This window comes from Ambystoma mexicanum, chromosome 13 (assembly GCF_040938575.1).
Source record: "Ambystoma mexicanum isolate Mex_15411 chromosome 13, UKY_AmexF1_1, whole genome shotgun sequence".
NCBI lineage: Eukaryota > Metazoa > Chordata > Amphibia > Caudata > Ambystomatidae > Ambystoma > Ambystoma mexicanum.
The window spans coordinates 627,413,525-627,485,613 of record NC_090938.1 but is presented as its reverse complement, the minus strand read 5'-3'; the positions used below and the strand labels follow the sequence as shown (position 1 = coordinate 627,485,613).

The 72,089-nt window shown below is 43.6% G+C and overlaps 1 protein-coding gene across 1 annotated transcript; it reads right to left on the bottom strand.

Annotated features, from left to right (window-relative positions):
* Window positions 1-14,974: 14,974 nt before the first annotated feature.
* Window positions 14,975-49,973, bottom strand: LOC138520648 (keratin, type I cytoskeletal 47 kDa-like). Its single transcript, XM_069632943.1, has 6 exons — window positions 49,377-49,973; window positions 39,199-39,281; window positions 21,352-21,508; window positions 18,126-18,287; window positions 16,492-16,617; window positions 14,975-15,196 (listed from the first exon to the last, which is right to left on the bottom strand). Exons 1-6 carry the CDS (start codon window positions 49,947-49,949, stop codon window positions 14,975-14,977), a joined length of 1,323 nt encoding a protein of 440 aa, XP_069489044.1. The 5' UTR covers window positions 49,950-49,973.
* Window positions 49,974-72,089: the final 22,116 nt, after the last annotated feature.

Sequence of the window (72,089 nt, the reverse complement as noted above, 5' to 3'; positions counted from 1 at the left end):
GACCCTTTGGCTGATGGTTCACCATATTTGGGCTCTGCGCTGGCCACTTGTTTTGCGCTGCTGCAGCTCCTTGGGGTGTATCTCAGCCTCCTCGACCAGTACTGCTAGCTCCTGGTCACTGAATTTGGCCTTTCTCACCCTGTCCAGGGCGGACTTGCCCCTAGTGCGCTCCTGAGACATGTTTTGGGCTTGGATCGCGTGGATGGCTTCCAGCGGCTGAGATATCCGACGGATTGCGGATTATGATTTCCAATATGACTGCCGCTTTATTTCCCATTCCTGCGGGGACCCCTTTCCCGCGTGCTCATAGCGCGCGCTCATATAGTGCACTCATAGCGCGAGCTATGAGCGCGACATGGCGGTAGGGCACGGTGCGCCGGATTTAACGGTTTGCGCTATTCGCGCTAACGCCATGGACTGGGGCGCGTGCACGATAACTCGTGATCTGACGGATTATCCACCGGGGGCCTTGGCATTAGCGCTAATTACGTCCGGAGGATAATCCGCTGCATTACCGCCGAAGTCGTGATGAGGCCCATTGTGCTGCCTAAACTCATCAAAATGATCGAATGGATGCAGTGTTCTTCCTTCTAACAGGCCACGCCCTGCAATACATTTCTTTGCGAAAATGACATGGTTAGAGTGGAGCTGATGTATCAAGAGAAGGAACCCGCCCCGGTCTGTCAGAGCAAGCAGAGGGTCCCTTCCTGATTTTGAGAACTATTCTTTTCCGCAACACTAGTCTAGTTGAACCTGTTAGAGCTGACCATTTCGTGCTTTATCTAATCCACGATCTGATTCAGCCAAGAAAAGCCAATGTTTCTTTGGTAAGACTTCACCATCTTACAATTTTAAATTACATTCAAGTTGATTAGGTACCTATGTTGAATTTGGCAGAAGATTAGACACCCTGCGCGGACCAGTTTACTGCTTAGAGCCCGAATCCTAGCCAAGAAACATAGCAGGCAGTGAAGACAGCAACTGTCAGCTGCACCAGGCGTAACACACATCGATCTTTCAACTGTAACATCTTATTAATAAAAGCATTTTAGCTTTTTTGTTTTATCATAGTACATTTGACTCTGTCGTCCTCTGTACGCATCTGTTTGCCGCCCTGAGTCTCTGTGACAAGCTCTTTGTTCCTGTCTTTCTGTCACTTCATGCCTGTATATTTCTCTCTCTCTCTCTCTCCCTCTACATCTCTGTGTCTCTGTGCCTGTCTATTTCTCCCTGTCTCCCTGTCTCTCCATGCCTGTATCTTTCCCTCTCTACTTCTTTCTGCATATCTCCCTCTGATTCTCTGCCTCTGTCTGTCTCTCTCTGTAACTGTCCTTTAGACTCTCTTTCTCTCTCTGTTTCTATGTCTCTTTTTACTTCTTTCTGTCTTTCTGTGTATTGCTGTCCATTCATTATGTCACTCTCCCTCTTTCTTTCTCGCTTTCTCTCGCTCTCTGTCTCACTATCTCTTTTCCTCTATTTCTGTCATCCAGTCTCTCATTCCCACTTGCTCCACTCCTCTCTCACCTGCTCTTTCTTTCTTCCTGTCTCTCTCAATTCCCCCTTTCGTCCCTCGCCCTGTGGAGCAATGCAGTCAGTAGTGTGCAAGGTGTTCCCTTTCCCGCCCCCACCTCTCTCGTCTTCTCTCTCCCTCTCTCTCCCTCTGATGATTAATGCATTGAGTAGGGTAACTCGATCTCTCTGTTTCTCACTCTCACTCCCTGACTCCCCCTCTCCTCTTGCCTTTGGAAAAGGTGTATTGAGGATCGTATCAAACGCTCTAGCGTTCTCTCTGCCACCACTCTCCCTTTGTTCATCTCAATCCCCACCCCACCCTTATCTTCCTTTCTCTTTACCACTCTCGTCCACTCCCTCTGGTGCTGTACTGTCAGCTCCCTCTCTCTCTCTCAGCTATGCACTGCTGTGGGATCACAGAGTTGAGGATGGAGCTGGAGAGCCTAAGGATGTCCCTGCTGGTGCTGATGCAAGTCTGCTCATGCACAGTGCTGTAGGAAAAATATAGGCTCCACATTTCATCATTAACATTTTAACTACAGTTTGTATTTTAACTAGGGCCAAGGGTGTGAGACTCATATAAGGGATTCAAGGGTATGAGTTTCAGGCTGAATCTAAATAGATGCCACTGCACAGTAAACATGCTAGAAAATGATCACTTTGCTGGATGATGCTATTTGAATGGGCCGAGTTGCACTGAAAAATAATACTAACATGAAACAAATACACTAATTTACCCATACCCATTTAATATATAAGTCCTATAATAATGTATAGTGCAAATCAATCAATTATATAAACTGGATGCAGATTGACAGATAATGCACGATGGTCTGGAAAGAAAAATAAACTTTACACATACAGTCTGAATCTGCGCTGTGTTGTAAGATGAGGAATGTGAAGATCTGTTCTTCTAAAGAAATCACATTGTTCTGGGGCAGGAAGCGCCTAAGAAATGTACCAAATTCTATTGAGCAATGCGGCTGAAGGCACAGACGAATTCATATGTTGTTTTAGTGGGATGATATTGTCAAAGGGCGGTGCTTTTCAGTGACAGTGTGTTTTGTGAAAAAGGTTTGAAGAGAGAGAGCTGGGCATTCATTCTTCCACTCACTGATGAAGGAAGCAGGAGAGCTGGTTCCTGGGCAGACTGAGTCTCCAGTGCTTGCAAGCTGACTGTCTGGTGGGATGTGTCTGCCTCTGTCCTGGGTTGCAAAAAACAAGGGGAGACTGGGAGTCCCTCTGCCAGACATTAGTCCCAGTTATGAAAGACTTACCCAGAGTCTTTAGCTCACTATTTTTCACAGAGGAGAAATAGCCAAAACGTATCAGTCTTAGTCCTGCCCTAGGGCAGTTCAGCACTGAAATCCTAGGCAATTCTCCTCTGAAGAAGAGTACCAACAGCAACCCCAGACATGTGTTTCGTCCAGCCCTAAGGCAGTTCAGCACTGAAATCCTAGGCAATTCTCCTCCGAAGAAGAGTACCAACAGCAACCCCAGACACGTGTTACGGTCTGGTTGAACTTCACCAGTAGGGTGGAGCTGTGCCTCTCTTAGAATAGTGTGCAAGCGGTCCACGTCTGGGTTCCACTAGTAACTTAGGGTGAGACACAAAGTTACTTCAATGTGGAAAAAACAAAGGGGGTCCTGGGAGTCCCTCTGCAGGACATTAGTCCCGGTTATGAGAGACTTACCCAGAGTCATTAGCTCACTATCTTTCACAGAGGAGAAATATCCAAAAGATATCAGTCTTTGTCCTGCCCCGGGGCAGTCCAGCACCAAAATGCTAGGCAATTCTCCTCTGAACAAGAATACCAACAGCAACCCCGACACATTTTTCGGTCTGGTTGGACCTCATCAGTAGGGTGGAGCTGTGCCTCTCAAAGATAGTGAGCAAGGGGTCCACATCTGGATTCCCCTAGTAACGTATGGGTGGGACCCAAAGTTACTTAAGTATGTCTGGGTTGGCAATCCTTAGAAAAGCTGTGGTCTCGAGCGACCTTATCTGTGAATGACCCTGGGTCACTGCGAAGGTGAGTCAGGGAATATCGGCAGCGTAACCTGATTTGGTGCGTTGGCCGGGAAGCTTTAAAATAATTACTGGGCATGGCCTTGCATCCTAAAGCATAACCATATTGTGCACCCATTAATTGAATCAGTGCTGTGATGTAGTGCAGTACTGTGTGCTCACTTGACTCTTGTTTTAGTGTCATTGACAATAGTGCTACCATGTCCAGATTCAGGCTGAGTTTTCTGAATTGTCAGATTAGCTTGAGGCAAAGCTTTATGCCCATGCAGTTTGGTCCTCAGAACATGCCACAATATGGAAAAACAGGATTGGCACAGAGGTAGAAAAGGAGGTATTTGAAAATATTTTTGATGAAGGAAGCATTCTGCAGGTGTGTCTCCTTAGGTTGTTCCGAGCGACAGAACTCACAGAGGAGAAAAACTGCATCATCAGACTGTGCGCAAAACTTTGGTTTTTGCTACACCGATCCATAAAGATGCAGGGGAAAGACAGTGAAGTCATAAGCAAGTTACAATGCAGTTTGGTCAATAAATGTGATCAGGTGCAGTAATTAAAAGCGGAATAAAAAGAGAGGAAGCTAGACACGGAACTACAAGCCAAATGCAGCGATCTTGCTATTCAATTGTCTCAGAGAGAGAGAAACACCTTAATGAGAGTGAGCAAGAATTAACTCATTTAAAAGCAATATTGGATGATATGAGACAAGATAAAGATGTTGCAGTATCCGAAATGCAAGCTCATAGAGAAGATGGCAGGGACAAAGATAAAGAACGTCATGCTATGGAACAGGAGATATTTAAATTACTGGAAGAAAATGACAAAAAGGCCAACGCGCCTAATCATTCTCAGACAAAATTCAATGCATTGCAAGCAATAAGATCAGGGGTCAGAATTCTGATCTCTGCCATGAGGCAGAACAGCTTCATAGACAGTGCAAGAACCTGGAACAGCAAATGTTTAATCTCAAATATCAGGAAACACGATAGGGTACTACAATCACTGGAACTGAACTCCATCACAGCTCTGGCTAAGCAAACAATGTACCAACAGCTGTCCCTATGGCCAGACCTGGTTGCAACCCAATGGTAGGGTCTGAATCACCTGGAAACATTCACACACAGTCTTGCCCACAAGCGAACAGGAAGGGGCATCAAAATGACACATATCAGAATGCACCATGTAGTCCTATAAAAAATATGAAATTCATCAATACTTTAATTAGACCATTTAAAAACCGAGGCAATTGTTGCATGGATGACCATTTAGAGACCGTTCATGATATCTTCAAAGCCCTCCAGATTCCTAGGGAACAATATAGACAGTACTTTCACCGAACTCTAGATGCAGCGTCTGCTCGTATCATTTGTGGTCTCAGTGGACAGGAAATATCATGGGCGGACTTGGAGAAGGAGGTTAGACATCAATTCTCACCTTACCAGTCTTTGCAGGATGCCAAAAAAGCAGCTTATACTATGACAGCAAAGCAAGATATTTCACCTCGCCAGTTTTTTCAAAACATAAAAAGAGCATTTTCACGCTTTGATGTGACCTTTACCCTAATTCTGTAGAAGTTAAAACTGTATACTTTTATGGGCTCCAAAAATAAATTGTCTCCCTGTTAATTTGTGAATTTGACAGGGAAAAAACACTAAAATGGATAATAGAACAGGGGACCAAACTGTATGAAGTGATATTTAGTCAGAGAGAGGAGGGGCCTAAGAATAAAGAGACAAAACCAAAGTCTAAGGACACCAGTGATTTTGGAGGGAAAATCTGTAAATATGCTGCTAGAATTATCTCAAACTCAGGCAAAAATGACATGACACTTAATCAAAGGGGCGTGCCTCCACAGAAGACATTGCCCCAAACTCCTATGTACCAAACCATTGATCCCAGTGATAGAAGTTCTTACATTAGTCATAGATATTTTGTTATTTGTCCCAGAGTGGTATTTCACCATGATATGCCAGGTCTAAATCACAATCAAAATCAAATGTACAATGGCCCATGCCAGACACCAGGGGCCCAGCGTAGATTTGATCCAAATACAATGGTATATGGCCACCAAGAAAGACCAAGATATTTGGATAGATACATTAAAAATGGAAACCAGCATAGGGAACAATTCCCACCAAAAGAAAGACAAAATGTGAATTATGTCCCTCGCCAATATAATCAATCACCACCACTAGTCGACCATGGTCAAAGGATGCTCATTCCGCGTTCTCGACCTCCCATGTCACATGAATTCAGAGGTAACACAAATAGAAATCAATCTCCTGAGAGATATCAGAACAGGTCCAATCAGGGTGAGCTTAATCATTAACAGCCCAGGCCACAGAGAGAGGAATTCAGAGACATGGGCAGGTTTCAATGCTTAGAGGCCCAAGTCAAAATGTTGTCTGAACAGATAGGAAAATGATGTGCAGTACAAAAACAACAACAAGTCAGGAAGCAGAAGGCCATAGGAGTGATCTTGCGCATAGTGACAACAAGTGACTAGCTAATGACCACTACACTGGTGGTCAAATTAAGTCCTGTCACCCGAAACATGAAGTGAAACGACTAGAACGAATTGAGGCTAGCAGGGAGTGAAAAAGTAAAACACTTACCTATTAAATAGAATCACCATAGCAGGGGAATAGATGTAAATCGTATGAAGATATGAAAAAGAGATTTGAAAAGATAAAAAGGAGAACATATGTCAAATTAAGGAAAACACAAATGTAAATAAGTAACTAAGAGAAAGGAGTGTTGTGTTTGAGACTGTTAGCTGAAAAATACCAGGTGATACTAGTGTGTTTAATTGATATTATTTTCAGATGGTTCTAAAAGGATGCTGTGGATGTATGATATGTTATTTGGTAATTTGCATTTGTGTGCATAACTGAATTTGATTTCATATATCCAGTTAAAAAGGGAAAAAGTAAAGGGATTGAAGTACTTGATTCTTAAATTGTCTTTTCTTTTTACTCTAGAAAAATAATTGTTTTCCCCGTCAGTGTGCTTGGAGTACCGGATCGCTGGAGGATGCCACTGGAATGGAGTCCCCTGGACCAAAGAAGGGGTTAGGATGATGACCCGAAAGAAATCCCATCTGCAGAGAATGGAGGTTAATTTCACCAAGAACATTTCCTGAACGATTTCTGATTTAACTTTTAAAGACTATTTTTTACAAACTGATTTTTACTGATTCTTACATCAGACTGAGGGCAATGGCACCGTTTTATGGATTTATGTTTTCGGAAAGTGACAATGTTTTTCTTTAATATTTTATGAAGAAAAAGACTAAAAAAATGTAAATAAAAGATCACCATTTAAAAGAAGATAAGAGATAAAGGTAATCAAGAGATACGATTACAAAATTAAAAAAAATAATCAAAAAAGATGTGTTCTTTCTTTTGCTCAAGACTAGAGATATATACATAACATTTGTCGTGTATGAATATTAACATCTGCATGTTATTAAATTGGTTGACCATTACTGGAATTACTGGAATTATTGAATGTTTGTTTTTTCCTACAGTGATTTCAGTGGTGTCCCAGCAGGAAAATAAAGGAGGGGAGTAGGAAGAATGTAGGGTGTGCATTTCATCATTCACATTTTAACTAAGGTTTCAATTTTAACTAGGGCTAAGGGTGTGAGACTCATAGATGGGAATCAAGGGTATGAGTTTCAGGCTGAATCTAAATAGATGCCACTGCACAGTACACATGCTAGAAAATGATCACTTTGCTCCATGATGCTATTTTAATGGGCTGAGTTGCACTGAAAAAATAATACTGACATGGAACTAATACACTTATTTGCCCCTAACCATTTAACATATAATTCTCAAATAATCTGTAGTACAAATGAATCCCTTGTATAAACTGGAAACAGATTGACAGATAATACATGATGGTCTGGAAAGAAAACTAAACTTTAAACGTGCAGACTGAATCTGCGCTGTTTTGTAAAATGAGGAATGTGAGAATCTGTTGTTCTAAAGACATTGCATTTGTCCGGGGCAGGAAGTGCAGGAGAAATTTAGCAAATTATATTGAGCAATGTGGCTAAAGGCACAGAGGAAATCACGTGCTGTTTTAGTGGGGTAATCTTGACAAGGGAGGTGCTTTTGAGCGAAGGAATTTTGTGAAAAAGGTTTGAAGAGAGTTGCTGGGCATTCATTCTTCCACTCACTGACGAAGGAGGCAGGAGGAGTGCTGGCTCCTGGGCAGACTGAGTCTCCAGTGCTTGCAAGTTGACTGTCTGATGGGCTGTGGCTGTCTCTTTCCTGGGTTGGCAATCCTCAGAAAAGCTGGGTCACTACCAAGCTGAGTCGGGGAATATCGTCAGCTTAATCTAGATAATTATGCTGTTAAGTGAGGGGCGTGTGAAGTGAATGTTGTTACTATTTATCATAGATTCAATAGTTCAGTTCATTTTAAGGCTCTGCATTAGCAATAAGAAGTTAAACGTCCATCTAAAACTGTGTTTGTATTTCTCTACATGTTGCTGCTAGTCAAAGAGTATTTATTATGCCAACTTCTATTGCAAAGTAAAGGCTGATAATAGGCAGGGCTCTGCACATTATCGCAGACAGAGCGTTGATATCCATCAAAAGGAAAAACCTTGCTTACGTTGTGAATTACAACATGGGCACGTGTCACTGTGTAACTTGCACATTTCTAGTTTATGATAAAAATATTAATTCGAAAAGGTAATTTTGTCCCACTGTATTTTTCGGTATTCAGTCTCATTGGTTTGGTGCGCATAGGGAGATGGAACGTGTGGCAAGAAATCTCAGAGCAAAGTTATTTTAAATTGGATTGGCTGAATTAATTTTTTGTGTATTTCATCTGCATGCGATATGTGTATTTCATAACACAGCCAAAACAGCATAAACGTTATGTTGTCGATAAAATATCACAGGAGAGCATGAGCCATTTATTCAGAGTCTAAGTTCAGTATTTGTTTACTGTTAGTGATCCTGGGGAAATCATTATTAGGCAGTATTCTGAAATTAGTCTCACCCATTTAAAAACACACCATAGCAAAATGCCACAAAATACAACTAAATACTAGATATAACCCCAACAAATCTCTAACAGTGACCACTGCACATTCTTAGTCCTTTATACATGTATACATGCAGAATGGGGCATTTAATGTGTGGATCCAATGCTGAACCATCGGCTGAAATCCTATTGAGAGTGAATCCATGAATGTGTTTTTAGATACCTTCACCTCCGCACCATCAGTACAGGGTATGTGACCACTTATGGGTCTTGTCCAGCCAATTCTAAAATCATAACACCTGGTGTGACAAAGAAGTCATCACACAGGCTTGCCATGTAACAATCCACGCTGATAACGTGGACATGACAATATTGTGAAAACGTGACTTGCAAAAAATCAGTCTTCTGTCTGGCATGCAGAGCTGCGGTGGTGCTTCTGTGTTCCACTCATCCGAAGATGGATACAATGCAGATGGGTGTATTAGTTATACTGCAGCCACTCAAAACCAAGCCCGGGCTCCTGACAGTGGTCCTTACTGTTGGCAATATCCTTGAAGTATACATTTCTAACATGACCAAATAAATAGGACCTTCAGGTAGAAGTTGTGCCCCTGATAGTGGCCCTTACGGTTGGCAATATCCTTGAAGTATGTGTTTCTAACATGACCAAAGAAATAAGACCTTCTGGTAGAAGATGTGCATATACGGCTCACAATTCACATTCTCCCCTAGCCATTGGCTAGTGAAAGGTTGTGCTGTGTGTATGTGGGCAATTGTGGTGGTGAGTGACTTTTTATGGCTGACTGTACCTCTTCTAGGATAAATATTTCTAACAACCCCCAATGCTATGATATTCTGCTGGAATAAGGTTATTCAATATTACAATGTGCTGGACAGGGATATTAACCTGGTGAGGGATGCTTATACATGGGAAATGTATTATATAAGAAAGAAAGGGGGTCTTTTGAGCCAACATTGAGAGATGTCTGCCAAACACAGAACGTCTGAAACTGTGACTAGTGCCAGGGAATGGATAAAGATGATGTAATTTTTTAAGGACTATGGTGAACATGTTTTTTTTCCTAATCAACTGGGTAAAGTGTTTGAAAATATTAGAGGCAAATATTGATTACTAATTGAAGACGTTGCTGGATGATTGATGTATTGGTGAGAGTGGTCCTATGAAGTGATCTTCTTTATTTATAATGTATGAGGGTTTTTGGGATAACTGAAGGTATATTCTGAATTATTTTAAGCAAATCACTGTATTAAATTGGTAATATGGATACCGTAAGGAATAACTATGCAGTTTGCTGTACTGTCCTTTCGAACTTCATGTCCTAGATCCTCATGCGATCTCCATTCCTGTACTCTATGCTGCAATCCTTAATGTTCTCTGCTGAACCGTTTATGCTAGAGAGACTCCAGATATAGTACAATGTCTCAGTAAAGCATTCTAGTGCTTCTTGGTTCTAGCAACACACTATACCCCTCAAATAAAATGAGAGCCAGGAGACATAATTCCTTCCAAGACACAAGTAGGTCAACTTTATTGACACAAAGTTTCAACCTTTCAGCCTGGTGGTCAATAAATATGGGCTATCATTTTGTCTTAGAATAATTTGTGTGTCCACTGTATTGTGTTGTATTGTATAATTCATTTGTATAGTGTCTTTTCCCATGTGTTTGCCCTCAATGCGCTTTGTGGTAGGAACGTCCTTGGGGACTAAAGTCGAGACATGGGAAAGTTTTAAGAGGAGGGTTAAGATGCATGTGTGCATTTTGCCAGAATTAGGACATAGGAAGACTGGCTATGCTTCGGTAAGCTACCAAAAAGATCAGGCATGTGGACGGGTGCTGAGGGAGGTCACAACGGAACGCTAGTGCAGGAAACTCGATATGTACCCAGCTATACCCAAATGTGTCCAAGGTTGTTGCTGTATTCTAATGGCAGAGGTGTTCAGGCAAGTCTGGTGTTTCAGTGGGAAACGGTTATGTGACCAGCTAGACTGAATTTGACATAGTAGTAGCTGCATTATAAAGTGCGTGTATGGTTAGCCGTGCCTGCGGCAGATGTCCACCGAAGTGGCACGTTTATGCATACCTTAAGCTCAGGTGGAGCTTATCTTTGATGTCGCTTTGTCGTCCGGTCTTCCTCAGACCTTTTTTGATTAACAATACGGGCAGAGAAGGAAAGACTGAGACATATTTATGCCCTTGATTTATAAAAGACGTCTAAACGACTCAATTCATACCTATTTTACAGGAGGTACACTACACATAGGAGAAGTTAAATACCAAGTCGCCAACGTTATAATGCCTATTCTACATAGACAACGTCTGGAGCCTTAACCACTCTAAGATCCCAATCGCATAGAAATACAGAGGTAGGTGCTTTAAAAAACAGTCATAGACCCGCTAGACCTATTGTCCATTTCAAGTTACTTCTGAATAGAGGACACTACGGGTTCGATGTGACTTGATTTTTTTCTGGCATCGAGGCCATTTTTTATTATAGGATAAATCCCCTGTATAAAGTGGAGTAGAACAAACACACTGGTTGACTGAAGATACCAGGACCAGATTTACCACAAGAACTCAAGGTACTAGTAACACCTGAGGTACAATTTTAATTTAATTTTACTTTAAATATAGATTTCTAAGTAACAAAATGCAATTCAAGAATGAAAACTCCAGGAAGGGAACAACAGGTGATTTACAATTTATGTAAATTCTGTTTGAATCAGATCAGATCAGATCAGATCAGATCAGATCAGGATCCTACTATCTTTTCTACCCCCTCCACAGAATATACCAGGTAATTAATCTTCCTGGTATAGCCTGAGATCTCTGAGATTTAATTTAGCACTATTAGCTTACTCTCTCTCTTTTTCTCTCCTTTTCTATCAACAGACACAATTCATAAAGAAAGACAATGTAGTACTGTTAATCAATATGGGAATCATACTCATGTGAAGAAAAGTTGTTATATGTGATGTTTTTTTTCATGGTAACAATTGAAAAGTGGCACATACTCCTGAAGAAAGTTCCAAAATTATTTGATGGGAACTGAAACATGTCGAGTTCAATTATCTGGTGAAGTGACTAAACCGATAAAAGAATCAATCCCAATTAAGAGGATAAATACAGTTACATCAAAGGCAGCTAATAATCTCTAAGTGATTGTGGAAGAACCGAAAGAATTTATAGGAAGACCTATTCAAAGAGGTCCTTTTCTTATCTTGTCACCGTTGATATATGTGCTTTAGATAAATACATTGTATTTTATACAGTGGTTTTAACAATGAGGATTATTAGATATTTATGTTATTTTTTGTATTTTGAATCCATTTAATAAAATTGAAATATGCACACTGAGAAACAGCACTAGGATAATGTCTGTGACTGTTGATAGGAGCTACCTACCTCCTGTTTAATTAACTCCAGTTGTCAGCCATTGTGATGAACACAACCGGCCATGGTGCAGGGATGCCATTTAGGGGTTGCCAGCGGTTGCACTTGTGATCCCTGAGGTCTCCCTTGCTACCCCTGTGGTCTCCCTAGCTATGCCTAAAAAAACGTTTTATTAGTTTTTTTTTTACTAATTGAAATGCCATGTGGCTATTTGAGCAGTGATCCTAAATAAGAAAGAATAGGGAAAACAAACAATTTGTTGTTCTGGAATTCTATACAATAATTGCTAGACTCTTTAAAAGTTTATTTCAGGCACACTTCAGTGGGTGAGTCACTGATTTAGTCTGTTCTTAGACACCTCAAATTCACAATGCAGACACAATCCTCCAAAAAGCATTTAGAGTAGAATAAGCACCAATTTCGGACTATGTATTTTGTCTTTTGGCAAGTTGCATTTATAGCATTTTTTTTCTGCCGATACATATGGCAATCCATTCTTATATGAAAAGTATATCACGTTACAGTTCATTGTAACCATATTTTTCATGGTGTACTTAGAAACAATGATATGTGATGCCACTTCCTTCTTTTGTCAAGAGGTAAATGGACATGTTCCTTTGCTTCCTGTGATGTCACTTCGGGGTGGGGTCAAAATACGTCACTTCATGTGTTGTCATGAGAGGTCAAGGGGCTTGTGATGTCACTTCCACTACCACTGTCTGTGAAATGACATCGCTGCCATGGCGATGTGAGTTTGCTCTTTTATCCAAGAAGTAGCTTAATGGCCAGCTTTTATACCTTTTTTAATGGGCATGTGCTTATGTGTGTGTGAAGCTACACACAGAGCAAACACACCTGCGAGGCAATAGAGCTCTGTACAGCAAGTATTTACACTCATAGTACGCTATGATTTTGATACATCAAAATGGATTGACTTGGGCTCCAGATTAGAACTTGCCATGAAAGTCAGGTACTCCTAGTTTTCTGAGGATAGCAGGAAACCTATTTTTGTAGGGCATAAACACGGTTCTCATTCCAAGAGTGGCATACTTCAAGGCATCAATTTGGTCAAATTGGCTGTTTTCTTAGAGACCTCTCGGTTGAAGGTGCTGCTCTTGCTGCTCGCCTGAACGCACTACATAAGCCGTGCAGGTGGCAAACACAGGTTCATCTTACTTTTATTTGCTGTAGTATTGGTCTGATGTTATGGAGTACAAGAGGCAGCTCTGGAGCACAGATGGATACCTTAGTATTGTGCAGAAACTAGATGTTAATGTATCATAGTTTCTGAGACCATGAAGTTAACATTTTTGAGGGTATAAGATCATGAGTCCTAAGCCCTCAAAATAATTGCTATGACCTATGCTCAATCTTATGAAAGGAGAAGTACCCCCTGTTCAAATGCTAAGTTTTTCTATCGCACACCACAGGGTTGACTCTTTTTTGCTCGTGCAATGCTTGTTAAAAGAACACCCAGAGACACACATGTGTTGAGGGATCAAGGGCATTTGATATAATGCTCCAATATTCAATTTTCTAAAAATAGGGTACGGCTATCAACCATAGGTAAGGTGACAATCCAGAATTTGTAAATGAGGAGAGCAGTGCTGTCTTTGTTAGTCTAGATTCTGAGAATCACAAACGATATCATCTTGAATTTCATAATTTAGTAATTAAATCGAAGACACCTAAAATTGACTAATCATAACCTTTAATAGGTAGGCATCTATTCTCTAAGAAGCAGATCAATGCCAACTCCTGATATGACACATCCACCCACATGTACAATATAATCATATGCCAACCTGGACCCTTTTCTGTAACCAAGGGAACCGCAGCTAGAGAAGCATCTATGACTAAATGTCAATGTTTCTGCCCCTGTGAGTTAAAGAGCTCACTTATGGAACGTATTGTTTACACACTATTAATCTTTGTCATATATGGTGGCAATTGACACCTGAGATTCCACGCCTTAGAAACACACTAAAAAGCCACACTATATGCCAGAAACACTTGTCTACCGTAGATACAACTAGCGGTAGTTAGTGGTGGGCAAGAAGGCTGAAAACCTCTCAAAAGAGAGGTTTGCAAGTTTTGTAGTGATTTCGCCCACTTGACTGCGGAGCAAATTGGCCATTGCAGAGATTCTTTCCAGTCGTAATTGTAATTTTTTAATGCAATTTCAAATGAAAAACATTATTTATTTTTTTATCCTGAAATTGCGGCCTATTAGGGTGCTGCAAATCACTTATGTCCCATAATTGCCTGTATTTTTGAGCCCAAAAAGTAAAACTTCAGGCAAAAAGCAAAATGCATCTAATAGCAGTGAATCTGGTACAATTCTGCTCTCTTGGCCACAAGAAAATGGATGCGAATTTCGGCAATTTCTTTTTTGCTACATTTGTCCACACCCGGAGGACCAATAAAGGTAAGGTAAGAGGTCTAAGAACACTTACGAGAAGTCACCTGCAAATACGGCCAGTCATCAGCAGCATATGTTAAGGAGCTGCTAGAGGAATCACAACATTCTCATGAGTCATATCCACCACTTCTTGAATGTTTGATCAATCAACAATCCTACAGAATTAGCTGCATCCTACCGAGAATCACCCATGTGTCAATCAAACTGCTGAATTGGCTTGAATGGTGGCTGCACACTGGTTTAGAAAACACAACTTTCAAGGCACGAGCTATCATGTAACACAGGGGTCTGCAACCTGCGGTTCCCTAGATATTTTTGATGGCAGCTCTCATGACCTATCACCATTATGGAGAATGGCTAGGGATGATGGGAGTTGTAGTCCAAAAAATCTGGAGAGCCAAAGGTTCCACAACACTGATGTAAAAAATCAGTGAATTCTACAATTTTAAGATTTTACTTTCAATGACTCGACTACAAATATCACAATACTTGCCTTTTTAAAAGGATAGCCCAGGTCTTTATGGTCTTCTCCCCACCCTAACCATGCCATTGCATAATGCCATGTATATTTGCCCTGTATGAAACATAGATGCCACCTACCCGCCATCGCCATCCAGCAGGCGGCGGTAGGTCTCGATCTCCCTCTCGAGTCGCGTCTTGATGTCCAGGAGCTGCTCGTACTCGGCCGTCTGGTTCGCTATGTCATGCCGGATCTGGGCCAGCTCCTCCTCTAGGCCACCAATCATGGCTTGTATCTGCGAGAGCTGCATGCAGTAACGCCCTTCTGTTTCTGCTAGGGTGTCTTCAAGGGATTTTTTCTGTTGGTTAATTAAAAAGTGCATTAAGTGTTAATTGTATTAATGTGTTTGATTGAAACGCATTAAAAACCTCAATGAACAGACCTGGCATTATTGGTAAAGTTTAGTGTCACAGGTCAGCTATGGAGTTCTCATTCTATCGTCTCCATCTCTTTTGTCCTATTCTTTCTTCATGCCACTAATGTTATTGCATCCAAATCTCTTGTAGTGGCTCAAGCACTAGCAATGCATTAGCCCCTTCTCCGGAATTAACATTCTGAAAGGTGGATCCGCGCAAGCCCTCGCGACTCTCTTTTCTTGACTGGCCAAATTAGTATACACCTCAGTATTGCAGCATGTGTTGACAGAACAGATTGGTATGGAATGAAAAGGTATTTTTTTATGAATCGGAAAAAAAGACAGATTTAGAAAGACCGCTCTGTGAATACACAGAGCGGTCTTTCTAAATCTAATTGTCACACCCCTGCCACACACTAGTGCACGCAGGGGCTGCCTGGCTGATCAAGATGGGCAGAAGACGGAAGTGGGAAGAGAGATAAGTGTATGTGTTTGAGTGTGTATGTTAGTGTGGGGAGGGGCAAGGGTAAGGAAATGTCTTACGGGTAGGATAGGGAGGGCGACTAATGAAGGCTGCACCAAATCGCACCAAATCGATCAACAATAATTGGTCTTTTGCGCGTGTGACCTTCAATATTCGACATTATCACATAGAACCAACAGATTCACACTGGACAAGTCAACCATGGGGGCCACTGTCATCTTTGACTCATATCGTCAATTAGAGGTTTACAGTGTTTTCAATTGCTGTGCCTAGTCTATCTGTAGTTACCACCAAACCCAGTTGGTCCTCAGCTTTCAGGTGACCTTAGCCCTGGCATTCTAGCACCCGTTAGAGTGGAGGTAGGGACCCATCTGTGCATCCCCAACCAATACAGGAACCAGCGAGGAGTGGATAGCCAGACACTTAATGCCACACCGATTGTAGTGACCAATTGAATGGACATCATTTAGTGGTGGGAGCAGACTTTAGCATTGACCCCTTTGTGACTGCTTGCGATTCTTAGGTCTTCCTGTCATCTGATTCTTTACAATTTATTTTGAAGTTAATTGTTGGTTTTATCAATAGGATATGATTTTTGTATCCGCCGTCTGCGATCTCATCAGTGTGTGTGATGTCTCTTCATGCGATGTCTTTAGGGTGAACGATAATGCAGGATCACTTCCTGTGATGCCATGAGTGGCGTGACATCACTATTTCTACAGCTCTGCATTGTATTAAATGACACAGAACATACCATAGCAAGCTGGGCCTGCAGCTCTATCTCCAAGCCCTGAAGAGTCCTCCGCAAGTCTGAGATCTCACTCTTGCTTGACTGCCCCGCCTCAATATGAAGGGAGATCTCCTTTTTCAGCTCCTGGCTCTGAAATAAAAGTAGAGTACACACATGAGGGGGTTCAAGCCTGCTTCAAACTTTGGGCCTCATCACTAGTTGGGCGGTAACGCCAGCGCTATTAGTGCCGGCGCTAATAGCCCTAGCGCTAAACCCCCGGCGCATTTAAGGGTTATAGCCAGACTCGTGATGAGGCCCTTTATCTTTGGCATTTGATTGAACTCATGCTTTCACAGATACAAATATTGAGTGTCCTGAGTGTTGCGATAAAGGTCAACAGGAGAACGCATTGATTTTAACCCAAGAGGACCCTTTGACGACCGTGAAACCATTGATACTCGCAACGAACGACATTCCATTAAAGTAACCTGAGTCAGTGGGAGTGGGTAAAAGTAAGACCCCGTTGAACTCTACGGGAACTTGTTGACAGGATCTGATTGAGAGTTAAATAAAATCTATGAAGATGATGAGACTGGGTGAACGTGTATTGGACCATGAATGTTGCCCAAGAGTGTGACTCCATCAAAGCCTAATGGATTTTTGTTCATTGGTCTGGGTGATATTCCATTAAACTCTATAGTACCTTTGAGGTTTTCTTTTCATGAGATTCCATTACAACTATGGCCCATTCGCCCTGTGTGTGAATGCGACTCCATTCTAATGAGCTATGACTACTGGTTGTGAAAATTACGTCATTATGTAGTGCCATTGATTTGCGAGGAAGTGATGCACCATTAAGATCTCATTGGCTAGTCACATTGAGCTGGCCTTCTCACTATTCAAAAGCATTCCATGTACTATGATACTACTTTTGAGTATAGGGGGTGAGGGGGTTAACCTTGCAATGAGAGGCTCTACATTAAGGTCTATGGGTTCATGGATGCTCACAGTGAGTGATGCTCCATTAACGTATATTGCACTATTGATGCTCATAATCACTGATCATTAAAGCAAATGAGGCTATAGCTGATTGGAAGGAGTGATACTGTAGTAAAGTATATGGTGTCAATGATTCCCAGAATGTGTATACTACCTAAAAGTATTAGGGTTTACTGATATACAAAAAGAACAACACTCGAATAAAATATGGACGCCTATTGGTGCATGTTCAGAGTGATAACACCAGTGAAACTCTGGTAAAGGTTTTGAGCTCCTTAATGATTAGAAGGATTGTCTTCAATAATAACATATGTCAATAAAAGTGCATTAGGCTATTGAGTGAGGGTATGAGGGGGCCATTTAATTTAGGAATGAGTGATAATCAATTACATTGCATGGGGCAATTGATGCATTGAGTTAGTGATGCCCCATTAAAGCAGACACTGATACTTGGAATGTCCATAAATAAGACTCCTTCAAAGTCTATGGGGAACTTGAGAGTTCCTTAATATGTATGGGGGTCAATGACTAATACTGCCTTCAGTAACGTGTGATACTCCCTCATTTCTTGTGTCCAAGTGCTGCATGAAACACAGATGTGTGTTTTGGTGCCGCCGGGATAGGGACCGGCATTGAGGGTGTCTGTAAGCGAGACTGACCTTGTGAAGGAACTGCTCCTCGGCATCCCTGCGGTTCTTGTCGGCGAGGGCTTCATACTGGCTCCTCATGTCATTGAGGACCCTCAGTAGGTTGGTTCCCGGAGCAGCATTCATCTCCACGTTGACTTCTCCGGCCACGGTGCCGGAGGAGTCCTTCATCTCCTGAAGAGAGAGTCAAAGACAACAATAGCATTGGCTCTTGCAACATCTCCAACTATTCTTACCCCCTTCCTGGCACTGTCAAGGACACTCGTAATGATACAACTAATACTACCGCTTCTACTCTTATGACTACAACTACTACTGGTAAAAATATCACACTCATATACTACTAATACTACCAATAAAGTGTCCAAAGTAAATATTAATGATGTTCTAATACAAATAACAAAAGCAAGGCTAAGAAGAACAAAAATAATAATACAAATCAATACATTATTACTATTAGTACCTGGCACAGGTTATTTAACAAATGCACTGCTTGGTGCATTTGCGAGGCTTAACTCATGGTAAGCCTGCTCACGTCCGTGCGCGTCCCGCGTGCTGCTCTTCTTATTCTTTTATTTTCTTTTAGGCCACCATGCAAAGGGAGAAGGGACCACATTTAGTCCCTTCTGCCTGTTCCACGGTGGCCATTTTTTCTGTTTACTTTATTTTGTAATGTACGTGATTGGCCATCATGGAAAGGGAGAAGGGACTAGTTGTAGTCCCTTCTCCCCTTCCATGGTGGCCATTTTCTGTGTTTACTATGGCTGCCGCGGAAAGAAAAAAGGGACTATGTTTTTCTCTCCGCAGCGGGCATTTTTTAAAATACTTTTAAACTTTTTTTTTTTCGGCTGTGAAATGCAACGTGTCTCGCAGCCAGGAAAAAAAAAAACATTAGTACCCCGGTCTTATGGGTCGGAATGCTAATGGCAACATGCCTCAAGACTTCGGGCCATTACCTTACGTGGTAATGGCCCGCAGTCTCGGGGCATATTGCCACAGTAATCCAAACAATGATAATAGATAATATGACACTATTAAAATTAAAATAATAAAATCAATGACAGTAACAATAATCACAAGGATAAAGATAATAACAAAAACAACAACAAAAACAACAACAGTCATCCTCATTATCACTGTCATCATCATGTCCATTTATCCAGTGGAGTGAGTTGTTAAATAATTAATATTATTCGTCATTGGTACTCATAATATCAAACTCTGAAGGGTGAAGTATTGAGTCAAAGCTGTTGGTATTGCATTCTGTGAATTATGTGTTACACAAACATCTCGGTAGGTTACGCAGTGGACGCTCAACCAACTAACCTCCTAAACCAGTTATATTGGAACAAAAAGGATATCAGTACCGGTATTGCACAGCAGTATGGACCTATAGAGCAGAAGACTGGTAGTAGACCAGTAGACTGGTGTAATAGAAATAAGCTTCCAATGGCTATTTTGTCACTCACTGCAATTAAAGCCTTTGATACCCTACGCTGGTCATACTTGGCTGAGGTTTTAACAGCTTTCGGCTTCGGCCCTAATTTTGTGAAACTGGTTCTTGCAAACATTCCCTGCCTACATGCATCAATTAAAATGAATCACAGGCTCTCTAACCTGTCCCCATTCACTGGGGCAAGCACCAAGCTTGCCCCCTGTGACCTCTCATATTCGCTTTAGCCCTTGGACCCCTGGCCATAAATATCAGAGGTAATCCCTTGCTCACATGGATTGACACAGGTGGGCCTACACATACATTGTCCATCTATGCGGATGATAATTTATTTTATGATGACCAGTCCTTAGTCCACCCTTCCGGCGATTATTATGGAGCTGGATTTGTTTCAGTGGATCTTGCGATATGCTATTAATTACAGTAAATCTGCATCCCTTAATGTCTCTATGCCTCAGGTGGATATCCAATATCTACAACAAGCATATCCATTTAGGTGGGAGGAGGACAAGCTTAAGTATTTAGGGATTTATCTCACCTGCTACCAAGACACTTTGCTTTGCCATAACTACCCGACTCTTTTCCGCAAACTTTACCAAGACCATGAGCGGTAGAAACGCACTGTGATATCTTGGTTCGGCAGGTGCACCGCCGATAAAATGAACATATATTCGCGGCTGCTCTACGCCTTCCAGGCCCCCCCAGTGTTGCTCCCATCAAACACTCTAAAAACTTTGCAATCTAAAATCTGGGATTTCATTTGGCAAGGGAAACCCCCTGAATATGTAGGAAGATTTTCGTCTGCCTGAAAAAGCAATTCCTAGTGTCACCAATATTTGCTTGCAGCTCAGGTGTCAATGATACTTTTACGGACATAAGGTTTAATAAGCGCTAGATGGAATTTGAGCAGGCATCTCTGGGAGCTCCTCTGGCTTCTCTACCTTGGCTGCCATCATCTTGCTACCGTCCGAGGCACACCCTCCTATTGTCCACCACTCTGGTTAGCGTAACCTATGGGGATAGGGTGAATCGCAGATATCGGCTTACCACTCACCCCTCGGCACACCAGTTTTTCACTACACGACTTTCACCTCTGGATTGACAAGTGGGGACTTTATTAGATGGAGGGAGGGTGGGCTGCATGATTTAAACTGATATGCAAATGGTTATTTCTCCTTTCTGAAAGGTACAGCGAGCTAAAACGTGGTTGTGGACCCTCCTGAGTGGGCATCTTCCCATAGAACAGGTCATTTGGCCGCGTTAGTTCTCTGTAGAGGGGCACCCAGATCTTTTTGTTCCTTATTAGGCTTTATGTAGCCCTCAAATACATAAATGACATTAATCAATAAATAATATAAAACCTGCCTGACCCTAAATCTAAATAACTCCAACCAACACGTTCCTAATCTGCTAGAAGAAATATTGCATATCCTAAAGAATGCACTTGTATATCAGGAATAGTCTATATCTTTTCTATGTGTATTGCACCTCCTGCTTCTCTTTACTGTCCCCCTCCCTTGCTCCCCTCAAATCCCTGTGAATCGAATTTGCTTTGTAAACAGGTGCGATACAAAACAATAAATACAGAACAGTGCATTTTCCTGATGACTAACTTGCATCAAGCTTGTCCAACACAATGTTGATTCTGTCCCAAATCAGTAGGTCAATTACACAATCTCCCTATCACTCTAAAATCTATGCCAACTCTGTTGTAGTGGAGAGACATCAGACATCACTCCACTGCACAATCGCTGAAAATGAAAGGGCGAGAGAGTGGATGGTTACCGTCTCATGGTTCTTCTTAAGGAGGGCCAGTTCCTCAGCCAGGCTCTCACACTGATTCTCCAAGTCTAACTTGGCTAGGGTCAGCTCATCGTAGACCCTGCGCAGTCCGTTGATGTCAGCCTCTACGCTTTGGCGGAGAATGTGCTCATTCTCAAACCTGAAAGAAGGAGATATCTGAGCAGGTGATTTTAATCCCCAATCATTTCAGCCATTTATAATATTTCTTAATTTTTCAGCTGGACCCAGAAAGTAACTGAATTGAAAATTATGTAATAAATATGTTCATGAATTGACCATATCATAATGGAACTGTTTTCCAATTAGGTTCCAGATGATGCGGTGGTGCCAGCATCTCAACGACCAAATGTTGACTATCGTCAGCTGTTCTATGTGACACATGTACTCAATGGCTCAAACGATGAATGAGACCATGAATCCAAAAACATCTACAGATGTCATGGGGGTGAACATGATAAAATAGCTCAGGTAGTTCATATGATTGCCAGAGGAGTCTTTGAGTAACAACAACTTTTAACACTGGTGGTCTAGTCTCTGATCTAATTAATGAAATATAGCAATGTGTTTTATATTATATGTTAATATAATCATTGGAAGTGGAGGTAATTCTCTTTAGGGAGCCAAGGAATAGTGTCTAAAAGAAGTAAGATCATATGTGTAGTATTTTTAAAAGCTGTAAGCTCTGCATGGAGAACTGTGTGCTCTGTGCATTGAGAACTGAGCATTTGCACAGCAATCCTTACCCAGAGACCCAGCTAAAACTGTGGAAAAGGAGACATTTACAGTGATTCTATGCTCACAGTCATGCCCAGAACCAGTTTGGATTAGTATGTATGGTTAAATGTTCAACACATTTTAAAGTAAGGGTACGTTTTGTGAAACATGAAATGAGCACCCAGCCCAGTTTGCATTATGCTATTAGAGATTCAAGCATACAACCCTTTTAACACATACATAATTGTTAAATATAAAGATATGCAGGCATTCATGTCTTCCCACGATGCTCTCTGCTCTTATGCAAAGCACCCTAGTACACTTCCTGGTTTTACTTGTCCTCTTCCCCTTTCTCTTAGAGTACAACAGGAGTGTACCGGACTCCATCTTGGAATGAGAACCGTCTATTAGAAAACAAACATATGGTTATTCTAGGTTTTGATAATGTGGTGTACTCAGACAAGTTGAACATTCATATTATGACTCAAATATATACTCAAAATGCTATTTCAATAGGAAAATTGTACGCTTTCATGTAGCGTTTACCATGCTAGTGTAATACAATTATCTTCTTGTTTCCAGCTGTTAGCTGCTTTTGAAAACAACTCTATGCCTGCCTTCAAGATACATTTATTTCCTCTTTTCAGGCAGCCGACTATGGTGGCTCTAGCAAATGTCCACCTGACAACTCAACTCTCATTCACATAGATACATTGAGACATAGAGAACATATAGGATGAGGGAGGGAGAGAGAGAGAGAGAGATTGCAAGAGAGAGTGGGGCATAGAGGACAGAGATAGGGAGAGAGTGCTAGATGGGTGGCCGATACTGAAGTTGCAGCCATTAAATGCGATTTCAGGAAGCGGTGGATGAGAGGGAGATGTTCTATGTATTTTGAATCTCGACCTAAAGGTGAATTTATGGACCCATTTAATTATATGAATGCATCTGAAATGTTGCACTCTTCTTTGGCTGAGGCAGCCGTGTGGTTTCAAATCCAGATCAAACACGCTATTGCTATGCTATTTGCTATCCAAAACTGTCCCTTACAAACCACAGTAGCCCGTAGGATCTAATTGTTCAAAATAGTGAAATACGTCGATATTATTATTGTTTATTGTTGATTTTAGTTCAAATAACTTTTACAACAGTACAGTTAATTTTGATTTTACATAAAAAAAATACTCGTAGGAAATTATGTTTCGCATCATCAATATTAAACCATCAAGATATCACATTCTAAAAGATAAAAATAATTAATTATATATAAAATTCATACATGCATTAATCATATTAGCACAGATCAAAACATCAAAATTCTCCTATACTAAAATATGGTTCTCAGAAATGTGCCTAGGTTTACATCTTATCTTCATGCTGTGATATGGTTGCACCTCAGCATTTGCTATTAAATTTGTGTGACCTTAATATGCAAGAACAGACTGGTCATCAGGATTCTACAGCTATTTAGGTGCAAATAGCAGACTTCAACATTAGCTCAGCTTTAGTCCATACATTATGCAAAGCAATAGGCATGGATTCAGATGATCGGGCCTCATCACGAGTTTGGCGGTAACCCTTAAATGTGGCGGTAATGCTATTACAGCTGCATTTAAGGGTCTGCTAAATCACAGTGGCGGATTTTCCTCCAGCTCTGAGCTGGGGGCAAATCCATGGTGATTTTGCCAATTTTCGCTGCTATTACCGCCAGCGGTAGTCCCGAACATTTTCCATTGGGCCCAATGGGGAATGGAAAATTCCCGAATGGGCCCAATGGGGATTTACCGTTCTGCCAACCCGTGATCTGGCACTAATAGCACCGGGGGGGTTTGGCGATAGGGCTAATAGCCCCGGCGGTAATACCGCCGGGGTTAGCGCCCAACTCGTGATGAGGCCCCATGTATTTAAACATACATACGAAAAATGTATAGTATCAATGGTGGTGTACTGATGTACATATCATCCATACACATTCCTATATACAGAGACAAGTTTAGGGCACTCAGTCAAAATATGTCTAACAGTCTCTATATTACCCTCCACGTTACAGATGCGACAATACCATTGATTAGGAGCCAATTTCCATTGAGTTCCACATGTGGCTCTAACAGGGAGTTGGTTGAGCCTCATGAGTAGTCGAAATCTGCATACAACAGGGCTAGGGCATCATACTAGATATTTTTTAGGGCAATGATCTGTATGTACGATACCCTCTAAATAATGGTACTTATGTAAGCTAATCATGTGGCTAAAGCTTTCTTCCAAATCTTTTATCTGGGATTTCTTTTTAAATGCCATTTTAATGGCCTTCTATCTGCCACACATAGAGCACTCAACTGACCAATACAATGCAGCATTTGAGTCCATGCACAAAGCATCATTTTTTTTCTATATTATTACTTGTCATTAATTCAATGACATTTTTACCCATAATATTAGGCATCTTACTAGAAGGATGACAAACAGCTTTAATGGGGAGCAAAACTCTTTGGTACTGAATGATTGCTTTTAATGATGTCAAAACAAATTCGACCCTATTATATTGTGTCGGACAAGAAGGAGGAAGACACAATATGGTACGCCAAAAATAACCCTCTATTTTATCCAACCATGATCCATTTTCAAGGGTGAGGGCCTCAAGCCCATAGGGCAACACTGGTATAAACCACTGAGAGTATAACAACATTATGCCCTTCAAGGAGTAGCCAGCGTATTGGGAGAGATCATTCCGAACAAGCATGGTGGTTTGTCTGGCACGTTGTGTCTTTCTAGCAATTAAACACAAATATCCAATTTTGCTGTCTATATCAACTCCAAGATATTTATAGGAGTCTGTATATTAAATTGTGCCCCAACTTGTTTCCATTTGAGGCCTATTAACACTTCTTGAAGTGAATACATAGTCTTTGTCTTTTTTTTAATTGATAATCATACTATGTTCACTGGCAAATTGGCCCAATTCTTCCATATGGCTTCATGCCCTTTTTGGTATGATCAACAATCACAAGATCATCTGCATTCAATAATGCAGAGACCTTGGTAGTTTTGAATTTAGCTGGACAGTTAGCATGTTTTTCATGACATCCGATTAGTTGGCCTATATACAGGTTAAAGAGGAGGGCCGCAAGTAAACATCCCTTGTTCATTTTGATTGGAGTAGATAATCAACCTGCATTGTCGAACCTAATTGCTCGATTGTGGTGAAGCTTTATTAGGATTTCCAGCAACCAGATAGGACACTTTAATGTGGTCAAGATTTCCCATAACTTATTTCAATTAAACCCTGTTGAAAGCTGAAGTCTACGAATTTAACATAAACAGATGAATTGGGCTGCTGTTTGGCTCTAGTGGTGATGGCACCAAGGAGTTGAACATTCTACATGGTACTGGAATCTAAATGAAAGCCTGATTGGAAGTGGTGGAGTATCACTCAAGTCAATATTAACTATGAACTATCAGTGCTTACCAACATCTCTATAATCCTGGTAAATAGCCATTGGCAACGTCATTAGTTTATATTTCTTAATGAGCCTTGCATATGTATGTGCCAGGGATCCACCATTTGCTAGCTAATGCTATCATATGCCTGGTACTCACATCAGTTTCTCTCTCTATCTATATTTAACAGTACTGTAGGGAATTATAAGTGTACATATATATATATATATATATATATATATATATATATATATATATATATATATATATATATATTACACGGCCATGGTAGTGGCCGTGTAGTTATGGTTAAGTTGCTGTTTCCATAGGAAGAGCACTTTTTGGGTGGCCTATAACTCCGCTCCCCCTGGACGAATCTTCACCAACTTTGCAAAAAAAAGTATATGGGCCACTTTAATTGTTTTTGCAAAGTTTGGTGATGTTTGGTCCAGGGGGGCAAAAGTTATAGGGGGGGTCCCAAAACGTATTTTCTTCCCATAGACTGAATGGGGGAAACACTTTGCGCACGCCTACAGCCCAAACCGCTGGACGGATTGTCATCAAATTTGCGTCAGGGTCAGGGCCTTGGTCCCAAAACCGTGCTTTTGTAACTTTGGTGCCAATCCATCCAGTAGTTTCCTTTAAAACGAACAAAAAATATGTCTGAAAAATTAGTAATATGCATGTCCGCCCCGCGTCACAGTTCCCTGATCGCTCCGCGGACAAGATACCAATTGGCCAGGGGGGTGGCGTCATGACCGCGGACATGCGACATCTTCGCCGATTGGCTACAGCGATCCGTGATGTGCGTTAGAATATGTGAATGTGCCCAACATCTTGGATCCGAAGACAGTGCGGTCGCCACCAGAGGCGAAATGCTGTTTTGGAAACTGTTTTGCTCTCCTACAGTGCGTGAGGAGGATCACAGAGTAAGAGATGGCTTAAATACTGTATTTGTTTAGGCGGCAGGTGGTAATGATGTATTTTCCATGCAAAATGGTGTTTGGGAAAGTCCTCTGAACACCTACAGTGCTTGGAGAGGTTCAGAGTGTAAGAGATGCCTGAAATACTGTACTTATTTGGGCGGCAACCGTTTATGATGCATCCTCCATTGCCGCCTTGTTCAGGATATTTGTACATGCAGAAAATGAGGGGTGCGATAAGGGTAGTATTTTAGTCCGTGCTGTGTAGAGGCACCTTGAAAATGTTTGAAGGACACGCATGGTGTTACTGACCATTCAAACTGAGTACATGACGTTATTAGATTACATTTTCCTATGGGTCTGTTATTGATTAGTATGCCACCATGGTTATGACATGCTGCGGTGGTTGTGGCCAGGGCCTACTGTCTTGGATGCATGGCCACAGGCCATACTTTCAAGACTGTAGGCCCTGGCCACAACCACCGCAGCATGTCACAACCATGGATACAACTGTAGTATTGACTAACGATTACATGGTTGTGGGGAGTGTGTACAGCACCCAAGAACAAAGTTATAAGCGCTGGAGGTGTAAGCCAGTGCACACCCACACATTGCAATATCTATGGACAGACAGCTCGGAGTGCAGTCTCTGGCCAGAACAAGTGAAGCAAACTACACCTATCAATACACCCATACTACTGCACATCACTGAGGTGGTTGTGGGCAGGATGTACAGTTTTGGTTGCATGGCTACAGGCTGTAGCCCATATAGCATACTCCTAAAACCGTAGGCCCTGCTCACATCCACCGCATCATATTAGAGCAATGCATACACCTGTAGTATATGTTAGCATGTTAGATGATTCTGGGGAGGGTGTACTGTCTTGGGAAGGCCATGCACCCAGAAACGACCTTCTAATCAGTGGAGTTATAAGCCAATGTACACGTATACATTCAAATGTATGCGGAAATATATCCAAAGTGTAGGTCCAGCCAACAAACACTACAGCATATTAGACAGGCACATTAGTGGCTGTGTTGTTATGGTGGAGTTGCTGTTTCCATAGGAAGAACACTTTTTGACTGCCTTATATCTGTGCTATACTTAGATGAATCGTCACCAAAGTTTGCAAAAAAATGGTATCACTCACTGTGACTTTATTTGGAAAGTTTGATGCTGTTTGGTGCAGGGGGGCGCAAGTTATAAGGGGCAGGGTTCTCAAAACATCTCTTTTCCCCTTAGATGGAATGGGGGGAAAGTTTGTGCACGTGAACATGTGACTCATTCCCTGATAGGTTGTACAACAGCGTAAAATAAGTGATTTTTTTTCGGTGCCCCCCCCTATGTTATATTCATGTTTTAGTGTACGCGGATATCGCTAGTAACACATCGAAACCAACACTGCATTGGACTTGACACACTCATGTAACAGTATTTCGGAAGTTGACCTTTAAGGGGGCCGGAAAGGGATGTGGAAGTATGTATGTGGAGCTTTTTTGTCACCAAAGTTATACGTTTAAATGGAAGTTCCTGCTTACTGTTCCACGAGCAATTACTGCGTGTGGGTTCTAATGTTTACGTTTTTTATTCATGTTTTAGTGTACGCGGATATCGGCAGTAATACATTGAAAACAAGACTGCATTGGACTTCACACACTCATGTAACAGTATTTCAGAAGGAGACCTTTGAGGGGGGCCGAATGGGATGTGGAAGCACATAATGAAATGTGGAGTTTTTTTTTATCTCACCAAAGTGATACGTTTAAATGGAAGTTCCTGCTTACTGTTCCACGACCAATTACTGCGTGTGGGTTAAAATGTTTTTGGAATAAAATTACCGGCAGACTGGCGTTCTCAGTTTTCTAAACTACGGCAACCATCTGCAGTGTTTGCTGGAAACATCCCTTCGGGATGTGTATGGGAATAGCGTTTCTCATAATTGGATTGCAATATGTTGCTTCAAAGAAAGAATGTATTTGGCTTCTGAGTGAAGGTCACATGAGTTGCTTTTTTGGTTGACCGCTCAATACGCCCGCGCATCTGAGTGAAAGTACAAGGGGCAATTGTTTTTTGACCTTGAGTGACAAGGGAAACTTACTGGCAGTTCACGGAATGAAAGGGTAAAAAAAAATAGCAATTGATAACGTTATGTTTTAAAAAGTTTTAAGGGACATGGAATATCAGTATACAAAGAATCTTCCATGTGAACACATTGGTGTACCTTGCACAAACAGAATGGAGGCAGTAAATATTGTGTAAATTTAATTTTGCCCACTCTGCAGCGAACTGCCGTTTATTGTTCTCTTACCGCACATCTAATTTGCCAATATAATTGTCGTATTATCTTTCTGTGCTATTACATTATTGCACTAATATTTGAGAGTGCCCAGGTTATACATTTGTAGTGTATGACTGCACTCATTCTTTTTTAGCATTACTATTTCTTATTTGAAACGTTAACTATCTCCACATAGCTTTTTGTAAACTTTTGCATGTTTTATTTAGTCTTCTTTGAAATCACGCGGCGTAATTGTTTTTTCATTCTCCCTTCCTTTTTCATTTCATAACTGAATTATCCTCTTCCTGTGTAGTTGGCATTTTTTTTCTCTTACTGCAAATGCAAAATCTCAGCGTTTGTAGCTTGGCACTATAGGTACAAATGGACATTAGTAACATTTTATTAAAATGTCATGTTTGAACACGTAGCTTTGTGCAGTACTTTGCACATTTTATGTGTCTTTTTTGAAATTTTTTGGTACAGGTTGGTTATTGACACGTATTTTCTGTAACCTTTCCCGCCTAGTTATATCTTGCCGTATTGTGCATGTCATGGGTTTCACTTGCTGAGTGATGGCTTCATCGGATGGCAAATGCAGCTGCTGGTGAGCGGTTGCCTTTCCATAACAATTATGTTGAATGAGACTTTAAGTCTGCTTTGTCCGTACGCTGAACTCGCTATGCGGAGCAACGTCACTTCATTTATGGTGCAGTAGGCTGGAGGTCATGACGACTTTTGGGAAATCACTGTGGAAACAAAAGCGACTGCTTCAACGAAATCCCCAAATTTTTGTCTGTCAAAAAAACAACATGTTTGTGATCTTCGACATTTGCAATGCCGCCCTTAGAAGTATTGTTATGATTGTACTAAAAATGCCCTTACTCCGATGGTCTCTGCCACTTTGTTGCTAAATAAACCTACTTTGCAAACTGTTAAATGTTCACGTTTTCTTTTACATTGAACTGCATAATTTCCAAATTGTAGTTATAAGGTTGTACGTCGCGTCACGTACTTGTGCTTTTTGCAGCCTACCATGGAAAGGGAAGAGGGTCTATGTATGGAATAACTGCCTTCCCTTTCTATGGCGGCCATCTTGAAAGAGGATTTAGTTTTGTAATCTGAACTGCAACCAACGCCCCGGATTACAACAACTAATCACCCTTTTCAGTAGCACATGTTACTGCTTTGCTAATTTAGAGTATTACTGGCAAAGATTATGGCGTCTATGTACTTTACTGAGAAATATGCAGTATTTGGAGTGTATAACTTATTTCTTTTTTTTTTCCTTACGCTATGAAAGGTTGTTATTAATGCATTATTATCCATGTTTACGGGTGGGTTTATTTTTTTGGCACGGCAGGCAATAAGGGAATTTGCGAACGGCAATGAGTAAAAAGGCAATAAAAAGTAATATGGGTTGGTAGATGTACGGCAATACATTTTGTCTGTTTGTTATGTGCAAGGTAGCACCACTGTTTCTTATGCTTTCTCATAACACCGGTGCTGCTGTTTCTTAGGGAGGAAGGATGCATTTAGCTGATGTCTTTTTCAGATAAGTACAACTTGTGCTAACGATATATAATGTGTAGTGCAATGGTAATCCCTGCATACCAATACATGTTGGCTTTGTGTACGGAAAATGTTGAGGGTGGACGTTCCGACATGAATATAAAATCTATTTGCACACTGCCCACGAGGCATAGATGGTACAGTTAAATGTGTACTCATTCCGGGACATGTCACGGTGCTGTACGCCAGCATACTTTCATGTGGCATTCTTTGCAAGTTGTATACTGTTTGCCAAACAACTCCTGGTAAAGGGACGTTATGGTTATGTTGCCCTACTGAAAATCTGTGACATGCAGTACAAAATTTCTTTGTTAACAAGACCTTACACTTAAATTGTCCTACTAAATACCCATACAATTCACACAAAAAAAAAAACGTTGTTAAGGGGACGTTATGGTAAAGTTGTGCTACTAAAAACCTGTGAAATTCACTAAAAGTTTTTTACAAACGCAAAAGTCTCATTAGGGTTCAAAGTAAAACCGAAAAACCCTTGCAATTCACCAGTTATGGTACGCTAAGCAACCATAACTCCCTGCAGCACTGTGCACTGCTAACAGTAACACCCAGGACATCAAAGATGATATCACAAATGTCATTGATGACATCACTGATGACATCACATGTGCAGCCCCTTCGTTTTTCTTCAGTGCCATATGTACTTTGAACCATAATGAGACTTTTGTATTATGTCACATTTGTAAAAAAACTTTTAGTGAATATCACAGGTTTTTAGTAGCGCAACTTAACCATAACGTCCCCTTAACCCTTAACAAAGTATTTTTTTTGCGAATATATATATATATATATATAGAGAGAGAGAGAGAGAGAGAGAGAGATACATATAGAGCTATATATATAAATATATATATATATATATATATATATATATAGAGAGAGAGAGAGAGAGAGAGAGAGAGAGAGAGAGAGAGAGAGAGAGAGAGAGAGAGGCAAGAGAGAGAGAGATGTGTGTGTTAAGTGAAAATACCCTTGGTTAAGAGAGAATTAAGGTGATTAGATTTAATGCAACAAAAATCCTGACATTCAGCAATCACATTTCAAGCAAGTCCACCTTAACTATGTGCCCCTGTTGCACAGTGTATGACTAGAATAATGACATAAAGGATGAGGTTAAATGAACAAAAACTTAAAGTTTATAAAAATGAATGTAATATTACCATCATATTTGATTTTAATGTAATATATGTTTTTAATGTATTAATGACGTGTATTATGTTGTTACCTTAACTTTATTATTTCTAATGTTTGTAAATGTTACATTTTTTTGGTTCAATCTTAACTCTAATAATTTCAACTTTAATTTTTCAGTCACATGATTATTGCTTCTGAGTGTTTGTTGTAATACTAGCCTGTGTTGTAAGATTATGTACTATAAGTGTGTGTGTGTGTGTGTGTGTGTGTGTGTGTGTGTGTGTGTGAGAGAGAGATAAGGGCATATTGCATAACAGCATGTGGCATAAGTCTGTATGTTGTAAGTGTTGTACATTTCTGTGTTGTAAGAATGTGTGTCATATAATTGTGTGTTGTGTGTCTTGTAGCAGCATGTGTAGTAGGAGTGTGTGTTATAGGAGCATGTGTTGTAGGAGCACATGTTATTGTATCACATGTCAGAGGAGTATGTGTCGTAGGAGTGTGTCATTAAAGTGTGTGTCATAAGAGTATGTGGTAAGTGTGTATCATAGGCAGGGGTCGAAGTGTACGAAAAGAAGTAGTGAAACTATGTTCCCTGCTGGCCTGCACCCCCTCCCCACAAACCCCATCATCACGCCCCCTCCCACACACAATACAAACCCCCAAACCCATTCACCTGCTTTTTAAGGGAGCGTTCAGTGCAGTGTACTGACAGTGTAAGTTTCAACTTCTTCCTACACTTTTATTTTAAAACAAAACCATTCCGGAACAGTTTCTTTTAAAATAAAAGTATAGGAACAGTAAAACTTAATTAAAAAAAGCAGAGGTGCACCGCTCCCGACCACTCCCGCTCACTTCGACCACTGATCATAAGAGGGTGGTGTGTGGTAGGAGCTTGTGTCATAGAATCATGTCTGCTAGGAGCATGTATTGTAGGCGCATGTGTCACAAATGCCTGCGCCCTTGGTGTTTGTGAGAACACATGTCGTGTGTCCAAATGTTATGTGTCATATGTGCACGTGTAATAGGAGTATGTGTTGTAAGAGCTTGTGTCATAGGACCCTGTGTTTTAGGATTGCATGTCGTAGGAGCATGTGTCACAGGAGCATGTGTGTGTAGTAGGGGCATGTCTTGAAACTGCATGTGTCATTGAAGCATGTGTTGTAGGAGTGTGTGTCATAAGAATAAGTTGTAAGATTGTGTGGTAAGTGTGCATCGTAAGAATGTGTGTCGTAAAAGTGTGTGTGATTGGAGCATGTGTGGAAAGAGAATGTGCCATACGTCCACATGTTATATGTAGTAAATGAATGAGCAGTAGCTTATTTCAGGAACATGTATTACAGGAGTGTGTGTTTTGGGAGCATGTGTTATAGAAGCATGTATCAAACGGGCACATGTCGGAGTGTGTGTCATTAGAGTGTGGGTTGGAAGAGTGGTTCATAAGAGTGTGTGTAGTATGAGTGTCTGTGGAAGGATCGTGTGTGGTAGAAGCAAGTATGGTAGATGAAAGTGTGATAGGTGCATGTGCCTCCGGTGTATGTGTCTTAGGTGCATGTGAGAGCATGTGTTGTATGTCCACATATTTTGTGCTATAGGCACATGTCAAGTAAGTGGGTGTGTCACAGGAACATGTATAATAGGAGTGTCTTTTGTAGTAGCACTTGTTATAGGAGCATGTACCATAAGAGCATGCATCATAGGAGTGTGTGTCATTACAGTGTCTGTTGTAAGAGTGTGTGGTTTGTTTCATAAGGGTGTGTATGGTAGAAGGGTGTGTCATAAAAGCATGTGTCGTAGGTGCATGTGTCGTAGGTGGACACTGTATGCACAGTCTGTATAAAAAGTGTACAAACAAAACTAACTTGTGCAGGAATAAACCTGCTAGAAAAAATAATGAACAATAATGAACACTCACAGAAATGAGCAACTGATAAGCTTGAAATAGAGAGTGAATTAGAAAATTGGATAAAGGACGAGAACAAAAAACTAGAGATGTTGACATAAGGAAAAAGTTTTATTGTATTAAACTAATTCACAATAAAAAAATTAAAGTAATCCAAAAATATGTATGGATGCCCCCGAACATCGGAGATGTTCACAAACATTACAGGGCTGTCCCCAAACCACTTGCGGACATCAGAGATGAAAAGCAATCCATTTTTTTAATTGTTATGCCATATCCCATCCCATCCTCATCACTGCTCAACTCCCCGGAGATTGTTTCATTAGTTTGACAAGTGCAATGTTGTGTTTTTTAGTATGTTTTTCCCGCAATGTTCGCGGACAACGGTCTCTGCGCATCCAACATGGCGGGCGTTTCCCAAAAATATGACGTACCTCACGCTTTTCACCATCCAATCGGCCAGCGCGTCTGATGTCCGTGGACATCAAGCCACTTTCTTGACAAATCGGAGGTCTGTCTTTGGACTGAACAGGGAAGTGAGTCCACAGACCGGATCCAGAAATCACAAATTATTTTTTACCTACTTTTTGGCCATTACATTTTTTTTAAATACTGAACGTTTTACACCAGGGCCCTGATTCATGGAATTATTTGCATGTAAAACAGGGATTTGCATGCCATTCTGACGCAAATCCCCATTCATCAAACAGGGATGTGCAGGAAGAATGGCACACAGATCCCTGTTTTACATGCAAATAATTCCACGAATGAGGGCCCAAATTTACAAAAGCACGTGTTCCGGAACAATCCGTAGCTCCTGCCGCAAATTTGGTGAACATTCGTCCAGCAGTTTGGGCTGTAGGCGTCAGCAATTTTTTTTCCATTGTGTCTTTGAAAAAAAACACACATTTTGGGACTACTCCTATAACTTTGGGCCCACTGACGAAACCTCACCAAACTTTGCAAAATCAATCTCACAGGGCCATATACTTGTGCTGCTATGTTTTGTGAGGATTCGTCCAGGAGGGGGCAAAGTTATAAGCCAGCCAAAAAAAAAGTGCTCTTACTATGGGTTGAGCAACGTAACCATAACTACACGGCGGCTACCGCATGCTGTGTAATATTTGTATGTATATAAAAAGAGATATAGAGAGAGAGAGAGATAGAGCGAGAGAGAGCTGCATGAATGTGTATGCATATAGTGGTGTGTATTTGTCTGTGTGTGTATGCAGTGATATTTGCAAATAAATGTGCCTTCCTTTCTTTTTTGTAGGGTTAGTTGGATGTTCTGTTTGGGGAACTATTCAGATGTAAGTTATCAAATCGTTTCATGGTATCCCTAACTGCAATGTCATGAGCTTGTTAATATATTATGTCTGTGATGTGAGCACATGTGTGCTGGTTTCATTCTGGTTATACCGATAGGTCTATATACTTAATTACTACCACAACACACCATTTTACAAAATAAATATCCATTTTGGTGGGCATGCTAATGTTAACACAGAGGGACCATACAATATGTTACCTTGTACTGCTTTAATGTATGTCAGAAATTAACAATCGACTAACACAACATTGTACTTTATTTGGATGGATAGTGAATGAAATTAAACATTGACTTTGCTTTTAGGATGTGAAGTAGATGCCTGGGTATCCTCTTGTGGGACATGTGGGGTGCATTTAAAGGCCCCAAAAAGAAGTCCCTTTCACATAAATAGCAAGATTGTAAACACTGAAGCAAAAATGGCCTGGCCTTTGATGTTGTTTTTCAAGTAAAATTAAAGAGCAGTGTGGACAGGGGAATACATCTCATTACCAATGGCTAAGCAGCATTTTAATTACAAAAGAAGGAGGAATCAAAGATCCATGTGACATAGAAAACAGGATTCGTGCACATTGAAAATAAAAACGGCCTGCATAGGTGTGTGAAAATAAAAACGGTTTTAAAAAGGAAAAGTGAAAAAAATATCATTGATCACAGAAAAATTTCAGGAAAACAAAACATGATGTGCAGCTTGACCAAAAGCAATGCATATTATGTTTCACTTACAAAACTCCAGTGACATTTGAAGAGCCACTTTGTCTTCATGGAAAATGTCAGCCCAATGCAGACCCTTTTGCTGGTTATGGGCAAAGCTTCACAAGGAAATCTCCAACTTCCAGCCTGGAAGCCACAATAGAAAATGTTCTGCTAAAGATGTCAAAATTCAGTGTTCTCCAGACCTGATGGCTCCACAAGCATTGACTTCAAGAAAAATTACCCCTTGGCTGCAGCATGACTAACATGTGTGAAAATAGGGGCACCCACTTCAAAGAGCAGCTTCCAACACAGAGGAGACTGGTAAAGGTAGAGGCTTACCCTGTGAAAACAAATAACCGGAAGACAACAATTGCCATTTGCCCCCATGAAGATTCACAATTAATTGAAAAGCACTATTATCATTTAGGCCTTTTTCTCAGCAACCATAATGCTGATTGATTTAATTGTGTACCGTTTTTTAATGTACTTTCCAGGCAATGTTGGTGATGTAAGATGCATCTACCTGTGACTTTGGGAACTGTAATGGCCAGTTAAACTAAGTTTCTGGCTGATCTGAGTATGCTCCAAATGTGAGAGTTGGTGAGCAGGAGGAACATTACATTAGGGATTTGCTTAATAACTTAGATATTCTTAACTGTTGTGCTTTTTATGGACATGGCAGAAAGGTGCCACATGGCCATGCTATATGGTATGGATTTGGTGGTTAGCTTATCTAATTCTCCATGACTAGCTGAATCCGATAATATGTTTAGTATGGCATTTGCTAGTAAAATTATGAAGTTGTAATACATAACACATTTTGCCAAAAGTTTGAAAGGAGAACAAAGAGGCGATGACAAATGGGAATTGCCATATGTTGCTCCAGGCCCCTTACCCAATCCTGACTTGGAGGCTGGGTTTGGGAGGAGATATAAGATTAACTGTCCAATCATAGTGGCAGGGATTATTGCAGGGCAGTTCCCCGTGATTGTAAAATTGTTCGTGTCATCGCTGATATATACGGGGGACCTGCACTAGGACAGGGGACAGACAGAAAAAAGGAGACACCCAGGGACAGACAGAGTGAAGAGCCAGACCATCAGGAATGCTACTTAAACTTGCCATTTGACAGCTGTAAGGAGACACCAGAGGAGATTGCTGAGAGTGCATCTGGGTGCAGCTGTCGATTTCTAGGAAGGCCTCAAAGCTGACTGGGTCCTATGGTGGAGAGCGGGAGGCCATATTTGGGAATTGAGTGACCACCCTGCCCTATCTTTCCAGAGTGTCCTGAGATGCAGCTGGCTTTCCTGAACCTTAAACAGAGGCTTGCTATACAAGCTTCTGCAGAACGCAGCTACCAGGGTTGTGTTGTGCCCCTCCTATGGGGCACACATGACCCCTCTGCTCAGACAGCTCCTCTGGCTTCCAGTGGAGCAGCGGGTTTTGTTTAAGTCACTCTGTCTTGTCCACCGTGCTTTCCCTGGCATAGGGGCAGAATATCTTCAATAAAATGTGTTACAATATGTGCCATCTCGTTGCCTTCATTCTCAGTCAGTCTACGTAGTGGCAGCGCCCCAAGTTAGACTCTCTCGTCTTGGCAGACGGGCTTTCTCGGTGGCCACCGCCAAAGCATGGAATGCCCTGCCTGCTGCCCTCTGCACCACTGTGGACTATCTTGTGGACTGTGGCTCCCTTTGACATGCCTTAACTGCCAGCGCCATGATACCTTTGGCGGACATGTACTCTAGAAATTCTGATAACATGACATAACATGTAGAACTGAGCCCTGGGAAACCAAAAGGTGGGGCAGTCTGCTTGCCTTGAATCCCTTCCCTTTATAGTGGGCAGGTGGGCAAAACTGTGTAGATCCTTAGCCTAATTAACCAAAAATATTAATTGAATTAATTCCCCATTTGGAAGAACACTACGTTATGTTAAATACATTTCTAAAGCGCACGTTCACCCGAAGGTATCTTGGCGCTGAGAAGGGTAAAAGGTGCAGCAGCAGAGAGATCTAAAACAAATTGCTCTTTAGGGCACGGCAGAAAGCCAGATGATTGTTGCTGGCACAGAGATACAGAGGAAGTCTGTTCCAGGTTATTGAGGCCATCACGGAGAAAGCGCGGCCGCCAATCTGGGACAGTCTTACTAGAGGAACAGCGATCAGTAAAGCCGACTGAGAGTGCAGAGGCCGAGATGGCACATAACGGGAGAATTTTTCCTGTATATATTCGGCGCCCTGATTGTAAAAGGCGCAATGTACCAGCCACAGAGATTTACACAGGGCAATTGAAGCAGTTGAAGGCGCTTAATGAGGTAGCTCGGCTGACCCAAGTAAAGAGAGTTGCAGTAATCTGTGGTGCTCAGAACCAAAGCCGCCACCACGGAAGTATGATGTTTAGTTGGAATGAAGGAGAGCACCGTACGTAGAATCCGTAATTTAAAGTGCTCAGACTTACATACAGAAGCCACTTGGGGTGCCATGGAGAGGGAGGTTGAGAGCAGGTCACCCATATTTTTGACTGAAGTTGCTGGCATAGGGCAAGTGCCCAATGAGGTAGGCCAGAACTATGAGGTCCAAAAAGAGTGGGGGCTAGAGGTGCCTACCACCAGTAGCTCCGTTTTAGATCCATTGACGTTTAGCTAATTATTTGCCATACAGGTGCCAAGATCTTCCAAGCAGCTCCGAAGCCGAGACGCCGTATCGGCCCTGGTAAGGTCAAGCAGGACCAGGATCTTCAGATCATCGACATATGAGTAGTATCTAAACTACGGGGTGCATTTTGTTAAAATTCTAAATTAACAAAGCCACTTCCCAGTGTGTGCTGAAAACTATAACCTATAAATTAATTGGTTAATCCTTGTTTTCCAGCTGACCCCGACTTCTTTATGGAACAGGTGTGCCTGTGTTCTTAAATTGGTTCAACCTTTGTATCCAGCTTCGCCAACACAGGCCTTTCCGAAAGGGGGGTCTCAAATCCAAAATTCCCCAAAGCATTCCAATTTTTCTGTCTGACTTTGCAACATAGACCAAAACAAGTGTGGGCCTGAAAAACAAACCGATAAATCACACTGTGTTTATTTTAAACCAAAAGTATGGTCAAAATCAAAATTACCAATCTTGAAATCCTACTGCTAGGCTTTTAAGGCAGTAGGAAAATCAAAATCGCACAACATCACATGATGACTGCCTTTGTTATTTATCAGTGTAATTATTTTGTGAAGTGAAAATTGCTGAAGTGATGAATTGTGATTGTGTTCTTTTTAATTTACTTTTGTGATTTATTTATGCTGAGAGAAGTTGATTGTGTTGTTCCACGGATACATTGTTTTTTGACATTCTTGTGTAAATTTCTATTACTTTTAATTTAAATAAGTACCAATATATTTCCCTACACTGGCCTGGTTCTTGGCTCATTGTTGGCTCAGGGGAGTGGGATCCAAGGGGCATGATATGTGTCTGAGATAGGGCTAAAAAAAGAATCTGTTAAACAGTTTTTTGCATAACCACTTATGTGGGGAGGGAAGGAACTTCCCACATTGAGGGTAGCTTTTCAATAAACTGTTACAACACAGAGACCTCTGCAATTTTGGCTGTTTGCTCCCACACTCGAGTACCATAGATCCTTTTTCTCTGCCCCAGGTGGACTCATATGTGTATTTACCTACAACCAGAAGGTTTCAAGAACCTTTGTGAACAGTGACACTGTAAGCAAGGGAGTGCCAACATAACACTTTGTCTAGAGAGGAATACATGAGTGTGCCAACCTTGAGTGGCAGCCCTCTTCTAACAGACCATTTCTTACAACTGCACGAGGCAAGTCAACTCACTTGAGTCTGAAGTCATCAGCAGCCAGCCTGGCATTGTCGATTTGCAGGACGACACTTGCGTTGTCGATGGTCGTAGCGATGATCTGGAAGACACGAAGGCTGTTCTATTAATTCATTGGTTGTTGCCCTGGCTACTGCTCCATCCTCCTTCTCGGTCTCTCTCTCAACTCGTTTGTTCCGATCGATAAATCATCCACTTGGCCACTCACCCATTATACAATCTCGCTCGCTCCTCTCCCACTTATCGCTACAACTATCATACCGATTGATTCTCCATGCAGAACTTCTCTCGCATGGGGACGCTAACACAGAAGAAGGCATACACATCCAGCCACGGGGCCAGAAAAGCGAGAGAGGCTAGGGACAGTCAGCAAAACAGAACCATTTTAGACCACGCTTAAAACAACCAAAAGAACGACATGCTCTCAGATCGGGTGGACGTGCATTCCAACAGTTTGGTGCAGCACAAGGAAGGGACCTCTGAGAAACCATAGTCTGCCAGCAAAGTCCGTATGCTGCCAGCAAAGTCTGTCAGACAGATACACTGGACTGGTGCCATATACACACCTATGTCTAATAGAGAGCAGGTGACCGTATAAGGTTTATATTTGTATAGGGTATACTGAGCACAGGGACCTTGCATACTCATAGAGAGAAAAGTGCCCTCACATTGCCCACAGCTGTCAAGTCCACTTAATATGCTTCAGAATCACTCGTGCTCATTCATTTTCTGGCCTCTCTGCTCGCATCGTCAAACACTGTGCTAGTGTCAGATAGTTGTATTGGTGTTTCTGTACAACATGATTAAAGAGGACTGAAGGCAACGAATGAAAGCCCAGAAAGGGTAAGTGATAATGAATGTTGGTCGCTGTTGGCCAAGGCTAGAATCCAACATGGAAACTAAAAGTGAAACCATGAGTTAGAAACTCTGGGGCGGGAGAACCTGCCTCGCGGAGCAGAGGTCAACATGCCTTTACATGCATGTATTTGCTTCCTCATGCATTTGCCTCAGCACATTTGCTTGTGTGTAATTACATCCGTTCTGCCCATTTCTGCAGGGAACAATTATCATGTACAAAAGTGAAAGGAGGGAGAGAAAAATACTAAAGGGAGGGCTGTATGGTGTTTGCCCCATTTTTTAAAAAAAATAAAACAAAGGATACAAATGCATTGTGACAAATGCACAAATATGTAAATGCAGGAATGTAAAGAAATGGAATGATAGTGAATGATCACAGTGCAACATAAGTTCCAGAGTGTTGAGAAGGGTGGTTGCAGAGCAGAAAAGAGCACAATGTCGTCAAAGGAAAGACTGATGGCATTGTGGTAAGGTTTAACTGAAAGGAATGAGAGCTTTTATGCGGCTTCATATCCATTATTTTAGCTGTAGAATCCAAAAGCCGTTTAACCCTTGCCATTGATTTAATTCGAGAAAAGATGTGGCGGTCCATTTCTGGAGGATACAGTTACTTGCTTGTAGCCATCCTCTGAAATAGATTGCAATGGTAATGTCTTTACGCTAAAAAGCAGCAATTACCCAGAAGCTGTTGTGGCTCTGGCATAAGCTCTTTGGTAAAATACAATGTGCTTTTAGTCCATTATGTACAAACACGATGGGCCTAATTCACAGAAGCGTTTTATAATGACACAATCCCATAGGAAAATGCTCTGAGAATCGGGCACAATGTTGCTTGCAAGAAGAAATGTCTTTTCAGAGACAGGTTCAGTGTGTTTACCAGCATTTCGGGTTTTGTTATTCTTGCTTTTGTGCAGAGCTACTTTGGTAGGATATGGAAAGTGTAATTGAAACTGTGAAAAACATGCTCACATATTTAATAGTTAAAGCCCAGCAGGATATTTGCTAAATGATAAAAGTCAAAATATTCGGCATTTATATATTTCGTTAACTTAAGCTAGCTTTTAATTAATTTGCTCGGTGCCTGCGCCGTTGCAAACGGCTTTTGGCAGGTGCCGCCCTTTAGCGGGGATGCCCACGAAGTCCTGTTCCAGCCAAATGGGGACGGGGGATCTGACCTGTCTTCCCCTTCCAATATGGAAGGGGGAAGCCATGTCATATGGGGACGAGGGGTGGGGAGGCAGGGCCAAAGGGCAGCCTACATAAGGTCCTGCTTCCCATGGCTGTGAGACACCTGCCCACCCTCCCTGTTTGTTGTTAACAATGTAATGAATTGCTTTTTCTTCCAGAACTGCCCAGCAGATGTTAAATGGTGCGTCTCAAAAGAAAGAACTGCCAGATACCGCAAGGAGACAGCACAGCCACTAGCTTCGAAAAGAACGACACCCAGGAGTACTAGACTCAGTGGAGGCCCAGGGAAAGGGGAGGTGTAGAGGGCTTGGAAGTCGTTCCGACTCCATCAACGCAGGCAGGGGTTTGGGAAGATTTTAAGAAGGGGAATGAAAGACAATGGGGAATATCAATTAAGAGGGAAATTAAAACTAAAGGGGAAGAGAGGGAAATGGGAGTGGGAAGAATTGAGGAATTCGGGATAGGGGTAGGAAAGAACTGGGGAATGAAGCTTGGGGGAAGAGGAATGGAAAGAACTGGGAACGGAAATACTTGGGAAATGGAATTAAGTGGGTAATGGAAAGAAGTGGGTAATGACAGATTTGAAGACTGGAAAGAATTGGTGACTGGTAATAAATGGGCATTTAAATGAATTGGGGAAAGGTTTTGGGGAAATGGAGAATTGGGGATGGAAGAAATAGGGAGGGTTGAATTTGGGATGGAAAAAAATTGGGGGAATGAAATGAGTTGGGTAATGCAAAGAATTGGCGGAATGGAAAGAGTTGGAGGCTTAGGTTATGGAGAGAAGTGGGGAATGAAGGATTGTGCAAGAAGGATTGGGGAGATGAGAAAGGTTTGTGATGGACAGAGTTGGGGAAAGAAAGCATTGGGCTACTAAGAATACAGAGGAGAGTGGCTGGAAAATAATGGGGGAACGCAAGGAATTGGGGAAGGTAAAGGACAGAATTGGGGAAGGGAATGTTTTTGGGGGAATAAGAAGAGTTTGGTAAATGAAAGGCTGGGGATTTGAACAGAAATGGGAATTAAAAGGTTGGGGAATGGTTAAAGAAATGGGGAAATGATAAGCATTGGGGAATGAAAGAAATGGGGACATGAAAAGCACTGGGGAATAAAAGAATTTGGGAAAATGAAACAGAAAGAAAGAAAGAAAGAAAGAAAGAAAGAAAGAAAGAAAGAAAGAAAGAAAGAAAGAAAGAAAGAAAGAAAGAAAGAAAGAAAGAAAGAAAAAACAAAGAAAAGAAAAAGAAAGAAAGAAAAAAGAAAATGGCCATGGGTAGAGCGGGAATGACTAGGGAGGGAAGGGTCTACCAGACAAGGTCCTCTGGGCTCTGACGCGGGTGGAGGATTTAGGGATCCACACCGCGTGCAAAATCCTGAGGTTTGGTGGAGAAACAGAACACCTGTACGAGAACGCCTGGCTCGATGCTTAATAAAGCTTGCTGCTGCAATGTTATCTTCCACCTTGACAACTGGTGCTGCCTCTTTATTCAGGGGAACTGTAAGAGGGCCTTCAGGGAAGGGGTGGGATAAGGGGAGTGTGGTTTGGGGTGGCTGGTATGACTGGAGGGAAGGCAGGTAGTATGCCTGTGATGGGGCGCAAGTGTGGGCTGTCAGCGCTATGTGTTTCTCGGTGTTTCTGTAATTTGGTGTCTTCATGTGGCTAACGTTTACTATTTGGTGCCCTGGTTAGCCCTCGCCTTGACTAAGCTAACACCCTGGATGCCGGCGTGCCAATTCACGAGGCTACAAAAGCTCGGAGCACTGTCGGTCGGCTAGACGGCTTATCGCTGGTCCTGATACCTTGCCGAGCTGAGGTCCCATATAAGATCCTCTGCCTCCTCCTCAGATGCTCCCATACGCCCAGCCCCATCTTCCACCAAGGGCATGTGTTGCATTGCTACACCGTCCATTCCTGATCTTAGTAGTTTCACTCATGAGGTTCCGCTTTAATGTATTACAGACACATGCAATCATACGTATTTGAAGTGGTGTGCCTCTTGATGTGGCCGGCTGTCTATACTCTAATGACCTGCTCACCGGAGGAAATGGGGCTCACTTATTGTTAAAATGCCCCGCTTTGCTCCATCTGGGAGTTCTAAACTTTGCTAACTTCGTTTGGAATCCTGCATCTGTAGATTCTGAGGTTTTGGGGGCACACATGATGGGGAGCCATTCAACTGCAATGTCTTTGGCTGCCCTGAGATTTCTGAAAGCTTGTTATTTACTGTAAAAACATGCCTTTCCGTCCCTTTTTTTAGTCTTTCTACTCCTTTTTAAATTGTGTTGTAATACATGTCTTTTGATATGTATACATTATTATAATGTAGTTTTGTCACTTTGAAGGGTTGAGGCATGAATACATTTGTTTTGATGAAGAAATGTGTATTGTGCCATATTGCAAAGGTTTCATGTAAACCATAAGCAATTAAATACTTTAAAACAATAGACATAGAAAAGGGGCACCATTTTTTTTTAGGCCATCCAGACTTGGGCTGTTTAAAGAGTCGTTGGTCTTTTAGTCTTAGGGCAATGATTTCCTAAGAACAGTCTATAGTTTCAACTTTGTGAGCTAGGTTTGTTGTGTTGTTTTCCTCCTCCAGAATACCTGGATTCACTAATGATGAGGGCTTTCTGATGGTGGCTCACTTGGAACCATGTCGGAGCACTGGGTCTATGTCCACGTATCACTGTTATTCCATATTCCCTTTGCAACATCCTTTCCTCTGCTCGTTTTATATTGCCTCACATGTCCATTACAGTGTCCCCAGTGATCGAAGTGAGCGGGAACGGTCGGGAGCGGTGTTCCACTACTTTTATTGTGTTCTGTTTACCATTCCTCCACTTTGTACGGCCATATTCACCAATCTATATGGAGGATTTGCCCATGTGTGTCCCTGTGCCAGTGTGTGGCTGTAATAGGAGCCTTGGTTACTAATCATGTAGGCTGTTGTAATGCCCCGACCGCAGCAGCTGGCCACAAGTTGCACTAGGCTTCCACCTACCCTCTCTGCTGCCGAGACCACAGTCCCACTACTTTGCTCGGTACACTTTCACCACTGCAGTTTCCGCCCTTCAATTCCATTCGAACAAGCGCACTCTCTTTCATCGCTCCCTCTCTTTTTGGGCCATCAGATCTTCTGGAAGCAATACGAGATGCTTCTGTTTACGCTGGATATCCCACAAGCCATGCTGAGCATGCTGTACTCGTGTGGGCAGCATTCACACTTTAACGTCACAATCTATTTGATCAAAAGGGATCATTGACTATTATCTCTTGAATGTCTTGGGCATAGGTTTCTACTATGCACAACTGTCCGCAGCAGCTACACATGATCCTCTTTCCCAGTTAGGACGTGATTTATGAAGTGGTTTTTGCCCTGACAAGCACATGGGGTTCCAGTCTGTTGCCCCGTATGGTTGTGTTCATTGACTATGTTGCAGTGGTGTGTCAGGACCATGGAAGCTGGGGTGAAACACCAGTAATGACAATCCCATTCTCCACCACAAGAACATCCGGTTAATATATCCCGGGAGGAAGTGTCGAAGCCAAATGGATAGATACACCACTGCAAATCTACCAGACCGACATAAAACGACTCCTCTACACTCCTCCCACAGGCATACGCAATGCCACAGCCCTCATTTAAATCAGTGTGGCCTGAAAACACACCTCTTATGTGTATGTGTCCCCGATTAAAAGTCTGCCCGCCTGCATTGCAAATCTCTGCCCTGTGTCACTCTTGACTGTCCTGCTTCACAATCTATCTCCAAGGGCCATTTGTCTCTCAACCTGTATTTTGTCTACACAACTATTCATTTAGAAAGCCCATTTCATTGTGTCTATCAAACTGATTGTAAAAAACAGTCCTCCAGTAACAATGATGGATGCATTTTCCAAGGATGCCATTGTCTGAGCCACTGTAACCAACATGCCTTCTGTTGAAGCAGTTCAATGTTGCAGTGTGTACACTGCACAAAACTGCAAGCAGACATAACGAATAGGCATGCAAATAAATCAGCTACTAACTGTTTACTGCTGTTCTTTTCTATCTTCCTTGAATAACTGGTTGTATAGTGATAACGTTAATATTTGGTGTGTGTTTTGGAAATTAACTCTCATAACTATTTTTCTGTTTTGTTAATGGCATTTACAGTTGCATACAATTCTGTCGGATAGATGCAAAAGTTGAACTAAACATATGGAATAACTGGAAGGCATTGGCATGACAACACTGATTTTGAAATATGTTATGGAGATCAGTGCTGGATACATCCCACTTGTAATTCATGCACTGAATTAATGAGTTAACCCTGCAGCAGGATGCAATCTTATGAAGTCATCACGTGGGCTATACATACTCAGTAACCAAAGGAGAAAGGACAGAACCCTGGGAGACACCACAGAGAGAGGGCGATTGAGACATGGTTCGGTGAGCAGATGGGATATACATGACTGGATACCTGATGCAAACAGGGATGAAAGGAAGGTCAGGTGAGCTTGGCACTAGTGTTACTGTGGAAAATGACTGCATGGTGGACAGGACATTGGATGCATTTGTCGTTTCACAACACTCAAGACAATTGAAAAAGAAGCATTGGCAATGCCAACAGTCTGGGATTGTGTGTGGGCATGGGAAAGGCAATTGCCAGGCATTGTAGTATTAACTGCGCATTGATGGTAGCAGGTGCAAAATGACATGAGTACCTGGGCATCTAATAGCTGTGCCTGGCAAATGCCTAATATGTGTACACACACCAACACTGTCAGCTTTGTCCATGCTTGTTTGTAACAGGATTTCAGTGAAGGACACGCATACTGTTTATAAATCGAGTGGCTGAAGGGAGATCTGGTTAAGATGTGTTTATTAGACTATTCGCATGTTGACAGCTCCAATTAAGTCATCAATTCTCAGAAGACGGCTTTGAAAAAATACTGAAAGGCACTTATAATACAAAGTTTTATGTTTAGGCTTGAATAAAGCAGTTCCCACGAGGAGGTGTTTTTAGTGTAGAGGGTTAAGAACTGGGCGGCAATCGCACAGGAATTAGCATGGACCTGGAAGTCAATGGGTGGGCAAATAACCAAACCAAACCTGCAAGCTGTGTGTGGCTTCTCACACGCCATTTCTCCCTTTCTGAGCACTCTTGGAATGCGATAGTTTCAGCGCACAGGTGGCACCAATGCCGCATAATTGCACAAACTGACAAGGAAGACTGTCCACTGGGCAGCTGGAATTGCTTGTCAATTTTCGAGGTCTCCCATTCCCAACCATGTGGCTGGCACTTTCTGTACAGGCCGTGGCAGCACTGCGATCCGGTGCCAAATACACGTCAAACTTGGCTTTCCATGTGTTTGCAAAATACAAAGCAGAGCAGTCATGCCTCGAGCTCACGAAGCAACGCAGGTTGGACTGTTGTGTATCCAAAAGGGAGCTGCCGGGATCGAGTTCGCTCATGGGGCATCATTACGACCCAGGCGGTAAGTTACCGCCTGGGCCGTGACTTTACCACCATGGCGTAAACTACGTTTACGCCATGGTGGTTGGCGGACTTACCGCCCCATTCCGAGGTTGGCGGGGCGGTAAGCCCCCAATCCCCATTTACCCCTCCCCATTCCCATTTTTGCCCCATAGGGCATAATGGGAGTGGGGAAGGCGTTAATTACGCCACCGTAAATTACGGTGGTGTAATTAACTCCATGGTCCCTTAGCGCCATGGATTTTAACACCTGCTAAAAGCAGGTGTTAAATCCGCCATGGCGCTAAGGGACCTCGTACTCAGGCGGTAAGGGTCGGCGCTGTTTACGCAGTCGTAAAACCCCTTACCGCCTGAGTCGTAATGAGGCCCATGATGGTGTCAACAGGGTCTTAAGGGGCGAGGTTAGCCTGAAGTGTGTGGCCTGTAAGTGTGGACACGCACTGGGTGTCGCCCAGCCATCATTGCCAGAAGTGTTGTTTACAAGCAGGACACCGCTTTTTCAATCTTCCAGTCACCATGTAACATCAAGCGCTGTGAGGCCCAGAAGTTTAGTAGCCATTTTTTATCAACCAATTTGCATTGGCGCTGGAGGGCCAGCCCATTGCAGCGAGCAATATATATTGACTAGCAAAAGCAATACTGGCAGACTTGCCACAAAGCACGCACCCTGCACTATCCTCCCTCTGTGCCGCGACTACTGCCATTCCAGCATCTCTATCTCGGTGTGCAAGTCCCAGAATGCAGCACGGCTGAAAGGAAAGTTGAGCAATGGCCATCCGAATGGCTGCCAATGGTGTGCCCTTGCTTGGCTTTGGGCAAGGTGGGGTCTTTGTTGAAGAGCATCTTAAGGCAGTGCAGAAGACTCCAAATGAGTACATGGAAGAGTTAATTAGCCTATGCATTGAGCACCGTCTTCGGAAATGATGTCACAGATGTGAAGTCACAAAAGGTAATGCCAGTCCTTTTCAGTGAAACTTTCTGTTTAGAAATCTTGTAATTTATCCGTTTTTGATCCATCCAAAACCTTCAGATTGTATATAATCAGGTGATATGGCTTGCATTATTGTCTTAAATGTGGCGGCAGCAATGCAGCGCTTGACTGGTACAGCAGTGGGTTCCGTGAGTTGCCTACGTGGTACCTGTCCCCACCACTCCGATTTGGATGTGTAGCTCCTCAATGCCTTTGAAATGAGATGGGAATTTGAGTAGGTGCTAATGTATGCAGTGTGTAGTCCACATTTGTAGCGACTAAAGGAAGCATGCAGGCACTTTTCCTATTAATGACAAGGGGCCTAATTCATGGAACTTCTAGCACGGTCCAAAGTGACTTTGCAGTGCCAACAAAAACGTTGAACCGGCCCTGATTCACAGAGCGGTGCAAAGTGTTTTTTTGCAGAACAAAGTCACTCTGCACTGCAAAAGTACTCTTTGAACCGCGCTAAATGCTCGGTGCAACACGTCATTTTGCAGTGCAGAGTGAGTTTCCGCCACCAAAAGACAAAAAGACACTTTGCGCCGCTCCATGAGCCAGGGCCCAATCAACGAGTTTGTTGGCAGTGCAAACTCTGCATAGTGCTGAAAGTTCCATGAATCAGGCCCTAGGTCTCCACATCATCACATTTAACTGACAAATGCAAGTATTTGCAATTGCCCATTATTATTATAATTATTATTATTATTATTATTATTATTATTATTATTATTATTACTTTTATTATTATTAGCATTATATGTATTATTATTATTAACCAGTAACAGTGCCCGCCTTACCTTGCATTGCGGCCCAGTGATTAGTGTTATGCCCTTCAAACCCATGTTGTAGACCTCTGTAGGGTGAGTCCTCCCTGCTGGGCTTGGAAGTGGTTCTATGCATGTCATGTATATTTCTTTGCTGGCTTATAAACACATTGGGCCTGATTCAGGGAATTTTTGCACTGGTGCAAAGTCACTTTGCACGGCTAACAAACCCCCTGATTCATAGAGCGGTGGAAAGTAAATGGTTTCAGTGGAAAGCGACTTTGCACCAGTGCAAAGTTACTATGCACTGCAAATGTACACTTTGCACTGCTCTGTGAATCGGGGTGTTTGTTGGCAGTGCAAAGTCGCTTTGTAGCGCTGCAAAGTCACTTTGCGGCGCTAAAGAAATCCATGAATCAGGCCCATTGCATCTGCAGCAGGCACCTGCCTTTCTGAAATATCTCACCAAAATACTACTGGTGTATGTATCCCCAGCGAAGGAGACCCTGGATTCCCTGACCTATCGACCTCGTGGTTGCTGTGAGCTGAGTCCCTGCGAGGGCCAATTTAGTGAACATGAACAGTTCCATTTCCCTTGACACACCCCACATCTTTTACAATAACCACACATCAGGATTCCAGAATGGCCCTCTGTCTGATGATCTCTAGTTGGGTTGAGTCAGAGGATTCACTAGATAGCCATTTCAACAAGAACCAATGTAGTGTGTCTTCCTATTTGTACCAGAAATATTCCCAAAAAGGGAAGGACATCTGAATAGTTTTTTTGTGGTGGCGGTGTCACCTTCATTTTCTGGCAATAGTGTATTTTCTGATCAGTCATGCACTAAATTAAGGAATTCCAAATCACAATTTGCTTAGAGCTTGCTGGATCTCAAAGGCATGGGCCTGGACTTACCTGCTTTTTCAGATCTTCCATTATTGGGTAGTATTTGCTGTAGTCGTAGCCGGATGCCCCCAAAGCACCACCAGGGCGGTGTTTTTCATACCAGGCTTTAATTTTGTTCTCCAGGTCGGTGTTGGCCTCCTCTAAGGCACGCACCTTGTCCAGGTAGGTGGCCAGGCGGTCGTTGAGGTTCTGCATGGTCTGCTTCTCACCACCGGCCAGGAGGCCATCACCTATGCTGAAGCTGCCGCTTCCCCCTCCCCACGAGCCTGCCCCCGGACCACCACTCCCAGCGTATCCACCGAACCCGCCACTGCTATGACCACCCCCGCCAAATCCACCGCCTTGACCCAAACCGCCACCATATCCACTGCCTAAGCCACTGCCACCTCCGAACCCTCCAATCAAGCTGCTGCCAAAACCTTCTCCAGAGCCTCCGCCTCCAACCCGGAATCCAGGACTTCCACCCCAACCACTGCTGAATCCTCCGCCCGAGCCGACCATGCCACCAGCAACACTTGCGCCGCCACCACCACCTTTCACAGAAGTTCTAATGGACCGAGTACTCCCCACGTAAGTTGACATGATGTTCAGGTGGAGGTGCTCACATATGCCAGGCAGCCGGGCTGAGTCTGTGCTCAAGAGCCAGCCCTTATATACACGGAATGGGGATTTTCATGGGACATTTCCACCCCTTCTGTCAACAAAATAAGATTTGCCAGCTGATGATCTCTTTGACCATGGTCTAATTAGATTTCCCTGAAGAAAAGCAACTCTATTGTCTGTACCCATCACCGGAGGACTTTCGGTGCCCCGGGACGCGCCCGTGCCGAGTCGGGTGGAGCGCGCCCAAACAATCATTAGAGTACGTTCATGCCTTGGAAGGGTTGTGTGGTGACTAATATGTTTTGCTTTGTTTTATCTTCAGTTCTTCTGCCGTTAGATATTTCTCGCCTGCATTCACCCACCTTGCCCGCTGGCAGCCACGCACACATACTCACACAAACACACACACCCACACACACATCGGGTGTGGTATTTTATTGGATAATTCTGTGAGCATTGTGCGATGGAAGTAGTTATATTTTCAAGTGGATAAGAAAGCCCTTTCCGTTGCACAGTGCCCATGTTTGCAGTCATATACCTCGATGTATGTGTGGGATTTATAACGGGAGAATCTACCTGAAAGGCAACAGAGTGCGGCACACAGAGAATGCACAGAGAGGGAAGCAGGTAGTCGGCAGCGGCAGCAGAGGACCTGGCCTGGGTAAGGGGAGCAGGGGAGGTCTGGAGTGGAGAAGTAGGCTTGAGTGCAGATAACACTGGTTGGCAGGTGCTCTTTGAACAGTAGCTTGCTCAGTACATTCTTGAGGTGTGGGATGGTGGTCTGCGATATGCCAAACTGCACTTGTTGAGCGGCATTGGTTTTTTAATGGTCCCAGTGTTTTTAAAAATAGGGCAAACTTTGCCCTAGTGTTAATACCGTGCAAACTTTGCACTTGCACCAGTGCAAAGTTTCTGTAATCTGGTCCCAGGTTTTCAAACTGAAAGCCTCATGTGATAATTCTGCCAGATTCCAAACCAGGCAGGGTAAAAATAGGTGGTTGCAGTATACTTTTTGGTTTACATGACTACTGGATATACTGTGGCATAGTCGGCCGGCACACTAAATGCTATTTATTTTCCCATTATACCTGTGTAATCCAATAGTGGCTTGTTTAACACATGTTCTTCCAATCAGGAGTTCTGGACCATGTCATGTGACTGTATCATTTTCAAAGCTGGGTTGGCGTAGTGATCTTTCTTTATGTAGCTCGAGGGAGTTTGGCTATATTTGGGATACTTGTAGAATGTAGGTTTACATGTAGGTTTCACATTCTGGATACTGCTATAATACAATCGATTTTTGTTGTCAGTGGTACTACGCTTCTCCAGTCGGAATGTGATTTCTTATGAGGACATCTGTATGTTGTCAGTGGTACTGCACCTCTCCAATAATTTTTGAGGGTATCTGCAGTACCACTGACAGCATTCGGGTCTCCTTGTAAGAAATCAATTTGAGATCAAAACTACAATACAGCACAACTATTATCCAAGGCTGCAACTATACATACAACCAACAGATGTCACGCCCCACTTGCATTGTCGCTCCTTTCCCCCTTGTGTTGTCTCTACCTCCCCCTTATGCTGTTCCTCCCCATTGCCGTTTCGTTCCTCCCCCTTGCGCTATCCCTCCTCCATGATTGTGCTGTCCCTCCTCCCTCCATTGCACTGTCGCTCCTTCCCACCCCATGTGCTGTCACTCCTTCCCGGTTGCACTGCCACTCGTTCCCCATTGTGTAATTGCTTCTTTCCTACTGGTGCTATTGCTCCTTCCCCCTTGCACTGTCCCTCCTCCCTCCCTTGCCTTGTACCTCATCCCTCCCATGCACTGTCCCTCCTCCTTCTCTTTCACTTTCCCTCCTCCTCCCATTTAGTTGTCCCCCCTTGCACCTTTCCTCCTCCCCTCTGATGCTGTCCCTCCTTCCCCTTTTTTGCACTGTCCCTTCCTCGCCCTTCCTCGCCCTGGTGCTGTCACTCCATCCAACCTAGCACTGTCACTCATTACCACTTGCGCTGTTGGGCTTCACACTTTGTGTTGTTGCTGCTTCCCTCTTGCGCTGTGAGCTTATGGCCCATATGTAACGTGCATGTAACGGATGGGATTGCAGAGTCATTCTGAGTCATTCTGAGTCCAAATAACCATTACTAACTCAGGTAGATGGCAAAGATACTGTTTTATTAACAACTATCTAAAACAGGGAGTTTACACCGATCATCAATGGACGTTCGCTCAGCCTCGAAAGGATTTCATCACAAAACATAGTGCCTGATTCATGGAATTATAAGTGCCGAAATCGCAGATTTGCGCACCTTTCTGCCCGAAAATCCCTGTTTAAAGTATGGCGATTTTCGCGCAAATCTGCGATTTCGGCGCTAATAATTCCATGAATCAGGCAGATAAACTTTATACTAAAAATATATCAGTGGTGGCATCTTACTACGCGGCAAATAATGAAAAATCGAAGAGGGATTGTTATTGGTTCAATGGGACATCTAAGTGTACTTTCGTTAGGAGCTAGGATTGTAATTGGCTGCCCACTGTCAGGTGGATAATATATGCCAACCTCTAAAACATGTCATCATAAAAATCATTAAATACACTGTTTTCAATTGATCTTCAAACTATAAGGACCTTTGTTACACGGCCCTTCACAATTAGTTGGAACGCTTGTGCCATGTCTGGAACATTTGGTTCACTTAGCAGCACGTACACCTAGTCCTAGGTGCAAGGAAGTGGACTTGACTCTACCTCCCCACACAATTAGCCCATCATCTCTCATCACCCAAGCCTTCTGCCATGAAGATTGTCTTTGAACTTGGCATTGCAAAATAGCCTTGTCTCTGGGAATATATGGGAGTGCAGGTACTCACTATCATTGTTCTAGGGCTCCAAGTTCAACTCTATTTTCACCCTTGGCTCACATGATAGGATACCATAATTTGGTCCATTTTGCAGGTTTTTAAATGCCTTTAATGAAGTAAAATTTGGCGTTCTTTCTTTGCACCTTAACAAGAGATGATACATCCTTTGTATGTTCACTCCTTTCAAGAATAGATAACTGACCATGGCTGCTTCGGTTTGATACGAGGCCACACAGCCTTGCCATGCAACTCCATGATTTTCAGCATATTCTTTCTGCAACACAGTTCTCACCTTTTCTCTTCATAGGTGCTAGCTTACTAAAATTCATAGCACTGATGTCCAGCTTCTATACAATGGCTACTTTGCCTGCATTCTACTCACTATGTATAGCCAGCTTCGATGATAACTTTATCTACCTTGCATTCCAGCATCTGTACAATTATTGAACGGTTGATTTTCTGCAACACTTTGTGCACATGCAATCTTCTTTTCGCATATGAAAGTTTACTCTATTCTGAACTTCGCCACTAGCTTCTATAGGATCCATGAATTCTCTTTAGCAAACATCGCGGGATGTCACACATGTCTCTTTTGATGTCTCTAGCTTCTCTCTTTGCTCTTTTTCATATTCCTTCAGGGAGTTCCTCCTTCAGATTGTCATCTCTCCGGGGTTGCATTTGATAGTGCTGTTTCAATGGGTATCTTCTTTTGAATAGACGCTTCAGTATTGGCACAACTGCTGGTTTCAAACATAGCACACTTCTTGTACTGTTGTTCCTTCCTCATTGGGTAATTGCTCCTTTCCCCCTGGTCTATTGTTACCTACCCCCTTGTGCTATTGCTAATTACCCCTTGCACTGTCCCTCCTCCCTCCTTTCTATTGCCCCTCCTCCCTCCCTTGCACTGTCCCTGCTCCTTCTGTTGACCTTTTGCTCCTCCTCCCCTTCTGCTTTCCTTGCTCCTCCCACCTTGCACTTTCCTTCAACCCCCCCTTTTGCTGTCCTCCTTTGTGTTTTCCCTCCTCACCCCTTGCGCTGTCCTTCCTTCCCCTTTGCACTGTCCCTTCTTCCCCCTGGCTTTTCACTCCATTCAAACTAGCACGGTCACTAATCCCCCATCTGCTGTTGGGCATCCCTCTTTGCGCTGTCGCTCCTTCCCCCTTAGGCTGTTGCTCCTTCCTCCTTGTGCTGTTGTTCCTTCCGCCTTGCACTATTCTTCCTTTCCCCCTTCCGCTGTCCCTCCTCCCTCGCTTCGATTGTTCCGCCTCACCCCGTTGCACTTTCCCATCTGCCCCTGTGTGCTTGTGCTCCTCCCCCTTTATGCTGTCCCTCCTCCCCCTTGCAGTATCCCTCCTCCCCCTTGCACTGTCCTTCCTTCCCCCTTGCACTGTTGCTCCCCCTTGCACTATTGTCCCTCCCTCTTGCACTGTAGCTACTCCCCCTTGCACTGTTACTCAACTTGTTGCACTGTCATTCCTATCTTCTTGTGCTGTCCCAAATCTCTCACTTGAGCTGTCCCTCCTGCCTCACCTATGCCTTTTCTCCTCACCCCCTTGCACTTTACCTCCTTCCTCTTACGCTGTCCCTTATTTCCTCTTGCGCTGTCCCTCCTTCCCCCTTGCACTGTTGCTCTTTCCTCCTTGTGCTGTTGCTCCTTTCCCCTTGCACTATTGCTCCTTTCCCCTTTCTGCTGTGCCTCTTCCCTTCCTTGTGCTGTCGCTCCACCATTGCTTGAGCTGACCCTCCTCCCTCGATTGGATTGTTCCTCCTCACCCCCTTGTGCTTTCCCACCTGCCCACTTGTGCTTGCGCTCCTCCTCCTTTAAGTTGTCCCTCCTTCCCCTTTCACTGTCCCTCCTCCCCCCTTGAGCTGTTGCTCCATCAGCCCTTGCGGTGCCCCTTTTTCCCTCTTGCACCGTTCCTCCTTCCCCCTTGCACTGTTGTTCCCTCTTGCACTGTTGTACCTTCCCCTTGCACTATAGCTCCTCCCCCTTGCACTGTTACTCAACCCTTTCCACTGTCATTCCTCCCACCATGCAATGTCCCTCTTGAGCTGTCCCTCCTACCTGACGTGCGTCTTTTCTCCTCACCCTCTTGCGATTTCTCTACTTCTTCTTTTGCTGATCCTCCTTTCCCCTTCCGCTGTTGCTCCTCCCCCTTGCTCTGTCACTCCCTCACCCCTTAGCGCTCCAACCACCTGTGTGCTGTCGATCAGCTGGACCTTGTGCTGTGGCTCAGCCGACCATTTGCCCTGTCCATCCTGCCCCCATTTGTGCTGTCACTCCTTCCTTCAAATGTTGTGCAATGCTCTTGTGTACTGTTGCTGGCCTACCTTTTATCGATTGGATTTTTGTTATTGTTCCTCGTGTTGCCATTTGTTTCGGATTCCTTCCCCCACAGTGTTTTTCTCACCCCCCTCTCCTCCTCAGGTGCTACCCTTCATTCCCACCAGGGCAGTCGTTTCTTCTTCTCTATGTTGTCATTCCTCATTCCTTAAATCCATGCTAAATGTAAAATGCAATAAACAACTACACATGCCCAAACTATTGGCTTTGCCAATGCTGGTTACCATTGCTGATCCACCCATATTGATCAGCGACATCTTAAGTGCCGCTTTTGGTCTTACACTTTTCTTGCTGTTCTTTGACGCTCTTAGTGTTAATTTTTTCTTGGTTGCTTCTATAGGCCTTTTCACTATTGTATGACTGACTCAAAGCACTGTCGGTGAAAAGGACATGGGAATGCAAACAAATACTGGAATAGGTAGGATCAGAGGCAGAGGTACCACAATGTTATGCTATGTTGGTTGGTTGTTTATGGTTTTACATCGCTGCCATTCAAAGTATGTTCAATATGTTCTACTGATTTTGGCCCCTCTGCTCCTGGTGGAATGTTGTTGGACGCATGCATGCACCACTTCTTCGAGGAAGAACCTTCCTATGCTATTCCTCATCCCACATCACTGATGACCCTGAGCATATGGACCTTGGAAACGTGCATCTGTTACTGGATGGGATTACACCAGAAGAATTCTGAGTCCAAATAACCGGACAAACTCACGAAGATGGCAAGTTGCTGTTTTATTAGCAAGTATCTAAAACAGGAAGGTTTCAACAAACGTCAATGGACAAACTCTCATACTCATTGATTTCTGCATGAAATACAATGATATACTCACTGTGTGCGTCAGAATGATGTCATACTACATGGCAATAGTAAAAAAACTATCAAGGGTTGGGATTGGTTAAGGGACACATCTAGATAAACAATAATATAGGAGCTAGGTTTGTTATTGGCTGTCGGATATCAGGTGGACAACTTAAGACTACCTCTTCATACCTGTCATTTGCGAAAAATCAGTTACACAGTGTTTCATTGGTTCCTCAAGCTATAAGGTCCTTCGTTATATGGACTAATACAATTGGTTTGGCACGCTTGTGTCATGTCTGGAACATTCGGTTCAATTAGCAGCACGTAAACCAAGACCCAGGTGCAAGTAGATATGACATGAAAAATTGTGTATGGTGAGGAACTTTTTAGAGGATATCAACTAGAGGACCACCGTGACCGAATTTGTGTTATATTTCCATTGAAAAGATGTTGCATTGATGTGGGAAGCTACGGAGACATAGAGTTCCTCTACGCCGTTGCAAACAATTGGTTAAAGTAAGTTTCTTACACACCATTTACTGCACCGTAAGCCATAGATTTGAGTACACACATCTGTTGGAGTGGTTCAACATAAGTTTAATAGCGGCCCTTTCTGATTACACGTGTTTCGACATAACTGTGTCTTTTTCAAATCAGGGCATGTCTGCAAATTTACTCATCAAAGAAATCCAAATAAAAATAAAATACAAATTAAATGCCATTAAAGTATAACGGAGAACCATATTCAATAGTTGAGTATATTGTCACATGTAAAATTACAAATAAGTACATTTGAACTGGTGAAACCATAAGTTAAACACCCAATTGTAATATACCAAAAAACCACAGAGATTGGGGTGGGGAATCAGGGAGGATCATTAGGGTTGAAACACACATGATGAGAAAGAAAAGAAAAATAAAAGAAAGCTTGTTGAGAGAATTGTTGTCATTACACAGTACGTTATTTTCAAGCACAGCTAGTTAAAACATCTTGCAATTGCTTATCAATATGTATATTTCTACCAACGGTCTTGCTAGCTGCAGTTAGTACTGACAGTAAGGGGCCGATTCATGGAACAAACGTGAGCCGAAAATCCCAGCGCAAGCAGGCGCAGGGTGCCGCTAGCGTGAGAAAGCAAGCGCACGCGCACGCGTGCGATTCAAGGAAGGCGCTGCGCGTGTATACCACTGATTGTGCGCCAAATCCGTACATGGCGCACTGTGAAGGGTTTTGACCCATGCTGAATCAATAGACTGGGTCCAGGAGAACCGCGCAGTTGTGGGCATACCAAAAGGTGGTGCCAAAGGAAAAATAGCAGCACCTGTCAGAGCAAAATCACTTTTAAATCACCTCTGTTTCTTTGAGTGCAAGCTCCACATGTCCATTCCAAACATTGCAAGATAGCTAATACCGGAGACCTTTGTTCAAAAAATCCGTTTTACTGATGTCAAAAATTTGCTGAAATCATGGGCACAACACCACTCTAAAGATTCAACCTTCTTGTGGGGGTGTTCCACATAACCACTCAAATGTAAGGGTGCCCATCAAAACAATAGCAAAAATCTCCTGTCAAATTCAAGACAACTCAAAAATGGATGCAATACCGGTACTCACCACTATCAGAAAGCCGGCGTTTTAAAACCACCAGACTTTTGTGTAAAACTGAACAGATGAACCCAAATCAGGCCAAGGAAAGACTTGCTAAGATGTGGATACAATGTAAAACTATATTCTGAAATGACTTGAAGGAAGTCATTATTTAATGTATATGTAAAAATTGTAAGTTTGATTTAAACTGGGAACTAAAATGACATTTAGCTGAATTCTGCCTGACAACTACCCCCGACAGGAGAAACCTGCTCAGCCACTCTTCCCAGGCCTAGCTGCATCCTGCTGCCCCCACCAAAAGGAGATGACACCTCTCTGATTAGATTAGGGGAGGGGCACCTGCAGGAGGTTGAACAAAGCACTGTCCTGGGCTCAGGCAAATGTTATATTGGGGGGGTCGTAAAATAGCTTCCTCTTGGGAGACGTGGGAGGAGAAGTGCCTCTGGGAGCCACCTGAGCTGGAGGCGGGGACAGACAGAAGCTTCCCCCATGTGCTTTGGAACCTAAACCACACCCATCTGGGCCAGAGCTTAATTTAAAAAAAGATGGATAATTCATAGTACGGACTTGTCAGAATTATATAAGTAATATCATTATTCTTGTGATTTTTCTGTGCACGTTTTAAGAGGCGTTAAGACCCTGTGGTGCATTCTGGGGGGTTGCTAGCGGAAAATAGGGTCTTACTCCAAATGTCTGCATGTTAAAAATCTGACACTTCATCAATTAATGTCCATACTCCTTGCGCACATTTGTGTAATTTTTGGTAAATGTCCGATATTGGTAAACCGACCAAAAAGTGCAAAATGTTGTCATTTTTGTGTGCAAGCCCCCAGGAAGATCAGAGGCGGACAAGCATGGACCATAAGGAATATATAATGTGTACATGTAATTTCAACAAATTGTGTATCTGGGAAATATGTATTTCAATCAAATATAGATTTGTGGGCAAATTGACCAGGGGAGGATCCTCTGACCCATAAACAGACCTCATCATGATGACAATCCATTTCCTTTCCCCAATCATGGGAGAGGGGAGAATTGGGCCAATGACAAGTAGAGAGGGGCAGGCTCAGTTATGCCACGCACACACCCACTTCCAAAACACATAAAAAGAGACTGCTGGGACAGGTAGAGAGATTCAATTTCCATTTCTGCGGAGCATTTTGACGGCTGACATCCCATCCAGACAGAGACCAGAACCAGAGACCCATATACTACAGAACTTTGAACCTAGAAGGCCCACTGCAAGCAAAAGCATTCTCAGCAGGCCTTCAGAATCCAGCAAACCTAACCAAACTATTCAACAGCCGGGCGAGCTGTTTGAATACTTTGCCAAGAACTTTTGCCAGAACCGCAGACCAGACCCAGACCGCTGTGAGCAGAATCAGAGATCCGGATCGCTGTGAGCAGGACCGGTGCCTGATTGACCCGCCGAGCAGAGAGAACCACCGCTGGACGTGTTGACCAGATCTGTGACGAGGCCTATTTCAAATTGATATTGTGAGTACCTAGCAGAACTGTGCAGAACCAATCTCTTAGTTAAAATAACCTAATTCAAACTATTTTAACTGAATTAGAACTGCCTCCTAGAAAGCTGTCATATGTCATTCTAAAGCTGCACAACTGTCACCTGTCATTTTAAAGCTGAAACTTGTCAACTGTCATTCTGAAACTGTGATTCATTTCTGAAAAACTACCTTCACAAAATTGTCTGTATCTCCGGAACCGTTTGTCCTAGGAACGAGATTTAACTTCCTCTGAAAGCTTTGAACCTAAGCTTTCCAACAAGCCTAGAACCGACTATACTTTTACCGCAATCGTGATTTACGCACTCGCAAAATTTACCGCGATTTGCGATTTGGCCTGATTTCGTCATCTATAAAAAGATAGCCGCTTTTGCCTGAACTGCTAAAATTCGTTTGCAACCTAATAACCATCCCTGAACCATTGTTAGGGCTGACCTGAACTGAGTTAAGGTGTCTACCACTCACCCTGAACCTATTCTGGGTTAGATTTACCACTTGTGCAGATGAATACAGTGTGCCAACTTTTGCAAAATAAAATACTAACTGTTGTAAGTCAGGAGGGAGATCAATCTCCAGCATGACGACCGTGGTAGATATGAAAATAGCGAGGGAGCACCTCTTACATAAGCTATTTGTGAGAGGTGAGTGGACTCATCAGGACCAGGCGGTCTGGTTGCAGGCAATCGCGCAACAGGTCACTGAAAGAGGGTCAGATAAATGGAGAGATCAGGGTCCCCTACATGTGGCCCTGAGCAAACTATATATGGCCCCTAAGGCAAAAGATGAACACAATAAGATTGCCAGGATAGCGGCATATTTGTATCTATATATGGAAGTCATGCAGGACAAATGTGCTGAAGGCCAAGATCTGGCAAATAGGCAACAGATGGCGTTATAAAAGGCCCAATCTTCCTGGTCTCTTCTGAGCAGAGGCTGCACGGGAGCCAGGAGTCAGAAAATGACAGCAGACAGTGCATGCGGGTATGGGCACCCAAGCACAGTGCAAATTAGTGGGGAACCCCAGGAGAGTAGGCCCACTAAGGGGATCCTGAAAACCTCTGCCCAGTTAGGTCAGTGGGGGGATACCCATCAAATCCTGGTAGCAAGGAGGGATCTGAAGACTCCTCTGAGCGTCACAGGACACAGGAGACCAGGTCCCCACATTCTGCCAGCCATTCCCAGGCTCGCAGAATCCGGGAAAACCTGGAAGATCAGACGGGCACCTCTGGGAGCAGTGCTTCGGAGTCAGAGGATGAATGGACCATGGTGACCAGAACCAAAAAGGCCAATAAGGCAAAAAGGGCCTTGCTTAAGGACCCATTGAAACAAATAAAGGCAATAAGGAGTGTCATCACGCCTTATCATAAGAACGCCAAGTATTCTCTTTGGGAACACTTGGAGCTCTATGAGCAAATGATGGAGACTTTCCATTTGAAGGACAGCAGTAGCTGCATCCAGTACGTCAAATGGACATTCTCCCCAGAATACTCCAGTTTCTTTGCAGGGCTGGAGGACCAAAACCATTCAAGGTGGTCCGCATATAAGGCGGCCATCTTGAAACATTTTTCTGTGCACAGAAATCCTCAAGAGGCTCGCAAGGCAGCCTACAATTTGCAATCTGGGGAGGATCAGGCCCCACAAGAGTTTGTGCAAGAATTAAAGTGTGCTTTTGCGCAGACCACCAGAAGGGTGCGCACAGATAGCAGAGAATTTATCAATACATTTTTCCATGCCTTACCCAAATAAATAATGACCCAGCTCGTGAGAGATTTTCATGAGAAAAGATCTTTAGACTGGGTCATTGAACAGGCTACCCGGATCTATGAGGTGCAGAAGCCAATAGAAAATAAAAGTAATGCACAGAAAAACCCCAAAACCAACAGCACCCCTGCTGCTGCTAAGGTGGCAGAGGTAAAGGTTGCCCCCGTTTTAGATTTGGAGATGGGGGGGCCTAAAAACCTGCCTGCACCAAATAATTCACAGCCCAGAAGGCCCTCGGGCCAGTCACAGACAGGGAGTCGAGGAGGTAGTCCCACAAATGGGGTCCCTTGCTTCCCTGATTATGTAAATCCCCGCTACAAGGGAAACCGACCCATCCTGGGTTATGTGTGGACTCCTCTAGCCCAAGGGGGGGGGGGATCCAGCCAAGCACCTGACCCAGGGAACTTCCCTCCTAACATCCCCCAGGAGGGCAGAAATTCACCAAATCCTGGGCAGAACTTTTTCCCCAGGTATCCATCCAATTTCCAGCCCCAAAATCATCCATCCTTCTTTCCCCAATTCCCTGAGCCCAGACAACCTAATCCAGGAGAGGGGAGGCCAAGGGTGGAGGGGTACCCAAATCTTCCCAATCCGGGGTATTACCGAGAAGGGATAGCTACCCTTCCCGGGATCAGCCCAGGAGAGAAAATAGAGCCCCGTATCAGCCTGAGCGGGTTTCACAACTTGAGCGCCAGGTCCAAAATATGGCACGAGATCTGGGTCACATACTGAGGGCTCAACAGAACCCTCAGATGAGCATGCCACCGCAGAATGCCCCAAACTCTGGACCTGGTGCTCCAGAACAATGACGGGGGCAGCACCCCGATAACCCACCGGTTCCCAGGCAGGAGGCACAAGGGGAAGGGGGGTGTAAAGCCTTGGAGGAAGCTTCCTTCCCAACTTGTAAACAGCCCCTGGAAAACCAGGAACTGGAAACAAAATCTCCTGCCCCTGAAAGCCTGCATCCCAAGGAGCAGAGGGGGGTAGGAGAAACAAAGGACCCAAACAGATCCACTTTGTGGAGGAGGTACAGGTCTTCCAATTTGAGGGAGAGGGATCCTCAGAAGATCCTGGGAAAAGGATCTCCTCCTTCAGAGATGGGGGAACTCCTCCCAAGGAAAAATGGGTCCCAAGGGATGCCAATTCAGACTAGGGAGATGTGGAGACTGAGCTACCGCCCGCCCATCATCTCATCCCAGAACCGACAATACCAAAATCCCATGGGTCAAACCCATCCTGATGACTGCCTCCAAAAAGGGGGGGGGCGGCCCAGAACCCGAAACCATTTCCAGTTGCCAACTTTTTCTTTCAGATTCCCCAGGCTCTCCACAGAATTCTGCCCAAATCTCTTCGCGAGCAATGTCCAAACCCGAAAGTTAGCCCACCAGTTGTCCAAAAATGTGCATTATCTGTGCCCGCTTGAGGAGAAGGAGGGAAGATATTATGCCCCGGTACAAGTACAGGGGCAGGGTACAATTTCGGCACTGGTGGACACTGGATCCCAAGCTACCCTTCTGTCCAAAAGGGCCTTTGATGAACTAAATGCAGGAAGGGGGGAGAATTACCGTATTCCTCTCACCTCTCTTCCTGGACAACTGCAGAACTTTGACGGGAAGGAAATTCCTGTCGAGGGGACTACAGATTTGGACATCAAAATTGGGCGACACAAGGTGAAACACCCGGTCATAGTAGTGACTCCAGAGGGCACCCCTTGTTTACTAGGGAACGACCTCCTGAGAAGGTTGTCACCCCTAATAGATTGTGTAAACAAGGTCCTCTGGACCCAGACTAGCCGACCAATAAAATTAAAACAGAGTGTCAACCATGTTAGTTTAAATGGCACCTGCCACATGGTTGAACAAAAATCTGACCAAGTAGAATTTCACTTCCAGAACAACCAAATTCCAGACGTGACAGTAATAGCAGTAGGACAACAGACTGGTGATGGGGGGTCCTCTCTATTTCTGAAAATCAACCTTCCTTCCAGTTGAAGGTGGTATTCCACACTGGAAGGGAACACTCTGAAATTCTTTACTAATCCACAATCAGACACTCCCACTCCTATAGTCCAGAAAGATGTGAAATCAGCTCAGAGCCTGGCTGATATTCAGCAAATTGGAGAGCAGTTGTTCATCCCTGTTCAGTTAAATGATGGGAAGGACTCTGTTCACGCTCGAGTGTGTGTGAACAACGTTAAGAGCTTCATCAGCGAAGTCATATTCCGCCAACTCCCAAAAGATCCAGCCATTCCCACATTCAAACTGATAGACAAATGGGAAATGGACCTGGAAGCACCTAATTCCAAACATCTCCTGCCAAGCAGGTGTATGCTCAAAATCTCCATTGGCAACAAGAGCATAGTCCAAAATTGTTGGGTCGTGCGAGACGTCACTGCCCCCTTTTACTTAGGCAGTGACATTCTCAATCACTTTGCCATTAGTTTGGACCTAATAAACTTCAACGCTTGGTCCCGATTAGCGGATAATCCCATGGGCTTTGATGATCAAGAAAAAGCATTTAGGTCAGCTCAATTGCTACCTTATGCAGTTGAAATTCAGATTAAAGAGGAAGTCACCATCCCAGAAAGGACCCGACAATTCTCCCTGGAAGTGAAAGTTAAAAGAGGACAAAAATGAAAAACCCTGATGCTTATATTCATCTAAATGCTTCTCTCCAACAACAAGGGTTAGGGGTAAACCCAACACCATTAGTCAACATAGAACATGACACCATTCTAATAGAGGTGGATAACAGTGACTTACAGAGTATTACTCTAGCCGCAGGCACCATCATTGGAATGGCGGTTGATGACCAACATTTCTCAATTGATTTAGGAAATGAACTGTTAGGACAAATCACCAAGGACTGTTTTGACAGTGACAGTGATGACAATACAACACCAGACAGGATTTTCACCCGGCATGGGGGGAACTTCCTGGTGTACAATTCTTGCCCTTATGGTAAGGAAGATGTGACTTGTGACTTCAGGAGGGATGAGGTGATTTTCCAGGTCCATGAGGGCTGCCTTTCCCACCTGAAGCCTCCAGTCCAAATCAGCACTCTGACCAGGGACTTCTCCACCCAGCTGGAGGAGGCCGCTGAGATAGCCAAACCAGAAGTTTTCCAGGCTTCAGGCAGATGGTGGAAGAGAGAGTCAACCTAGCTGATGCCTGCGTGACTCTGGAACAGGAGCAAAAGTTGAAACAAGTTTTCTTGGATTTCCAAGATCTCTTTGCGGTAGACTCATATGACTGTGGTCGCACCGACATCCACACAACAACAATTCCCACGGACCCTGGCATGACTCCAGTGTTTGTGAAGCAATATCGCTTGCCTCTCGCATCCATGGAGTCCCTTACTGAAATAATTAAGAACCTTGAGTCCCGGGGAATAATCTGTCCAGTACACAGCACCTTCAATAATCCGGTGCTGGGAATATTGAAGCCAAACGGCCAGTGGAGACTCTGCGCCGACCTTAGGGAGCTCAACAAACGGGCCCATACTTCCCGATGGCCTCTGCCCTACATTGACCAAGAGCTGGCCCAGATTCAGGGGTCACAGGTATTCACAGCAATATACCTGACCAATGGATACTGGACCGTGCCTGTCAGTAGGGAGGACCAATACAAACTGGCTTTTACCTTTGGGGGCCAGCAGTACACATGGACCCGGATTCCCTTCGGATACCTCCACTCCGGCAATGAATTCAACATTTTCCTACATAAGGCCATGCCCGACCTGGGTGCGAGGGGTAACCTGGCTTATGTAGATGATGTCCTCATCAAAAGTTCATCTGTGGAAGAACACATAGCGGAGATCCGTTATGTTCTGACACAGTTGAGGGCCGCCGGAGCAAAACTTTCCTTTCAGAAAGCACAGTGGTGTAGAACCCATGTTAATTTCTTGGGGCATGAGATTACTCCTCAGGGTCTCTGTCCCCAAGAAAAGAAAGTGGAAGCACTTCAGAAACTGAAGGATCCCACAACTCTGCGGCAACTGAGGAGCCTCCTTGGACTGAATAATTACAGCAGAAAGTTCATTGAAGGCTACGCAGAGATCACTAGACCCCTGATTCATCTCTTGAAGGGGGGGTCAAGTGGGAATGGGGTCAAGAACAATCCGAGGTAGTAAGACAACTCAAAAGAAGCCTCTCACAAGCACCTTGCCTAGCTTTCCCTGTCAGAAACAAGGAGTTCTTCCTGGAGACAGGGTTCTCTAATACGTGCTTGATGCCAGTGTTCTACCAAAAGCATAACAAGGTCAATAAAGTAATCTCCTATGCGAGCAAAACTTTATCCTCTGTGGAGGAAAAATTCAACGATTGTGAGAAGGCACTCCTGGCAACGGTGTGGGCATTGAAGAATTACCGCCCGTTTATCCAGGAGGAACACATCATAGTGGAGACTCCACACCAGCCTCTGCAATATTTCCAAAGTGACAGAATCCGGGCCGGAAATGTGAGTAATTCCCGAATTACTTCCTGGATTCTGTCAATGCAAGGCTTTCCTGTGGAGGTCAGATATGGCCAAAACAAGAAGAGTCCCCTCGCGCAAGGTCTGGCTGACTTGCATGATTGTGCCAGAGAAAACTGTCTCGAGGACGAAAGTCTAAAAATCAAGGACAGCATGGAGGCATACCTTAATTCCCCACACAAAGTCTTTGAAGAAGACAAGAGTGAGGGAATGCCCACTGTCTAGGGTCAGCTGAGTGTATGAAAACGCACTATGATTTGAAAACCACCAGGAAGGAATATGATGTGGGAGACCGGGTCTATTTGTAAAATTTCCAAAGGAACCAGGCCAAACAGCGAAAATGTTTGCCTACATGGAAAGGACCGTTTGAAATTATAGACAAGATCTCCCTTGTAGAGTATAAGATCCGCATCCCCAAAGGTAGTCTGGCGGAAGGGGAAGACAAGTGGGTTCATATAAATCAGCTAAAGTGTTGCCATCCCAGGCACACTCTGCAGCAACTGGAGGAATCCTCTGGAATCCCAGAGGGGACCGCTCCAGATTAATCCAGTTCCAACCTAAATTATCCCATGTAGTCTCTGAAATATTATGATTCTTGTAAAAATGCTTCCTGTTCTATCTTGGTTTTTAAAACAATACTGAAAAATGTAACCGGATGTATAAAATGTATGTGTTCGCCACACCATTAATAGTGGTGGAAAAATGTCTATGAATAGGTATTGCCGTTTTTGCTTTCTCATCCTAGAAGAGAGGAAACCATGGAGACTGACCAAGGAGGACGACCGGGGACCGGGAGCAGAGACCCAAGGGGCCCGGGGTACCGCCCAATATTCCCATCAGGACCGGCGAGGAGAACCGATCGATCCAACTGAGTGGAGGAAAAGATGCTGAACTGTGCCATCTACAGAATTGGAAGAAGATAATGCGGACATACCAGCACAGGGCTCAAAACGTCCTTTGCACCCGACTTCCCCTCGACTTGAATCAAAGCGTAGTCGGGCGGGGGGGTGGTGAAGGGTTTTGACCCATGCTGAATCAATAGACTGGGTAGACGTGGGGATGAGCTGTCACCACCCATCATTCCATCCCAGAGTCCAGGAGAACCACGCAGTTGTAGAGTCCAGGAGAACCACGCAGTTGTGCGCATACCATAAGCGTCAGGGGTGAAATGTGGTGCCAAAGGAAAAATAACAGCACCTGTCAGAGCAAAAGCGCTTTTAAATCACCTCTGTTTCTTTGAGTGCAAGCTCCAAATGTCCATTCCAAACATTGCAAGATAGCTAATACCGGAGACCTTTGTTCAAAAAATCAGTTTTACTGATGTCAAAAATTTGCTGAAATCATGGGCACGATACCACTCTAAAGATTCAACCTTCTTGTGGGAGGGTTCCACATAACCACTCAAATGTAAGGATGCCCATCAAAACAATAGCAAAAATCTCCTGTCAAATTCAAGACAACTCAAAAATTGATGCAATACCGGTACTCACCACTATCAGAAAGCCGGCGTTTTAAAACCACCAGACTTTTGTGTAAAACTGAACAGATGAACCCAAACCAGGCCAAGGAAAGACTTGCTAAGAGGTGGATACAATGTAAAACTATATTCTGAAATGACTTGAAGGAAGTCATTATTTAATGTATATGTAAAAATTGTATGTTTGATTTAAACTGGGAACTAAAGTAAAATTTAGCTGAATTCTGCCTGACAGCTACCCCCGACAGGAGAAACCTGCTCAGCAACTCTTCCCAGGCCTAGCTGCATCCTGCTGCCCCCACCAAAAGGAGATGATACCTCTCTGATTAGATTAGGGGAGGGGCACCTGCAGGAGGTTGAACAAAGCACTGTCCTGGGCTTAGGCAAATGTTATATTGGGGGGGTCGTAAAATAGCTTCCTCTTGGGAGAAGTGGGAGGAGAAGTGCCTCTGGGAGCCACCTGAGCTGGAGGCAGGGACAGACAGAAGCTTCCCCCATGTGCTTTGGAACCTAAACCACACCCATCTGGGCCAGAGCACAATTTTAAAAAAGATGGATAATTCATAGTATGGACTTGTCAGAATTATATAAGTAATATCATTATTCTTGTGATTTTTCTGTGCACGTTTTAAGAGGCGTTAGGACCCTGTGGTGTATTCTGGGGGGTTGCTAGCGGAAAATAGGGTCTTACTCCAAATGTCTGCATGTTAAAAATCTGACACTTCATCAATTAATGTCCATACTCCTTGCGCACATTTGTGTAATTTTTGGTAAATGTCCGATATTGGTAAACCGACCAAAAAGCGCAAAATGTTGTCATTTTTGAATGCAAGCCCCCTTGAAGATCAGAGGCGGACAAGCATGGACCATAAGGAATATATAATGTGTACATGTAATTTCAACAAATTGTGTATCTGGGAAATATGTATTTGAATCAAATATAGATTTGTGGGCAAATTGACCAGGGGAGGATCCTCTGACCCATAAACAGTCCTCATCATGATGACAATCCATTTCCTTCCCCCAATCATGGGAGAGGGGAGAATTGGGCCAATGACAAGTAGAGAGGGGCAGGCTCAGTTATGCCACGCACACACCCACTTCCAAAACACATAAAAAGAGACTGCTGGGACAGGTAGAGAGATTCAATTTCCATTTCTGCGGAGCATTTTGACGCCGACATCCCATCCAGACAGAGACCAGAACCAGAGACCCATAGACTACAGAACTTTGAACCTAGAAGGCCCACTGCAAGCAAAAGTATTCTCAGCAGGCCTTCAGAATCCAGCAAACCTAACCAAACTATTCAACAGCCGGGCGAGCTGTTTGAATTCTTTGCCAAGATCTTTTGCCGGAACCGCAGACCAGACCCAGACCGCTGTGAGCAGAACCAGAGATCCGGATCGCTGTGAGCAGGACCGGTGCCTGATTGACCCGTCGAGCAGAGAGAACCGCCGCTGGACGTGTTGACCAGTTCCGTGACAAGGTCTATTTCAAATTGATATTGTGAGTACCTAGCAGAACTGTGCAGAACCAATCTCTTAGTTAAAATAATCTAATTCAAACTATTTTAACTTAATTAGAACTGCCTCCTAGAAAGCTGTCATCTGTCATTCTAAGGCTGCACAACTGTCACCTGTCATTTTAAAGCTGAAAGCTGCCAACTGTCATTCTAAAACTGTGATTCATTTCTGAAAAACTACCTTCACAAAATCGTCTGTATCTCCGGAACCGTTTGTCCTAGAAATGTCCTTACAATCTAAGCTTTCCAACAAGCCTAGAACTGACTATACTTTTACCGCAATCGCGATTTACGCACTCGCAAAATTTACCACGATTTGCGAATTGGCCTGATTTCGTCATCTGTAAAAAGATAGCCGCTTTTGCCTGAACTGCTAAAATTCGTTTGCAACCTAATAACCATCCCTGAACCATTGTTAGGGCTGACCTGAACTGATTTAAGGTGTGTACCACTCACCCTGAACCTCCTATAGGGAATTAAAAGCAATTTTAGCATTTTTCACTTCCTTGCCACCACATTACAAAGCACTCTTGCCCGTGTTTTAAAACGCATACCTGTTGTCTAAGCTTGCTGGGGGGGGGGAACTGAATGCCGTATTGTATTTGATTGTATTCCTGAAGACTGTGTGTGTTACTTCCATCTCCTTGCATTGCTTATAGGGGGGCGGGGGGTGAATTGCCACCAGGGGAAAAGTGAACATATTATCTCTTGTGAAACCATATCAGTTGCTTTTCTGTACTGCATTTATTCCACCTTGCATTTCCTTGAAACCATAAAGCATTTCAGCTACCTCATCCTCTATACTACTTCTAAGTAACCAAATCAGTTTACCAGTAGAACATTATCCATTGTTAATCACTGTCATATTTTAAGTGTGATATCCAATATTAATTTATTATAAAAGTGTGATAGATATATATTGTTATATTTCTCAAATAAACCTTTTAAATTTGCAAAACAGACCTACTTCTTGGCTCAGTGGGGTCAGGGGGATTCTAATAGAGGGTTTTATATAAGGGTTGTCATCCAGAGTACATGAACTGGACCTAAAAATATATCAATAAGGGTTTCCCTCAGCATCCCAGACTAGGCATTGACTTAGCTGTAGTGTTGAAGTGAAGCCGCCTAACAGCAGGCGGGCACACACGTCATCAAATGTTGTGCGCTATGCGCACAGTGAAAGCACACAACAAAAGTGTGCGGAGCAGTGGGCGTAACACGCGGAATGGGGAATAATGTATGAAAAAGAAGGTGTAACTGGGGAAGTACTGCAGGGAACTAGACGGATCGCACACACGCACGCGAACAACACATATTCATGGATTCGAATACGGGAAACCTGCGCACGGCAAAAGACGAGCATAGTCGTCAACGCGTCTGCCACAGGACGGCAGGTGGAAGCGTCCCTGCGCAAACAACAAACACGTATTTACCGCTACGATGAATGCCCCATTTGTCGCAGCACTGATCGTGGGACACCGCAGGAGTAAGAGAAATGCCAGGGGGCGCATTTTTTCACTCCGGACAAGCCTTTTTGGGATGCCTGATGACCAGGTCTACGGCAGGTATAGGTTTCCACCTCGTATCATCTTAGACCTGGTCAGGGAGTGGGAAGATGACCTTACATCCCCACCCTCTGCTCCCAAGCATTGAGCGCCTTGGAGAAGGTGTTCAATGTCCTGCATTTTTTGGCCACTGGGTCATTTCAGCGGACTACTGCCATAGTGGGGGGGTCTCACAGGCCACGCAGTCACGCTGCCTACACCAGGTCTTGGCAATCATGACAGCGCACCCCTCAGTACACAGGCACATATACATGCCCAGAACACCCGCAGAAAGGCAGGCCGTTGTCCAGGACTTTTATAGGGTGGCAAACTGCACCAAAGTGCTTGGTGCCATAGATTGCACCCATGTGGCCCTACGTCCACCTAGGGCCACTGAGCACATCTACCGAAACCGCAAGCACTGGCATTCCATCAACATGCAGGTGGTATGTGATGCAAAGGGAATCATCACCTCTGTCTATGCAAACTACCCTGGCTCCACCCATGACAGTTTCATATACAGAATGTCCACCCTGAGCCGGGCCCTGGGTGCTGGGCAGCATGGCGACACATGGCTCCTAGGTGAGTACAAATGCCTGTGCACATGCATGCATGTCACACACACACACAAATACACAAAACCCAATAATCACAACCATCATCACCTCTCCAGGGGACAGTGCCTACCCTCTGAGCAACCACATGACGACGCCAATCCGGAACCCCACCACACCACACCACCCCAGGTAAGATACAACGCTGCCCATATTGCAACCAGGGCCATAGTGGAGCGCACTTTCGGAGTGCTCAAGTCACGCTTCCGCTCCCTTGACCGCTGTGGCGGCCAGCTACTCTATGCACCCCCAGTAGTGTGCGGGATCATTGTGGCAGCATGTGTCCTGCACAATGTTGCAACACAGCAGGGGTACTGGTGGAAATGGTGGTGCCCCCACAGGCACAGGCGCTGCCCATGGGAGGAGACAAGGCACGTGGCGAGGAAGCCTGGACCCAGCTTGTGGCCACATTTTTCACCTAAACTCCCACCCCTGCGGAGTGCACACAGGCCTGGCACATACCAGGTGACAATCGATGATGACAAAGAGACAATCAACTGTCACAACCTTACCACCCTGAGAATATTGCCATGGAAGTGCCACACTGTGTGCATCCCTATCTACTTAAACATAAGCAATCCTGTGTGACCACAAGGCACACATGCAAGGTGTGAATCACACAGACCTGCAAAACAGGCCATGACTATCACTGCTATGTCACCCAAACCCTCCCAAACCACAACATGACATGGCAAGCAATCGATATGCACCAACACAGTACCAATAAGGTACACATTGACATGTGAAAAATGTAAAGTGGAATTACACAATGATGCCTGACATGGAATCAGATGAAATGACTGACCAACAACCTCCCACCCAAAAGAGGTCATACCCAAATGCATTCCAACAGTTGTAGTTGTAACATAACAATGAATGCCTGTCTACCTGCACATTGTGCATTGCAAAATCAACACTGCAACTTCTGTGTGCCGGGCCCACCTCCTGCAACACACTGCTCAGCGCACAGCATAGTGAACAGCCATTTTGTGTGACGCACACCCTGAGCATCACGTCTAAGTGACAAACTACATCAACAAGCAAATCACGCATGTACATGATCCACAATTGGTCATAGATCATGAGCTGCAGGGACGCAGTGGGAAGCAGAAGGAAAACAGAGGGTACATGTGGACATGGAAGGGTGGTTGTACATGTAGTGGATAATAGTGCAAGTGTGTGGGTCAGTAGGGACATGCACTCAATATATGCATGTGCAATCAAGTGACCATCAGTTTCCTCTACACATCACATGTGAACATTCACCATGTGTACACCCCAGCATGTCAAGCCACAACTATTCCCTCACACCTGAAAGGTAAACACAACACATGAACAGGCATTGATCACCAGAATACATCATGTACATAGTGTACTGCAATTACAATGTCAGGGTGTGCATCACACTGTAGGGCAAGGCAACTGTCAACAACAAAACACCCCCCTCCCTCACAAATCACCATGACCCACTGAACAACTGCACCTGGGTTATGTAGCCTTCATCCTTGATTTTCACCTTGCCACAGGATCGCCCTTCCCCTTTGTCAGCATCTCCCACCGTGTGTGCAAAAAGTGTCCACCATCCT

Coding starts and splice junctions, on each gene's coding strand:
- LOC138520648 (XM_069632943.1), bottom strand. CDS start 49,949: ATGTCAACTTACGTGGGGAGTACTCGGTCCATTAGAACTTCTGTGAAA. Junction 16,618..18,125: donor AGGAGCAGTTCCTTCACAAG/GTCAGTCTCGCT, acceptor CTTTTATTTCAG/AGCCAGGAGCTGAAAAAGGA. Junction 15,197..16,491: donor TGCAGGCCCAGCTTGCTATG/GTATGTTCTGTG, acceptor ATTAACCAACAG/AAAAAATCCCTTGAAGACAC.